Below are 60,670 nucleotides of genomic sequence, written 5' to 3' on the forward strand. Positions count from 1 at the left end.
AAGTCAGTGTGTACCAGAAGCTGAAGAGCTCGGTTGCAAGGCTGATATTTTAAGTCAGAAACTTTGTTTCAAAGATAAAAACTTTGGGATGCTTTGAATGAAATAGTTGAGGAGATGAAGATATAAGGTGTGTTAAGGGAATGTGAGGTTCCCAGGGTTTTGTCAAGGTTTTGAAATGATATGAGCCGTCTGCAAACTATTTCCAAGGGGACTGTTATTTGTTAGCCGCACTAGCTAAAAAGGGCGACAAAACAATATGATTCAAATTGAACGCTCGTAAGTTTGGGCTTAATTTTAATCAATGTCTATCCAATATACTATTTAAACTTAGGGTTTAATATTTGGCCAAAAAAACTTAGGGTTTAACATGTTATATGATACTTGAGTATTGTTTCAATGTTTAATTTAGTCCCTGAGTTTTTTTCTCAATTTCAAACTTAAAGTTGGTTTCAATATTCATTTTGGTACTCAATATATGCTCTAGTACTTAATTACCTTATGTGTCAGTCTAATGGTTAGGGTGTTCACCACCACATGTGTGACCTAAGTTTGAGTCACGCTAGTTGTGTTGCTATTAGAGAACTTGTAATGCATGTAAATGTTAAAAAAAAGTTTCTTTTATCATTTTTTTAAAATTTTAATAAGGACTTGTAAAATTCTCAGCTTTAAATTGTCTGAACCAGTAACTTTTATAGCCTTTCACAAAGTGCTCACAGACATCGGCGGATTTGCCATTAAACCAATGATTTTCTTTTTATGTGCATATTAAAACTAATCCATGAAATTAAAAGAGAACCGAAATATTGTGATTATGAATTGAGGAGGGTGTTGCAAAATGATAATTTTAAATGCTTGATAGAGGTGTTAATGAGTCTAGTCGGGTCGGATTTAGGTCGGATTTAAGTATGATATTAATATATTTTATGTTTGTTCAAGTTCGGTCAAGCCCGAAATATGGATTTAAAATTTTACTCAAACCCACCCATATTTGCAAAAGATTAACTCAAACTCATTTTAAGCCCGTCCATATTATTTTTTTTAAAAATATTTATATTATAGTATTTTAATATTTAATAATTTTATACATTTTTTATTTATTGAATATTTTTATATAGTCATCTTAACATATTTTAATGTTTACATTATAGTAATATTATATATTTAGTATGGATTTATTTTTTAATGCGTCCTAAATTACATAATATATAAAAATAACGTAATATAAATTATTATAAACTTAAAAACCGAACCATATTTTAAACGGGCTTATTTTTTTTTGTCTAAGCCTATTTTTTGGGCCTAATATTTTTGCCCAAACCCTCCCAAATTTCGGACAAACCTTCGAGCCTGGACAAATAGCCTGACACTTGAATTGGTGTAGTGCTTAGTAAATGTCTAACAGTTTCTTAGTTCTCAACCCATTTTAATTTCCAGAAATTAATCACTTTCAACAATCTTTGATGTTTAGATGGGTGTCTGAACATGTTTTACTTCCAATCCCGACAAAGAAAAGGGATCATTCGTATTCAAAGTTTTCATGTTTACGCTTTTCATATACTGGCATTTTTTTTTGTCTAAGCCTATTTTTTGAGCCTAATATTTTTGCCCAAACCCTCCCAAATTTCGGACAAACCTTCGAGCCTGGACAAATAGCCTGACACTTGAATTGGTGTAGTGCTTAGTAAATGTCAACAGTTTCTTAGTTCTCTAACCCATTTTAATTTCCAGAAATTAATCACTTTCAACAATCTTTGATGTTTAGATAAGTGTCTGAACATGTTTTACTTCCAATCCCGACAAAGAAAAGGGATCATTCGTATTTAAAGTTTTCATGTTTACGCTTTTCATATACTGGCATTTCTGATAATTTCATGTGATGCCCATAGATAATCAAACCGAATAAGATCAACTATATTTACCGGCTGTTAATTACAAGTGAATCCAACGATAATGATGAGAGGAACAGTCCAAAATTCATACTAATGAGGTTACATTGCCTGGAACATTGGAGAAAAATTTCAAACTAAAGTTCACCATATGATCTAGGAAGACATTTACACCAGGTTTAGTTGGGTTAATGACTATTACGTGGGCACCACTTAATCTTGCATTTGGTTCGATGTATTACCCTAATACGGGCTATTACGTTACGGATGTAATCCCAAAAATCACCGATTTCTAATCCCTTCCTTTTTGTCAGTTTAGATCCTGCTTTACTGTTAACGATTTAGTTGCCCTGTTTTACCCTCCACCGCTCCTGTTTCACTTTCATTTGATTGTTTTGTCGACCAAAAACAGACTTGTGTTCATCAAGCTTCGTTCCATTCGTTCCATCGATTCTCCCACGTTTCCCTCCCAGAGGGAATTTCCCTTTCCCTTCCATCTATTTCTGCTTCTTTTTTTTATCTGCGATTCATTTATTCTCGTTCGTTTGTTAGAATCGATTTTTGTTCGCTTCTTCTTCTTCTCGTTCGTTTCCTTTTGCTGAAATATGCGATATTGATTCTTTTCTTATGATTTCCTTTGGGCTTTGATTTTACTGTTTGTATTGCATGTTTGATTTTCTTGTTTGATTTCCTTGTTAACCCCTTGGCTGATAAAAAAAATCAGATTTCTTTGTAAAATGGGCCATGCGTATCATTTCAATTCTCTTCATTTTCCAAGTACACTTCTACTACTGATGGCAGTCGTATTGGTTTATATGCAACCTAGGCTACAAGTTTTCACTTCTTTATGCAAAACTTCCTTGAAAGCCGTTGTTGGTTTTTGAAATGACCATGGGAGGTCTGCTATTAACTATGTTCTATACAGTAGGTTTTTGTTTAAATACCTGGAAATTGCTTTGACTCTTGTTTTTCTTGAAATATTCGTGTCTGACACATTCACATATGAGTATGAGGATACTGGTGGCTATTCTGAGGGAAGTCGAACTGTTAAACTTTTCTGGGAGGTATTAGCATAATGGAAGTTTAATTGATTTTTCTCATGTTTGACTTAGTTCCTCAAATGTTTTAATCATGTAAACTGCTGCATGAATACAGTTCTGTTTTAAATTTCATTTAATGATTTTGAGCCCAAATAACGTTGTATGCTGCTAAAATTTGTGACTAGCTGTTCGTGAGCTCCTTTACTGGGGTTCAAATACTTGCAGCCGACTTTCACAATTCATAAGGTACGCTGTTATATCTGTTAAAAGTTTTCCCAATTTCTACTTACAAAAAACAAAATGAAGAAAATTCCCAAGATTTAAAAGAAAAATCTATTGTAAAGGGCAGGGGTGAACGATAATTGCAAATGGAGAAAGGGTACACGACTATCCTAAAATCTCATCTACAACTGAAACTAAGTCAGGAATCTTCTTGACCTTGTATAGGTTGCAAGTGATGCTCCTCTTTGGGCAGCAATTGGAGGTTCAGATGTGGAGCGACTTCCATCAGCTTCTACATGCTATAACACTCTCAAGGTACAATAATGGGGGATGGATGCTCGCCAGTTTAATAATTACTATTTTTAAAGGCTCCATAACAACATCAAACTTCAACACAAGTGATTTTTTATTGTCTTGTATCTGTGTTTTCTTGCTTTATTGGATGGTTACAGCTTCCAACATACAAGCGGTCAAGTACTCTGAAAGCAAAGCTTCGTTATGCAATTAATTCTAATGCTGGATTTGAACTTTTTGAAGGACCTGAGATTTTTAACTGGCGCAGGTGAACTTCCTTATTATCTAAATTCATTTCTATCTACCATAAGATTTTAAGATATTAAAAATTTTATGTATGTCCGTGCTAAAGATCAAGTGTCTTTCAAGGTTTAATTGACATATAGTTTATTTATGGTTTACCATTATCTAGGCTTTGTAACCATGTCCAAGAGAGGATGGTATATGTCGAAGACCACAAGTTTAAGACCAGGCAATCTGTCCTGTAGGCTTAGTGACATGTTGTTCAGTTTATTGTTGAAGGCAATGGCATCTTGGTTTAATCTTGCAACACACTGATTACTTCGAGCACCAAAAAGGGTGATGGCTGCAGGTAAACAACCTGTTGGTGGTAAGGTTGTTACTCCAATCCTCCTTGCTCCCAGTCCATACAGGTTCTGTTTCAATCATAAAACAGTTGTGTGCTTTAAAAAAACCAGTATGTAAAATCATGTTAAAAGTTCTTCGTCTAACTTATTTACTTTGTATCATAATTGTTGTCAAACGCTGTAGTTCAAAATTCAGATCTAACTATATTTTGGTTCAAATGGAAAATTAAGATCCCCTTCTGTGTAATAAACCTTTTTGGAAAATATTTAAGCAGGGAAAAGGTTTAATATAGGTAAAGTCAAGATGGTTCAATCTTCAAATTATCTTTTGAACTTCTGGTTTAAACTAAGAGACTGATTTTGTAATCATAGACTGTAGTACACGGCCATGAATGTCATTGTAAGAATGGTTTCAAGCTGACTGTGAAATCCCCATATTGACATTGAGAACATAGTCTTTCTCAACTCTAAAGCTGTATGTTTAGGTTATGCTTTTCTAGTTCAAGCATGCAGAAGGTGATTCACACATATGATATTGGCAAACTAAGGTGCCTCACCACTTTGGTAGATGTTAAGTGACTATCAGTATTTGTATTGATGTTCTCTTGCACACATTTACAAAAAAACCTAGCAGCTGGTTACCTTGTTGAAGGTTGCTTAACTTGAAAGCGAGTCTTGACATATGGTTCAATATTTAAATCAAATTATCTTAGAGGATTTCACAGAAGTGTATGAATTGAGGTAGTAACGTTGCTTATTACCTATTTCATTCTTTACAGGTTTCAGTGTCGGCATGCAATAAAAGGCATAGCATTCAAGACACCAGAAGAAGAATGAGAGGTTCATTGACCCATGATGAAATGCTGTCTTCCTGTCTCATTAAGAGGCTTGTTATACTTTCTAGATGCATAGATGTAAGAGTTCGTACTAATTGATTGACAAAGCTGCAAGTTTGATGGCTGTGGTTGTAAATGGCCGATTACTGCACTCAACTTTAGCTTTATAACCTGCAATCTGAACTTCAACTTTGTTTGTTATACTGTCTTATTGACTCCTCCGTTTTGTAGCTCCCTAGAATCTGGAAAGTTAAGCATTACTTGAATATAATTATGCAAAGGCAATTTATTTGACGAATACATAACCAAAATATTTCTTTTGGTTATACAGGTTACAGCATAGAAAACCTAGATTTGAAACATTTTATAAATAAGGTTTATAAGATCACCATGTTTAACTCACTTTTTTGTGTTTTCAGATTGTTGAGCCTTTTATAGCTCATTATGTGTTTGCATTGGGTGTTGCAAGGTAACAATATTATCCCGTCTAAATAAAACAGTTACTTAAAGATTTGCATTTCAACTTGAGGTATTATTCAAGTAAGGTAAATGAAAAGGGCCATACTTTGTTAACATTTCGTTTTTGACTCATTACTCATATACCATGGTAGTCTCAAGTTCAACTCTGTTATAATTAATAATAACAAGAAGCATGTACAAATATGAATTCTCTCCTTTAAATGGATTCTGAATTCTTCAAACTCATGTACAAATATGAGTTCTCTCCTTTAAATGGATTCTAAATAACCACTCGATGAATTCTCTACACTGTTGATTTTGCAAATATGCATGTTATGATTTTCAGGGACAAAGTTCTTTGTAGTTTGTGAACCTGGGACACAGCACATGGAGGCTCTCTTGAAAGTTGTTTATGAGCTCTACACAGATTATGTTTTGAAGAACCCCTTCTATGAGATGGAGATGCCTCTTTGACATCAACCTGACACAGGCAGTACAGAAGGATCGTGTTGCGTTTTTGGGGCGATAAGCTATCCTGGAACCTTTATCTTAGCAAAATGTCACCATCTCTTATCTTTATCCGTACACTTTTGATGGAAGATTGCTATCAAGTTTGTATAAACCTGTGTATTGGGATATCATCAAGCTCCTTTGTCTAGCTCATAAGTGCTGAATTATTTATAACATATGATGATTTCTGGAGTTGCTTCTCCCAATTAACATTTATAAAATTAATGAAAAAATCCTTTGAATTATTTGTTTGCTATTGTTTTTCAATCTTTATCTAGGAAGAAGTTACAGTAGGGAAGATCTTATGAATGAAACATTCATAGTGAATCATTTGCATTCATTCCAAAATTAAATTATATATATTATGATTTTAGTATTATATATTATGATTTTAGTAAATTCATATAAGAATATTTAATATTAAGAATTTTATTAAATTATATATTTTTATTAAATTATATTTAATAATAATTATGTTAAAATATGATTAAATTATTTATTATTTATATTAATAATCTTATTAAAATTTAATAACAATAACAATAATATCTATTTAAAAAAAATTTTGCTAAGGATATTATAGTTATTTTATTTTTTTTCCTTATGCTATTACACCTCTATTCCATTTAATCAAATAGATGAATACTATTACAATTCTATTTCATTCCATTCAATCAAACAAAAGAATTATCTATTACGCTTCTATTCCATTATTCCATTACGCATCTATTCCATTCCACATCTATTCCATTACAGCGAACCAAACGTAAGTATAAAACATGATGAGAAACAGTTCCATCAACACTTCCATTCTCTTTTTTGAAATCCTCTTCAATCTTCACAAACACTACAAAAAGGTCTCCATTTTGATTCATAAAATCATTAACCCAAAGCCACTACAGCAGAGAACTAATATTAGTCGATAACAAAGATCCTGACATATATACTGTTCACTTGCATGTTACCTTTGTGAGAGTCTGAGATGTGCATGCGTCGGCAGTCGGGCGAAAGAGAGCTAAGCTTGAAGCCGAAGGTGCGTTGGTTTAGGGCGTGAAAGACGATAATAGTGAAGCTGTGGAGGACGAAGAGATTATTGATCTGATGAAGTACGATGGTGGCGGAGGAACGGTGGTGGATGTGTCGGGCTGTCGACAGTAGAAAGTTACCGGGTTTGGGAAATTACGGATTATATTTGGATGTTTTGTTTTTACATTTTAGGCCTTTTTATTAAATTATTTATGTAATATAAATTATTTTATAATTAAATTAATTGTTAATTTACTACATTTGAGTTGAGTTGAGTTTATATTTAAAATTTTGAGATTGAAAATTTAGATTGGGTTTATATTATGAATTGGAGTTCAATGTAAAATTATTTATTAATTTAAAAAATCCAAAAGCCAAATCAGATCAGTTTAATTGGTTAAAATAATTTTTTGCACACGAACTCAATCCTGACTCATCCACGATAAGTCTTTAATTTCCTAAAAATGGTAATCATTTGTTTCCCCATAACTACCTTCCAAGCTACGTCCATAAAACAAATAGCACCCATTTGTAGGTGCAATTTCACCTTCGGTCACCATCCAGGGACCAACAAGCATATCAGAGCTGAGCATTGTCATTTTGACACATTGATTAACAAGAACCCATAATTAATAAGAAATCTTCAGCATGAAAGATCATCCCACTGACACTAATTTAAAATTCCTTCATACAATAGCTATTGACAATAATGTTTTCGGTGGAGAAAAAAACCTTGAATGTGAAATTAAAGAAAATATAAGAAATAAGCATCACAATCACTCTCCGGCTACAAACATCCTATTAAACAACATAGTTGAACGATACATGGAAAGGAAGGAATAGAGCATCAATAGTCTGCCCACTACCACATCCAGAGGGCCATCATCTCAATGGTTGTGGAACAAATAAAAGCCATAATGGTACATCAAGATCAAAGTACATCCTCCGTCAGTGTTCCCACCTTCAACACTTTCCGCATATAAACCGGACCTTGATTTCAATTTTGACACAGGACACGAAAAAGCCAAGTAAATGCAAAATGTAACTCACCATCAAAGAACTTACAAAACTTAGAAGCACTTCCTGTGGACAATGGATGGACCGGACTCATCATACTCGCCCTTGGAAATCCACATCTGATGCATCAAGCAAAGCCATAATGTCAGTTTGGACAAACAGCTTACAAAAAGTGTAAAACATGGGCCAAATAAAAGCAAAAATATTTCACCTGCTGGATGGCGCTGAGTGATGCCAAGATAGATCCTCCAATCCAGACACTGTACTTTCTCTCTGGTGGTGCAACGACCTTAATCTTCATGCCGCTAGGAGCAAGGGCAGTGATCCCGTTGCTCATTCGGTCAGCAATACCAGGGAACATAGTTGAACCACCACTGAGCACAATGTTACCATAGAGATCCTTCCTGATATCAACATCACACTTCATGATAGAGTTGTATGTAGTTTCATGGATTCCAGCAGCTTCCATCCCAATAAGAGATGGCTGGAAGAGGACTTCTGGACAATGGAATCTCTCAGCTCCAATAGTAATGACTTGCCCATCAGGCAACTCATAGTTCTTCTCAACAGAAGAGCTGCTCTTGGCAGTCTCCAGTTCCTGCTCATAGTCCAAGGCAACGTAAGCAAGCTTCTCCTTCATGTCACGGACAATTTCCTGTTCAGCAGTGGTGGTGAACATGTAACCTCTCTCAGTAAGAATCTTCATCAAAGAATCAGTGAGATCACGACCAGCAAGGTCTAGACGGAGGATGGCATGTGGAAGGGCATACCCTTCATAGATTGGCACAGTGTGAGATACACCATCACCAGAATCCAGCACAATACCTGTCGATTTCAGAAAAACCAGTGTTTAGCTTGATTAGTTAAGAATGATCAATAAAATTGTGAAAAATTCAGAGATTTCCGTCTTAACAAACCTGTCGTCCAACCACTGGCATACAAAGAGAGAACAGCTTGGATGGCAACATACATAGCAGGTACATTGAAGGTCTCAAACATGATCCGAGTCATCTTTTCTCTGTTGGCCTTGGGGTTGAGAGGTGCCTCTGTGAGAAGCACTGGGTGCTCCTCAGGAGCAACACGGAGCTTATTGTAGAATGTATGATGCCAGATCTTTTCCATATCATCCCAGTTGCTGACAATACCGTGCTCAATGGGATATTTCAAAGTAAGGATACCTCTTTTAGATTGTGCCTCATCTCCTACATATGCATCCTTCTGACCCATCCCAACCATAACACCAGTGTGTCGGGGTCGGCCAACAATACTGGGAAAAACTGCCCTGGGAGCATCATCACCAGCAAAACCAGCCTGTACGATAAGGAAAAATCAGGTCAACAATGATAAAATAGTACATTTTTCATAAATAAATAAACAATAATGGAGGGAATATTAACTCAAGGTCTAGAAATCAACTAACCTTCACCATTCCAATTCCATTATCACAGACAAGGGGTTGAATCTCCTCAGTATCGGCCATCTTTTACAGTGTACTGTATTACAAACCTAAGAGATGCTTTTGCAAGTGTCATGAGATTAGAACTTTAACAAACCGCACAACCTTAGACGATTCTTTTGCTTCAAATCTACCTAAGTCAGTTTATCTCTCAAAAATGAAAATTTTTAAGGAAAATTCTTGAAGACATCAAAAATAAAGCAAAAGCAACTCAAAGACAAAAGAACTTGAACTGAACAGAACGGAAAAGCCACAAGAAAGAAATAGTACTCTCAAAAGTATTCTCTTACTCTGAATAGAATACAAGAAATGATTATAAACGAAAGGGAAAGTCTCTATTTATAATTGAACTCCACCAGATCCAACCGTACAGATTGAATTACATCAACAGCTGAGATTAGTGCATATTTACAATATTAGAGTCCCAATGAATTTAAACTCTATACAATCTTATCCCTTAGGATTTACAATTACCCTAGTAGATCTAGTTTTACTAGAGTATTTCACTGGATCACCAAAACTTCAAGTCAATAGGTTTTCTCCATGAGTTCCACGAATTGAACCAGTTCAAGTGAGTCAAATAAGCAGTGCTCACATGAATTCCACGAGTTCCACGAATCCATTAACATGAATGACCATTTTGGTCGAAAAACAGAATAGTTTTTCCTTATTGTCTATTAACCTTAGAGCAGTGTTGACACCTTATCCTTCTAAAACGGAGGTATGACATTTCTTAGATACCTGATGGTTTTATTTTCAAATAGCGGTATGCCATTACCTGGAGAGAATTTTAAACAGAGCACAAACCTATTTTCCGATAGCTTTGCACTACAACATCAATTGTGGAAGTATGTTTTGAAGGCATTGCATCTGTGGCAGCATGTTCTCTTGCACAACACTTAGATTCCAGTAATTCTCTTTCTTCTGGTAGCACTGATAAAGTGATTTCTTGCGTTTCCATCATCCTTATTTTAGATAAGGAGTCTGCTAATTTAGCTTTCACATCCTCTTCAGCTGATGGGATTTCCAATGGCAATATCCTCAAACCTTTCCGTGTTCTTCCCATTAGGGTCTGTAATAGTTTGCTTGGTAGTTTGTCAAACCTGAAATATCAACAGGGACTCTTAGTTTAGGCTGCAAGTAGTAAGCAAAGGGTAATTTATTCCTAGGAGAATAAATAGAAGCAAAAATCAGTCCTCCACTTATGGCCGTTATCAGGATGAAGTGATGAACTTAATCTTCTCAGTTGTTTAATATGTACATTGATCAAGTATAAATGTTGTTAGCATATATTATTTGGTGCACAGAAAATTTTCTGACTGAACTTCATAACAATAAAAAAGAAAGAATTTTGATGTTCTCACCTGATTTTTAGTTGCATTTTTGCAGTCCATGCATGAAGTGTCATCACAGACATTAGTTACATCTTTAAGCACTGCCCTTCTTTTAGGCTAAAGACAAACAGTAGCTCCAGATAATGCAAGTCGGGAAGATTTTGACATCCTCCGGCTACTCTACATAGTAAATGCAAGAGAATTCATCATATTGAATCATAAGTGCACATAAAGCTTCTACTATAGAGAGAAAGCTTTCCTCAGCTGCTACACATTAGCAGGATACTTCAATGCATGATAAGATAAACCGTCTTGTGTGGAGTATGGCTACTCTGCAAGACAAAATGCAATGAAATGCATTTAGTGGCACTGTACAATTCAATGTACCTCCAAACAGTTCACTGCAACATGCTTTAGATAAATCACCACTTGAATCTCAAAAGTACTTACTTCTCACAACTCTCTAGGCTTTCAAGATACAATGGTCAACAGTTGAAATGGTACGCATATCTGGCTGTATGCCCCTCCTATACATTTCTTCAAAAAGATTTAAAGCCCTTGCTAAATATCCTCTTTTACAATAGCCAGATATAAGAGTCGTATATGTCGCATTATCTGGTTCTAATCCTGTATCAATCATTTGATCGAATATCCTAATTGCATCCCAAAGATTGTTTGTCCTACAGTAGTGATCAATCAAAACCGTATAGCAAACAACATCAGGTTCTATTTCCTTGACCTTCATTTCCTTCCAAAAAGTTGAAGCATCCATTATCTTTTTGTCTTTGTTTTGTGGTGCATCAGGACTGGAAAGAGATTTCAAATTTAGTTTCAAATGGCTGTTAATCAAGACCGTATAAGTGATAACATCAGGTTTAATTCCTCTTTCATTCATATTATTGAAAAGAAGCAAGGCTTCCTGCAAAAGATTCATCTTGCAGTAACCACTTATCATTATTGTGTAGATAACTAGATCAGGTGTTTGCCGTCTCGCAAATATTTGATCGAACAACAATTGGGCCTTTCTCCAATTTCCTGCCTTAAAAAATGCACCGATGAGTTGACTGTACATTAATTTGGTAGGTTCAACATTCAAATCAGACATGACCTTCAGTAACATAAGAGCTTTGTAATTATCACCATCCTTGCAGAGACTACTCAGCAGTTTTGAGCAAGAAGCCTTCCTCACCAGAAATCCCTGATTAGCCAGCTTAAGAAACAAATTAAATGCTTTTTTTGTGAGTCTTGATTCAATATAACCATCGACTAAGGCAGCATCATTTTTGAAACACTTTTCTGGCAAACTATCTAAGAAATCTTCAGCTTCCTTAACCTTACCACCTATGCATAAACCTTTGATGATCATGCTGCGCATGACAATCTCACACTTCAAACCTTGTTTCTTTACACGATTAAAAAGATCAATAGCCTTTCGTGCATGGCCATTTCGAGCTAAGCCCCCTACCAGGACATTCCAAGAAACAATATCAGGCTTGTGACCATTCTCCGACATCTCCTCGAACAAGTTCACTGCGTCTTCAACTTTACCTTGAAGACAATATCCATTGATTAAAGTGGTATAGTTAATAATATCAGGAGAAATCTGTTTACCCTTCATCTCATCAAGTAATTCTACAGCTGCTTCCACTTTACCTGCCTTGCAGAGAGCATCAGCCACTACATTATAACAAACCTCATCAAGAAATATCCCGAAGTTCCTAAACTTCTTAAATTGATTTACAGCTTCAAAATCCCGGCCCATTTGACACAGGCTTTGAAGAATGGAGGTCAAAATCACACAGTTCGTTTTGATACCGTTTGACATCATTTCATCATGAACCTCCAAAGCTCTGTCTATATTACCGTATTTGCAGTATCCTCTTATCAAAGCACCGTAAGGAAACGTATCAAGAACAATACCATGCAATTCAGCCTCAAATAAAACATCTGCAGCTTCTTCCAATTTCATCTCATCGCAGAAGCCCTTAATCACAACATAATAAGCAAAGGCATCATCAAGAGGAATCTTTGACTCCCTCCACGCTTTAAGAACTTCATAACCAAGCTCTGTTCTTCCATGCATACAAAGCCCTTCAATATAAGTTGTGTAAGCAACAGCATTCGGCCTAACTCTCAATTCATCCATCTCGTGAAAAATGCCAACAGCTTTCTCGAAATTGCCCTTCCTGCAAAATGCCTTAATCATAATGCCATAAGTGTAATCATTTGCCTTCAATCCAAGTCTCTTCAACTGATGATAAACAGCTATAGCCATATCCACTTTCCCACAACAAATCAAACGATTCATAAGAAAATTACAAGAGAATATATGTGGAATAAATCCCCGCCTTCGAGTTTGAAACAAGATATCAATAACTTCATCAAACATTTCAACACTAACATATGCCTTCACCAATGCATTGGACAATCGAACCAAAAGGTTTGAATCTTCTCCCTCAAGCCCCTCTTCAATAATTTCAAACAAATCCATGACTCTAAAACCTAAATGCTTCTCTCTCCAAATGATTTCCAACAACACCGAATCCAATTTCCTTTCCCAACAGCACTGACACAATATTCTTATAATAGATGCATATGTACAAACATCATGAGAAAACCCATCTTCTTTCAATCGATTAAAAAATGAAAAAGCCTTATCAGGTTGTTCTCTCAAAGTATTCAAAGTTTCAACAACTTCAACTCTATGTAATTCAAAGACCCGGTTAACGAAATGATTCATATTTGGGGTACCAATGATTTCTTGCTCATCTGATGAACTGGATGCTAATTGGTCAAGAGCATAGTGCATCTGCGATGAAACAAAAATAATTACAACATTCTCAATTTCAATACATTACAAACTGGCATTTCTTACTTTTTGCTTCTCAATTTAAAAAAAGAAAAGAAAAGAAAAGAAATTGCAATTATATGCAATATATAAGAAATCAAATGAAAATTGTAAATCAACTTCTATAAAAAAAAAACGTAACCTTCTTATAGATAAAGTACATAATACTACTTTTAATTATTAGAATGAAGTCATACTGTTTAGTTGTTTATCCATTTGTATTCAATTATGATTTGGCTTTCACTGTTTAACTTTTAATTTGAGTCTAGCCAACAGCCATGGGAGAATCGTAGCAGGAAAAAGAAAGAATCCTAAGACAAGCCCAAATTTCTTTCGACGGTACTTAGCTCATAAACGTGGAGAAAATCACATTTTAAACAAAAACAAAGGGAGAAATGAACAACTGAAATACCTCTTTTTTGGCAATAGGAGAGAACTTTGAAAAGCTCCAAAGTGCAGGTCGTGTCTTCCACAAGGATTGCCCCAACATCTAATCAATCAAAGAAGCAAAAAATCAAAATCAAAATCAAAACCCAACAATTAAAACGTTGAAATATTGCCCAAGAAGTAAAAGAAGTCAGTGTGTACCAGAAGCTGAAGAGCTCGGTTGCAAGGCTGGTATTTTAAGTCAGAAACTTTGATTCAAAGATAAAAACTTTGGGATGCTTTGACTGAAATAGTTGAGGAGATGGAGATATAAGGTGTGTTAAGGGAATGTGAGGTTCCCAGGGTTTTGTCAAGGTTTTGAAATGATATGAGCCGTCTGCAAACTACTCCCAAGGGAACTGTTACTTGTTAGCCGCACTAGCTAAAAAGGGTGACAAAACAATATGATTCAAATTGAACCCTCATAAGTTTGGGCTTAATTTTAATCAATGTCTATCCAATATACTATTTAAACTTAGGGTTTAATATTTGGCCCAAAAAACTTAGGGTTTAACATGTTATATGATACTTGACTATTGTTTCAATGTTTAATTTAGTCCCTAGGTTTTTTCTCAATTTCAAACTTAAATTTGGTTTCAATATTCATTTTGGTACTCAATATGTGCTCTAGTACTTAATTAGAAAAGAAAGGGCTTGAACCTTATGTGTCAGTCTAATGGTTACGGTGTTCACCACCACATATGTTACCTAAATTTGAGTCAAGCTAGTTGTGTTGCTATTAGAGAACTTGTAATGCATGTAAATCTTAAAAAGAAAGTTTTTTTTTATCACTTTTTTTTATTTTTTAATAGGGACTCGTAAAATTCTCGACTTTAAATTGTTTAAACCAGTAACTTTTATAGTCTTTCACAAAGTGTTCACAGACATTAGCGGATTTGCCATTAAACTAATGACTTTTCTTTTATGTGCATATTAAAAATAATTCATGAAATTAAAAGAGAATTGAAATGTTGTGATTATGAACTGAGGGTGTTGCAAAATGATAATTTTAAACGCTTGATAGAGGTGTTAATGAGTTTAGTCGGGTTGGGTTTAGGTCGGGTTTAAGTATAATATTAATATATTTTATGTTTGTTCAAATTCGGTCAAGCTCGAAATATGAACTTAAAATTTTACTCAAATCCGCCCATATTTGCAAAAGATTAACTCAAGCCCATTTTAAGCCCGTCTATATTATTTAAAAAAAATATTTATGTTATAGTATTTTAATATTTAATAATTTTATATATTTTTTTATTTATTGAATATTTTTATATAGTCATCTTAACATATTTTAATGTTTACATTAGAGTAATATTATATATTTAGTATGGATTTATTTTTTAATGTGTCCTAAATTACATAATATATAAAAATAACGTAATATAAATTATTATAAACTTAAAAACCGACCCATATTTTAAACGGGCCTATTTTCTTTGTCCAAGCCTATTTTTCGGGCATAATATTTTTACTCAAACCTTTCCAAATTTCGGACAAATCTTCGAGCCTGGATAAATAGCCCTGCACTTGAACTGGTGTAATGCTTAGTAAATGTCAACAATTTTATAGTTCTCAACCCATTTTAATTTCCAGGAATTAATCACTTTCAACAATCTTTGATGTTTAGATGGGTGTCTGAACATGTTTGTACTTCCAATCCCGATAAAGAAAAGGGATCATTCGTATTCAAAGTTTTCATGTTTACTAGCATTTCTGATAATTTCAAGTGATGCCCATAGATAAGTACATTCGATTGATTCAATTTTCATTTGGTAATAGCTAAATAAATTGACTAATTTATACAAATTTAAATAACTGAAGTGATTCGAAGGTTGCAATCGAAATAATCGAACCAAATAAGATCAACTATATTTACCGGTTATTAATTACAAGTGAGTCCAACTATAATGATGAGAGGAACAGTCAAAAACTCATACTAATGAGGTTACATTGCCTGGAACATTGGTGAAAAAGTTCAAACTAAAATTCACCATATGATCTAGGAAGACATTTAATTTAACAATAAAACATGCTGAGAAACAGTTCCATCAAAGATTCTCTATTACTTCATCTATTTCTTATTCTTATCAACACTTCCATTCTCTTATTTGAAATCCTCTTCAATCTTCACAAACACTACAAAAAGGTCCCCATTTTGATTCATAAAACCATTAACCCAAAGCCACTACAGCAAAGAACTAATACTAGTCGATAACAAAGATCCTGACATATATACTGTTCACTTGCATGTTACCTTTGTGAGAATCTGAGATGTGCATGCGTCGACAGTCGGGCGAAAGAGAGCTAAAGCTTGAAGCCGAAGGTGCGTTGGTTTAGGGCGTGAAAGACGATAAGAGTGAAGCTGTGGAGGACGAAAAGATTATTGATCTGATGAAGTACGATGGTGGGTGTGCCGGGCTGTCGACAGTAGAAAGTTACGGGGTTTGGGAAATTACGGATTATATTGGGATGTTTTGTTTTTACTTTTTAGGCCTTTTTATTAAATTATATATGTAATATAAATTATTTTAAAATCAAATCAATTGTTAATTTACTATATTTGGGTTGAGACGTTGAGTTGAGTTTATATTTAAAATTTTGAGTTGAGTTCAATGTAAAATTATTTATTAATTTAAAAAATCCAAAAGCCGAATCAGATCAGTTTAATTGGTTAAAACAATTTTTTTTGCACACCCTATGCCGCGAACTCAATCCTGACTCATCCACGATAAGTCTTTAATTTCCTAAAAATGGTAATCATTTGTTTCCCCATAACTACCTTCCAAGCTACGTCCATAAAACAAATAGCACCCATTTGTAGGTGCAATTTCATCTTCGGTCACCATCCAGGGAACAACAAGCATATCAGAGCTGAGCATTTGTCATTTTGACACATTGATTAACAAGAACCCATAATTAATAAGAAATCTTCAACATGAAAGATCATCCCACTGACACTAATTTAAAATTCCTTCATACAATAGCTATTGACAATAATGTTTTCGGTGGAGAAAAAAACCTTGAATGTGAAATTAAAGAAAATATAAGAAATAAGCATCACAATCACTCTCCAGCTACAAACATCCTATTAAACAACATAGTTGAACGATACATGGAAAGGAAGGAATAGAGCATCAATAGTCTGCCCACTACCACATCCAGAGGGCCATCATCTCAATGGTTGTGGAAACAAATGAAAGCCATAATAGTACATCAAGATCAAAGTACATCCTCCTTCAGTGATCCCACCTTCAACACTTTCCCCATGTAAACCGGACCTTGATTTCAATTTTGACACAGGACACGAAAAAGCCAAGTAAATGCAAATGTAACTCACCATCAAAGAACTTATAAAACTTAGAAGCACTTCCTGTGGACAATGGATGGACCGGACTCATCATACTCGCCCTTGGAAATCCACATCTGATGCATCAAGCAAAGCCATAATGTCAGTTTGGACAAACAGCTTACAAAAAGTGTAAAACATGGGCCAAATAAAAGCAAAAATATTCCACCTGCTGGAAGGTGCTGAGTGATGCCAAGATAGATCCTCCAATCCAGACACTGTACTTTCTCTCTGGTGGTGCAACTACCTTAATCTTCATGCTGCTAGGAGCAAGGGCAGTGATCTCCTTGCTCATTCGGTCAGCAATACCAGGGAACATAGTTGAACCACCACTGAGCACAATGTTACCATAGAGATCCTTCCTGATATCAACATCACACTTCATGATAGAGTTGTATGTAGTTTCATGGATTCCAGCAGCTTCCATCCCAATAAGAGATGGCTGGAAGAGGACTTCTGGACAACGGAATCTCTCAGCTCCAATAGTAATGACTTGCCCATCAGGCAACTCATAGTTCTTCTCAACAGAAGAGCTGCTCTTGGCAGTCTCCAGCTCCTGCTCATAGTCCAAGGCAACATAAGCAAGCTTCTCCTTCATGTCACGGACAATTTCCCGTTCAGCAGTGGTGGTGAACATGTAACCTCTCTCAGTAAGAATCTTCATCAAAGAATCAGTGAGATCACGACCAGCAAGGTCTAGACGGAGGATGGCATGTGGAAGGGCATACCCTTCATAGATTGGCACAGTGTGAGATACACCATCACCAGAATCCAGCACAATACCTGTCTATTTCAGAAAAACCAGTGTTTAGCTTGATTAGTTAAGAATGATCTATAAAATTGTGAAAAATTCAGAGATTTCCGTCTTAACAAACCTGTCGTCCGACCACTGGCATACAAAGAGAGAACAGCTTGGATGGCAACATACATGGCAGGTACATTGAAGGTCTCAAACATGATCTGAGTCATCTTTTCTCTGTTGGCCTTGGGGTTGAGAGGTGCCTCTGTGAGAAGCACTGGGTGCTCCTCAGGAGCAACACGGAGCTCATTGTAGAATGTATGATGCCAGATCTTTTCCATATCATCCCAGTTGCTGACAATACCGTGCTCAATGGGATATTTCAAAGTAAGGATACCTCTTTTAGATTGTGCCTCATCTCCTACATATGCATCCTTCTGACCCATCCCAACCATAACACCAGTGTGTCGGGGTCGGCCAACAATACTGGGAAAAACTGCCCTGGGAGCATCATCACCAGCAAAACCAGCCTGTACGATAAGGAAAAATCAGATCAACAATGATAAAATAGTACATTTTTCATAAATAAATAAACAATAATGGAGGAAATATTAACTCAAGGTCTAGAAATCAACTAACCTTCACCATTCCAGTTCCATTATCACAGACAAGGGGTTGAATCTCCTCAGTATCGGCCATCTTTTACAGTGTACTGTATTACAAACAAGGACTGAGATCGTCGGTGAAGCAAAAAGTACTTGCAACCGGTAATGATAAATAAAGTCCTACACAAATCAAGTCATATTTTCTCTAAATTGAAAAAATTGAACATTTAAAGTCAACATTAGGGATAGCAAAACTTAATCCCTCTACAGAGTTAGCACCGATCTGTTCCATACAAATTCTTTTTTCTTTATTTTTAAGTGGATGCTGGCAATGGAGTGATGAGCTTTCGTAAATGCATGGTTCGCTCTATCCCACCTCATCTTTTAAAATTATTATTTTGCACTTAAAATTTTTCAATGTAATTTTCTTTAAAGCAATTATAGATATAACTTATATCAAAGTAGCAGTATGGACAGTTTTGACGAAAGTAGATATAACAATCCCAACTTCGCTCCATTGTCATTCCCGATCAAGTAGAGGCGCAACCAAATTCAGTCAGTTCAAAAGTTAGACAACATTCAGTCGACGGCATCTAAGTAAGCTACTGAATCAATTATCAAAGAAATAAAGATCAAATATTAGAACATAAGAAACCTCAAAAAAAGAATATTCGAAAATCAAGCATTGAACGGTAGAAGTTGGAAGCGCAACTAAGTTCAAAACTCATGAGATCTAAATATTGAAATAGGAAATGTAATGAAGCAGAACAACGAGCTAAGTGCAGATCCAGACAACAAAGAGAAGCAGATCAAGCTAAATCTAGCTCTAGAAAACCGGTTGAAACTTCTAGAAGCCTGGATCTCAGTTCTATCATCAACAAAACATCAAAATCCACAGATCGGTCGCTTTGAAGTCAAAATCAAAAGCCAAGTAAAAAGATTTACCTTAACAAGAAAAGAACCACGACGCTTTGGTTTTCTTTCTATCTCTCGTACAAGGTCGATGCTGGTGGTAGAGACGGAAATGGATATATATAGAGAGAGAAGAGTAAGGAAAAGGGGAATGTTATAAATTGGAAAATTATACTAAAAAAAAGAAAAAGAAAAAAAGGAGAGGTATGGAAATTTTTGAAATTTGAAATTAAATAGTAGGAGTAAGAATATAGAAATCTGAAAATGAAATCATTTCCCGCACCATGAGAAAAGATAGGGTGACCTGTCTGTCTGACAGTTTCATTTTTTTTCTCTCACTCCAGCCCCATGTTTCTCTCGATATTTTTTATTTTAAATATTCTGAAAGAAATTAAAATTTTGGTTAAACTACGTCTAAGGTCATTAACTATTTATAAGTTTATATTTTTGTTATTTAACTTTAAAAAATTATAAAATAGTCATTAAACTTTTTAAAAGTTGTCATTTAAGTCATTAAACTATTGAAATTTTTTTATTTAAGTCATTACGCTATTAAGTTTTTTTTAAGTTCAGTTAGTGAGCTGCAAGTGACGATTTGACGATCCGTATAGTGGATCAGTACCCATCAATGAGTAAAAGAAGATACATTAAATTCAAATTAATCTGACTGTCTGTGTCAAAGATAAAAGAAGAAAGGTGTTTGAATTTTGGTATACAAATTCAAGACATTCAAAGTTGTTTCATGAAAAAAAATTTAAACTATAAAACGGAATGGGAATAAGAGCTTTTGATTGGTGTATGTAATACAAAAAAAAATCGAACTCTAAAATGGAATGAGAATAATTGGGCAATTTGAGTAATTCAGATTAGTTTTTAATTCCGTGAGCATTTTTGGGTAATAATTGTTACCAAATTTTATTGTATCTCTTCATCTCCCTTAAAGTAGAAGTAAAATGCTAAATGCGTCATTAGTGGTTGAGCACTTGATTCATTCAACAAACTTCACACATCCTCAATGTCGATAAATTATTCAACAAGCTTGATCTACCCCTTTGCCTGCACGTTGATGCGGAAAATTAAAATCTCTGAATTTGGAACAAAATCGTATTCGGCAATCTCACTATCCAACGGAGACAACTGGAAACAAAACTACGTCTATTGCAAGACAACCCAGATTCTGAAAACAATAGGCAACAGGAAAAGCATCTTACAACGGAGCTACTGCAATTACAAGATCAGGAGCACATTCACTGGGCGTAGAAGGTACGTTCGACTTGGCTGATACACAGAGAGAGAAATATTAAATCTTTCCATGTAATAGCCAATCGACGACGAGCAAAAGATCGCATGGTGGGACTATATGACGAACAGGGCACTTGGATAACGAATCAATTCACCCTAAAAGATATGGCGGTCAGGAATTTCTCGCATACATATATGATAAACTTGTCTCAGTAACTCGCGACGGAATTCAAAATTTTCTAGGCACCATACCTCTTCCGGTTATCCTAAGCAATACTCTTCTTTAACTGAATTCTTCATTTAATGAGGCAGAGTGGCAGACGTCAAAGAAGTGGTATTCCAAATCCATTCGACCAAAGCACCTGGAATCGATGGGAAGGCAGGATTTTTCTATTAGAAGTATTGGGAGATTGTGGGTCCATCAATGATCCAAGCTTGCCTCAGTTTCCTAATTTGGGGCATATTCTAAAAGAATTCAATACAACACTCATTCCTCTCATTCCCAAGGGCCAACAAGAACATCGTTTCTCTAATTATTGACCAATAAGCCTGTGCAATGTAATATACAAGATTGGCTCAAAAGTGTTGGTTAACTGTCTCAACTGATCATGAATATACTCATCACCTAGAATCAAAATGCTTTCATTCAAGATCGTAGCATTATGGATAACATTATTCTCAGCAACAAATTGCTTCACACAATCCGAAATAAAAAAACAAGGTACAGGCATTTTGACAACACTGGAAGTAGATATGTGCAAAGCTTATGATCGGATTAATTAAGACTTCCTACTTTGCATAATGGAACAAATGGGTTTCAGTAATCACCGGAGACAACTCATCCTTCAATGCCTCAGCACAGCCTCATACCAAGTTCTCATTAATGTTCAAACCATAGTTGTATTCAAACCACATCGAGGACTCTGAAAAGGTGATCCACTATCTCTATACATATTCCTCCTATGCCAAAATGTGTTATCTTTAATGCTTCTCCAAGCAGAACAGTCAGCACAAATCCCGGGTTTTCAAATTAGCAAAAACAATCCCTCTATAAACTACTTACTATTCGCAAATGATTCTTATTTTTTCTTTTCTTTCAATACCCACATTGCCAAGGCACTCAAAACGATATTGAAGACATATTGCATTCTCGAGCTTATCAATCAATTACAACAAGTTTGATGTTTTCTTTAGGAAGTCCGGAAAGCCTAACTAGACGCAATGGATAACTGGTATTCTTAGAGTCACGTGCAAGTATATGTGGGATTTGTTACTCTGAGTGTAGTATATTTGTTTGTAAACTTGTAATATTTTCGAACAGATTGATTAATAAAACAAATTCATCATTACGTTAATACACTTTGTATGATTGTCCTTAAATGGTTTTTACACGCAAAGCAAAATGAAAACAAATGTCGCTCATTGGTTATCCAATATTTAAACTAATACTGAGCAGCATCACATGGTCGGACCGTGATATGGAAAAAAAAACTTGTATTGGTAGACAAACTTAAACATGTCGTTAGTTTAATTAGAAATGAGCAAATTGATTAAAAAAATTAATATGTTGTCTATCAAGTCTAATTGGGGAGATGTTTTATTTTAGGCATCAGAGTGAATAACTCCCAGAAGATAGAGACATAGATGTGGCTAACTGGATTGACAATATATCAGACTGAACTCAAGAAGAATAGATCTTGAATCCGTTTATAGATTTATTCACTTGTGACGGTCATTGTGTGGCATACCTAAATTCTGAGTGGATGACGAATTATAATGCGTGACTCATACACTTTTATGTAAGTAAAAGCCTAAGTTCAAATAGATAAGAAACTGAAAGTTGGTGCGTTGAATGTATGATTTTTGCAATATATAGTGTAATTGGCATTGCATGGTTGATGAAAAGTAAACGTGGTCACAGGTTGTTCATATTTGTGATGAATGACTTTATTACTATTTGATAGTAATTGACTTTTCATGAAGGAAGATGTAAATGTTACCATGAAACAAAATAGAATCATATTTGGAGAACGAATATTATCCTAAAGAGATTAATGATATCTTATAAGGGTAACACACTTATTACTAGGCCATTAATGAACGAGCACTAATTGAATTGCTTTCGTAATAACATGTCAATAGGGAGAGCTCAGTCACGATACTATAGTGAAATAATTTCATGACTAAATGAATTTATAATTAATAGGCGAAAAGCTAAAACTTAATTAAAAATCAAGTCCCTCCGCTGGCTCGTTGAAACCATAAATGAATTGAATGTTAAATCAAAATGAGCAGAAGGAATAGAAATGGAGAAATGGAAGCCGTTTAGAAATGGTTATGGTTTTCTTCAAAATGGAGAAAGGAAATCATTTGAAAATAAATGTGGTTTTCTGAAAATAGAAACAGAAATAAAAATGAAAATGAGAAATGATTCATTTGCAAATGAACATGAAATTCTAAAAAATTATAAGAAGAATGAGTTATCTTTTTGAGCTATTTTAAAGTTCGAAAATAAAAATAAAGCATTCGGTCATATTGAATAAATTGAACGGCTAAATATTAAATATATTTTCTCGAAATTTTATCGAGGTAAAATCGTCATAACTTTACCAGAGGTAAAATTGAGATGGGAAAATTATTTGATATATATTTTTGAAGTTTATTTTGAAAAATAGACAAATAAATATTAGGTTGAATCAAATTATAAAGTATTTAAGTTAAAAGTTTTGAAAAATAGAAAAATAAATATTAGGTTGAATCAAATTATAAAGCATTACAGTTAAAAGTTCGGGAAGTACTTATAATTGACTTGATATGAAAGAGGCCTAAAAGTCCCTTATGGTAATAGGGTGGACAACTAACCCTAGTTAATATTAATTAAGGTTGTCGCAACCTATACTCCTAATTATAAAAGAAATTTATTTTTTCTATTTGAAATAAACTTCTACAATTCAATAAGGGTTCTACCTTCTTTCTTATAAATAGATGACACCAGTAGAGTTACAAATACAAACTTTAAAATATTGTCACTCTGTCGAAAAATAGAGAGAATATATTATTAACTATTAAATATATTTTTTCAGAATAACAATTATGCCGGTTTCTATTTGAGAAGAGAATTTTTGTTTTCACAAAAAAAAAACTATTTCTAGTTTCTGTATTTGATTCGATTTGTTTGAACCCACACTTGAAGCAATTCGTGTAACGAGAATAATGAAAAAGATTGTTTGGTTGAAAGCCAAGAATGACAATAATCCATCTATCTGAACACATGTACAATTTTAATTTAAAGTTTATTGTTATAAATATTACAAATTGGATCGATTTTTAAAATTTTAATTTTTCACTGTATAAAAAATTTGTTTTCAAGCCGGATTTTTTCCAACAGATTCAACTTGGAAAATTCCTGGGATGCCAATTACGCTTCATCACAAACAGAAAAGAGTTATTCCATTCCTCAATCGACCAATACAAAATAAACTTACTGGATGGAAATAGTAAAATTATATTGTATATTGAAGTACAAATATTTTAATTTTGATTTAAATTTTTAAATATTATTAAAAATTTATTAATGACAAAATATCAATCTTTTAATATGTTATTTAAAAAAATATTTTTATTATATTTGAATAAAAAAATTTAATTATATTTAACAAATTGAATAATAAATTAATTACAATAATTAGAAATACATTGTTTAAAAACTAATTAAAAAATTAAATGCTTAAAAATCACATGGATAGCATGTAACATTAGAAACTAGTGTATTGTTTGAATTTTATTTAAGTTTTATTGTTAATTATGAGAAACTTTTATTTGATTATATATTTTTACAAAAGAATTTTTAGCTCGATTTTTTTTTTACAGATTTGGATATCCAACAAATAATGCAAGTACGAACTCAGACTTTTATTGTGGATTCAAATATTCGATAAATGGGAGAAAATTTTAATTTACATTTTTGCTGAGTCTGATATTTGACAAATTAACTCATATTTGAATTTGGATAATCATGATCAAATTATTTGTAGATAATAAATAGATTCAAAATTTTAAACATTTTTGCGAATTCAATTTGAATAATTCAAAAGACGTGGATATCCAACCCGCTATTATCTCTAGATATAAGATAAGATAACAAATCTTTCAAGGCTTTTTTTTTTTGTTTTGCTTAGGCATAATGTCAAATTTAGTCTTCAAAATTATCATTTGTCAATTTAGCCTTTATATTTTTAGCTAAATTTAATCCTCAACCTTTTAAAAAGAGTCAAATTTAGCTACCAACAAATTATTATTATTTAACAGAAATATGGACTAAAACGTTAAATTTTTAAACATTGCTAATTTTTTTATGAATTATATATATTCTTTTTAAATTTTTTTCATAATTGTTAAATTATTTGTTGATATGACATATAAGACATATAGTGTAATGTCAGTATGAAGTATACACAGATTGCCATCATCACAAAAATATCAATATTTTAATTAACATTTCTATTTAAATAAAATAATTTAATTCTTTTTTAAAAGCGAATAATCAAATTTAATTAAAAAAATTAAAAATTCACATTATTGTTATTATAAATATACAAAAGAACATATTATATATATAGAAAAAAGTATTTTTTATTGTGTTAAGTGCTTACAATCACTCTAGATTTGTATTATTTGAGTTGTGACAAAGTCAATTATCGTGTCAAAATGTTCTATTGATGCTGAGATTAAAGTTTTTACTGTGTTGATAGAGTTTATCCTTCTCCATCTATAACGAATATTTATTATTCTTTTTCCCTAAATTATATGGTTCTATTCATTAAATTAATTAATAAATTTTCCTTTAAAAAAATGCAAATGGTTTTGTTTTCCTTCTTTTATAATGTTCACTTAAGAATGTAATTTGGTGGTGGTCATAATTAACTTTGCCGGAAGTTGGATGTTGTTGTGGTTCCTTAAAGCTGACGAGTTTTGAATGACGGTTGGTTGTTTGGTCGGTGATTGTTGCCAGCTTGGACTATATATATACCTTTAGCTTTTTCTAGACATAATATAATAATATTATTATCCAAATATCGGTTAATTTTTGTTAAAAAAACACAAATGAAAATGACTAGGCACATAAACATGTCAATGTATTTAATTAATTATTTAGGTTATCTTCACTAATTAGGATCAAATCGATATAAGATATAAAATTGAGAATTAAATTTATTATTATATCGATTTTTCAACTACTACATCATTTCTTAGTGCAATTAATAGAAATAAACGGAAAAAATAATATCGATTAGTTAGACGACTAATTTAAAAAAAAATTATAGTTAAATTATCAAAAAATAAAATAACCCATAATTAGGTGACTTATGATGTAGTTTATCCAAAATTAAATTGGGTTAGAGATGACATTGGATGTAGAAGAATTTAGAATAATATGTTTATTTCTTTTAAGAATTGATTAAATTATATTAATTTATTGGTCCCTAAAAATATTAGTTTTTAAGATTTTTTATATAAATTATCCCCTATATTTTTAAATATTCTTTTATAATTATTAAAAACTAATTTTAATTTTGTAAAATAAATTTTTTTAAAAATCTAAGGCTCAATTTAATTTATTTTCTTAAATATTTTAAGAGGTCTTGATTTTTTAAATTATTTTACAAGAGTTTTTTCAGCATTTAAGCTTTATAATTAAAAAAACTAATTAACCTTCGGTTTGATTTTTTCATATTTAATTCGGTTTAGATTAAGATTTTAAAATAAATTAAATTACTATATTTTTTCACTAAAATTGATCTAAAATAAATAAATAATTACATTTAAATCCAATTATAAATTAAAATTTCAATCAACATGCACACAGACAAACACTATTGACTCTAATCCAATAGGTCAATCACTTTTAAATCTGGTTTGTCATTTATGGGCTGGAAAGACTCTTAGGGAATTAGAGGGGAAAAAGGCCCCAGCCCCCATGTATCTGCAAGAGAAAGCCGAAAAACCCTTCCAAAATCCCCCGTCGCTACTGCCTATATAAAAATATTAGAGACCCCTCCCTCGGTATCCTTAAGGGGGGGTGATAGGCGAGGGATTTGGCTTCGGTTGCGGCGGTGATGCGGAGAGTGAGAAAGACAAGTGAAGACAACACTGGAAGCGGCCAGAAACATGTAGATGAAACCAAAAAAATCTGAGGGGAGCGTGATGTTCTATTTTCCAATATAGTTTTCAATCTGAATTTCGATGGCTGCTCGTGTTTCTTCTTCTTCTCCCTCTTCGCTTTCCCTTAATCAACTTGGCCTTCCCTCAATGCCTCCTTCCTGGACCTTGTGATGTTTGGCTTTTCATAGCTCTGAAGGTTCAATTTTCTTCTTCTGTCATCCTTCCCTCCTTTTTCTGATTTTCTAATTCCAATTTGGTTTCCTTTTTTATTTCATTTTGTGGGTGTGTTAAAGCTTCTTTAGTCGCTAGCTATGTTTGCTTCATTTTTTTAGCTAATCGCAAAATCCAATAATCTTAGTTTAAATCAAGGTTTGAACTGTTTTAATATGGGCGGTGCCCTGCTCCATACATGCTCAAGGACTAAAGTGAATAGCTTTTAAGAGTGATTAGATCACCAGCGTTTATCAGTTTGACTTATTCATAAACATTTGGAAGCTTACTTCGGTAGTCTAGTGCTGCATTATAAATTTATTTATTGGTATAAAATGTGGAATTGCAGCCTGCCTTTTAGGGTTTTGGCCTTTTGTATTTATACCAAAACGGCTTAGATAAATCAGTGTAGTGAAGGGTAAATATTACATGTGAAACCAAACTATTATATATATTTAACTTTATGGTTGGATGTTTAAGTGTTATAGCATTACTTGTTTGAAGATTTTTCACAATTTATATAAGAATAAGATAGTACAAAGGGTGGGTAATGACATATTTGGTTTCTTTAGATAATGCACTTATCCATGGTTTTTGTCAATTTGTTATTATATGTTTGTATTTTGCTTTTATCCGTGTTTGTTTATACATCTTATGAAAATGATTAAGAATGTTTTTATGTACATAGTTTTAGTTGTCCCTGTGAAGCTCAATGCTTATATTTTTGTTATTTGGGGTTTTAAGTATGAGTGTTTGATGTTGATGTGTCTAACATGAGTATGATCATTTTTTTGTAAGTTTTTCTATGTCTTTGATGTGTCATATTTACTCACCATTTTTTTTATACCCGTTGGACATGGGTGCTTCAAGAAAAATGAAGTCTTGAAGCAATGCAAGGTTAGATCATGCTATCTATGATGGACTGCCATAGCAATGCAGGTCTAGAGCGTGTTTCCTATTATTGACTATAATTGCATTTGTGGGAGGGATTTGGCTCCCCTCTATTTCTTTTTTGTTCATTACTATCTGATACATGTTTAACCATCATTCACAAGATTTTTATATTTAATAAATGGATTCTACACATTTGAATGGTGATGATTAATGTATTGAATATTAATGGATGAAAAAGTAATGGATTGAATCTTAACCCAATTGACGGGAATTTGTTGTCAGACCTCTTGACACCCAAGATGGCAATGTCAGGCTTACATATTCTGTAATTTCAATTAAAATACCATTAAAACCATTCCATCTACTTGTTAAAACCCCACATTCAACTTAGTGTAGGGTTTTAACAGGTAGCTGGGAACAGTTTTAATTGTAGTTTTAATGTGAGGTTTTGATGGTTAAGATGGGAACGGTTTTAATTGGAATTATTGAATGTGTAAGCTTGACCTTGATGAAGGTCAGGCCTGACAAATTCATGACAAGTTCAATGTGATGTACATTCAATAATAAAAATTAAAAAAGAAACATATTTTGGGGATTTTCCCAAGATCAATATTTTGATAAATTAAAAAATAGCAATTTTGTAATAAAAAAAAATCGAGCGAGTGATTCTAGGAGTTATTTTTATCACAAATTTTTTTTTTATTGTCGAAAGTACTGACTTTTTAGCAAAAGATATTTAATTAAGGATCCTTTTATTGGTGCTTTTGCTTTTTCTAATAAAAAAGTGAAGCTAAATTTAATGGCAAAAGCACCAACCAGATGGAATCTAAGGATGGACACGTCTAAATGACAACCAAGCAGCCTTTAACAAACTCAGCTTCAGCACCTTTTATATGTAAAGCAATGTCAGCTTATATGACCCCAACATCTTTGACATACTGTGATGTTAGCTGATGTTTCAATCTTTATGAATTATGACCCCTAATTTTAATAGCACATGGCTACTAGCACTTTTGTGACAATGAAAGGTTATGCTGGGCCCTATGTCAGCTGCACAATCAAGCCTCCCAACTCATTGGATTGGGTGTCTGGATGATATCAATAGCAGTGGGCAAAATCATCCACAAGAGAACTGCTTTGGACAACAATTGCTTATCAGGCTTGAAGTCTCAGTAATCATTTTTCTGCTGTTAATTTTTTGATGTATTAAATCATAAGTCATAGGTGTTTTGTGCTCCAATGTTTAATATTAATGACTTTGCCTTTGTTTTACTGTTTGGTTCCATGCCTTTTTATTAGCCTTTTGATCACATGGGAAAGGACATCACCAGATATGCAAATTGTCAAGGAGCACATGTTCATATATACAATGATGTTGGTAGCCTTCAAACTTGCAAATTAAACTACCTACAGCCACCTATGAATCTCAACAATTGCATTCTTGTTTGTACAATCTAATTTTGGTTGCTACATTCCTTTCAGTATGGTGTGAGCTTGTGCTTCACCGCTTGAAGCTGTAGTGCTTTATGCATTTGGTCTTCATTCTGCGATGAAACTATTAGCATCTCATATGACTGTTTGAAAACTTGATGTTATACTTCCTATGACTCCATCAAAATTTACAACTAGAAATCTCTCTATTATAGTCACCAAAGAACCTTACCTTTCTTTCCTATTGCCGCAACCTCCCTATTGCTTTCATTCACTCCTATTGCTACTGTAGTTTGTAGTACTTTTTCATAATGAACCATATTGGTCTATTTCACCATTTTGAGTAACTTAGCCTCTAATGACAAACCTGACACCAAAATCTTGCCTTAGCCTCTACTCCTGTCTAAAGTGCTCCAAGTTCTTACTAGAAAACAGCATGATGACATCCATGGTAGGCCGAGGAAAGCTGCATGGATTGACAAAATTATTCAATCTGGGCTGGACTTTGTGTATCTGGATTGACAAAATTTCTATATGCTTAAATTCTAGTATTGAGTGTCTTATGGGACCCCTTCTCTAGCTTGAGCTTTTCAGTTTTTGTAAGGTTGCATGCAGCCCAATGTAGTTTAGGTTCTCTATTGGTTTTTTTATCCAGGGAAAAGGAATCAGAAATACATTATGAAGAGTGCAATTATGTTGATGTCAATTGTATGTTCTTTCTGACTATGGATTGTTTATATGCATTGCATCACGCCTAAGGTTCTTTTTGGATAATGTTAAATATGAAATACTTTATTCTTGTTCTCTTTTTACCTCATTGTTATAGCTATAAACTGGTGTTAGCTGCAAGCAATGGAGGCAATGTATAGGAAATAAAATTTTAACATGAAATTGCATTGTCATTGATATCCCTACCTCACTCTTTATGGACAACATTGGGTCTCTTTACAACTAGGTTCATTTTGGTATCTGTATATATATTTTTACATCTAACTTCATTATTGAAATTGACAACTAGGTCAATTTTGGTTTAACTTTGAATTTCGTTAAGATTAGATTTGAGATTGTACCACGTCATTAAATTTTTACAATTTTCAAATTCATGAAGCAAAATGATCTAGTTACTGAGTTCAAGTATTAAAATGAACAAAAACTAGATGTATCAAATAAACTTAGTTATTAAGTTAAATCGTAAAAAAATTACATTTTTTATTATTATATAAAAGAGTTTTAAAGGGTGTAATTTTTTATTTTGTGTTTTTAAAACTAATGGCATAATTCTATTTGAGCTTGTTTGGAAATGAGTTGATTTTAGGTTTCAGCATTCAAGGCTGTCTTGTTTTCTATTGGTAATATATACTTTTTTTTAAGGTAATATATAACATAAAATGTAACCATTTTAAAAATGCGACTATTTTTTAAATTTTAAAACTAATAAATATGAAATTAGACATTTAAAAAAAATTAAGAAAACAACAATACTATAATTTACATAAAAATAGTTTTTAAATTCTTTAAAAAAATAATTGGGCTTAAATTATACAAATTGAGATTTTTATTTTGGGTTGATTTGGATAAATATAAAATATGCTAATATTATAAATGGGTTTAACTCATAAACTTTTTATTTTTTAAAAAATAGATAATAAGTTTAAATATTGTATTTTTTAATGGTTGCAAAATTCAAATAGTTATATTTATGTAACTAAACTTAGACAAATCCAAATATTTAAAAAATTATAGATTTTTTGTTGATTATATTTTGGGTAAATTATACTAGTAGTCACTCAATTTTGATACAAGTGGTAAAACAATCACTTTGATTTCAATTTAATCACTTAATTTTTGAAAATAACAAATCAATCATTTTAACCATTTTCTGTTACAAATGTAACAAAAAGATGACTTGTCATCTCATTGTATAAACGACCCCAATTTATAACCCTAGTTGGGCTAGGCAGTAAAAGAAAAAGAAAAAAAGAAAAGGAGGAGAAGAAGAAGAGAAAAATTCTAGAGTGGTTCAACAACAGCATGAGGTTGTGGATTGCGGCGACGACGGTGGGGCAAGCTTCACAAAGAACCATTCTGGTGAGGGGAACAGTCGAGAGCTTTTCTTTGTCGTATTTGGCCAAATGCACCATCTTAGGTCATCTCATCTCAGGTCTTCTTCTTCTAGCCACATCGATAGCTTGGACCATAGAGTATTCGTACCAAATGCTTTGGACGTAGAATCTGCGATGGTTTAAGGATAAAATGATGCGGTTGTTGCTGTCACAGTTGAGTTTGAATCAATGATTGCCACATTTGGGAGGTTGGGTTGGTAATCGAAAATGGTAGCTCATTATGACATTTCATAAACAGTTGGGTTGCAATAGTTGTTTTTGGTTTTGGCGACATAAGATTGGAAACTGTGGTTTGGCAACACAACAATGGCAACCATGATGGCATAGATTGAAAGTTGTGGTTTGGATTTTGGAATGGCAGAATCTGGATGGGGAGAGATTGGAAGGTAGACAAAAAGACAAAAGAGATTGATGGTAGAGTGAAGCAAGTCATCATATTTGAAAACAGTGATTGTTGGGATGGAGAAGAAGTATAAACATATTGGGTCATTTACGTAAAAAGTAAAAATATTGGGCCATTTATTAAAAAATGAAAAAGAAAGGATGAAAAAAAACAGTCATTCAACTTTGCCTCATCCAATGTGGCAAGTTAACTGGCCACATCAACTGTCTTTGTCAAAAAATGTTAATAGGTGACTGATTTGTCACTTTTCGATAACGTTAGCGATTGATTTGTTATTTTTCAAAAGTTGAATGATTGAATTGAAATCAAAGCAACTGTTTTATCAGTTGCACTAAAATTGAGTAACTGTTGGTGTAATTTATCTTTATATTTTTAAAAATAAGTAAAATTTTATTCGGTTTTTTTATAAATCTCAATTCATTTTGCTAATCTAATATGGAAAATTTCTATAGTGGAGTTTTGGTTCAAATATGGAAAATTAAGCTACATAAGTGTCACCACTTTTTGATTGACAACTCAACAGTTTCTTGGTTGGTCCATCTAATTTGTAAAGCCATCAGAATTGTTCCTAAATTTTCTCATTTATACTTAATAATTCCATCATTTTTTTTACTAATTTATTATTAACGATGAAAATAATCTTTGAATTAGTTTACAAATTTTAAATAAAATTTGTTTTTATTAAAGAATATAAATGTCATAATAAAACCCTAAAAAAGGTCATATTAAATTTAAAAAAAGTGTAATTTTCAAAATAAGTAATAAGCCAGATTTAAGGATTATTTTCTAACCTATTCAATACAGTGTTAGTAATTTGGTACTCATTAGGAGAGTAGAATTAATTGTGAAATTTTTATCTAGTATTTATTGGGAGAGTCGAATTAAAAGTATTAAAGTCATTAGATTTCAAACTCCCAAAATAAGATTGACTTTGTCGGAATTATATGAATCTTGTGATGATGCAAAGTCAAAGAGTGAAGTTGAGAGTTTGGTCAATGCACTTGAGAGTTTTGAGTTTTTGCTTGGTATGATAATTTGGTATGAAACTTTATTTGCTATAAAATATGTTGAGTAAGAAATTGCAATCTAAGTCTATGTACATTGACACCACCATAAAGGAATTAGAAGGTGTATTGTCATATTTTGAAAAATATAGAGTTGAAGACTTTACTTCTAGTATGAATATTGCACTTGATATGAATGTAGAGCCTACCCTTCCAACAAAGCGTCATGTTATTAAAAAAATAATTTGGTGAGAATAATCAAGAGGACGAAGAAATTTAATCGACTGATGAATTATTTAGAGTTGATTATTTTTTAGTTATTGTAGACATGACAATTACTTCTTTGAAGAGCAGATTTGAGCAACTAAAAACATTTGAAAGTATTTTTGGGTTTTTGCTTGATTTAAACAATTTAAAGTCATTGGATGAAAAGAAATTGAGAGAATACTGTGCTACTTTTCACTCTACTTTTTCTCATGTGATTCATCAGATGCTGATTTAAATGATCTTTTCTTTGAATTGAAAGTGTTGCAATTTACTTTACCAAATGAATTCATGTTAACCATTGAAATTCTTGAGTTTGTCAAATCTGCAGATTGCTATCCGAATGTTTCAATTGCTAATAGAATTTTTTAACGGTCCTTTTGACTGTGACATCAACTAAAAGAAGTTTTTCAAAGTTAAAGTTAATCAAAACATACTTGAGGTCGTCAATGTCATAAGAACGGTTGAATGGTTTGGCAATTTTATCAATCGAGAAGGATTGTTTGGAAGATATTGATATTGATGTTATCATTAATGATTTTGCATATCAAAATGCTCGTAGAACCCATTTTTTAATGATTTTTTGTGTTTTTGTAGTTGATGACATAGGAGTAGATTGAATGAAAAATATATATTTTTTAAATTGTTAGAAAAATTATTTATTCGCTTAATCTCATAAAACATATTATTTTAATGAAATTACTAGTGTATGATTTTATTTTATTGTATTACATTTTATAATTTTTTTAGAAGGGTCCAATTTATTGTTTCGCCTAAGGCCCTAAAAATGTCAATAACGAACCTGCAATGAGTTGGGGTTGTATTACAACAAAAGGGGAGGCCAATAGCATTTTTTAGCAAAGGCTTGGGAGTTAGGCATCTAGCTCTGTCAATTTATGAAAAAGAGATGTTGGATATTTTACTAGCAGTGAAGAAATGACATTCATATTTGGTTGGGAGGTTCATTTTGATAAGAACAGACCATCAAAGCCTTAAACTCTTATCTAATAGGCTAGCCATCACACCATACCGACAGAAATAGGTGACAAAAATGTTGGGGTATGACTATTCCATTGCATATAGGAAGGGTTCCTTGAACACTGTGGCTGATGCTTTGTGTAGAAGATCACATGAATAGGAGGGCCAACTACTTCAATGTGTGGTTAGCACTATTTGGTCTGGAATGTGGGATAGAATTGTGAATTATGTGTCCATTGATACTAAGTTACAACACCTGATCCAAGAATTACAACAACAACTCCATGCTCACTCCAAATTTACTTGGGATAGCGCAATTTTGAGAAGAAAGGGTAAGGTTGTTGTTAGTAGCAATGCCGACCTTAGGAGGGACCTTTTTCAGTACTTCCATGTTGGAACAATAGGTGGCCACTCAGGAGTACATACCATAAGACACAGAATCTCAAAGACTTGTCTAGGGATGTAAAAAATTGGATGAGGAATGTCCAACATGCCAAAAATGCAAAGTAGATTTATCAGCTTCTCCTGACCTCCTTCAACCCTTTCCTATTCCTGATAGGGCTTGGGCTGTTATTAGTATGAATTTTATCGAATGATCAGGGGTGAAGCCAGAACAATTTTTTAGGGGGCCGGATGAAATTTTAATCTTTTATAATCTATACACTACACCAAAACAGGCTTTTAGCGGCGTTTTTAGCGGCATTTGGATAAAAAACGCAGCTAAAGATCGATCATTAGCGGCGCTTTACGGAAATCGCAACTGAAAAAACCTAAGCCTAACGACGCTGTTTTGTGAGCTTTTGTTGATTTAGCGGCGTTTTTAAGAAAGCGCCGCTAATGCTCAGGGCTTTAGCAGCGTTTTAGAGGAAGCGCCGCAAAAAAACCTAAGCCCAACGATGCCGTTTTGTGAACTTTCGGGGATTTAGCGGCGTTTTTAGGAAAGCGCCGCTAATGCTCAGGGCTTTAGCGGCGTTTTTGGGGAAGCGCCGCAAAAAAACCTAAGCCCAACGACGCTGTTTTCTGAGCTTTCGGGGATTTTGCGGCGTTTTTATGAAAGCGCAGCTAATGCTCAGGGCTTTAGCGGCGTTTTTGGGAAAGCGCCGCTAAATCACCTTAGTCAAACGACGCCATTTTCTGAGCTTTCGGGGATTTAGCGGCGTTTTTATGAAAGCGCCGCTAATGCGCGCTAAAAATATTTTATCTTAATTGGTTTATTCATAATAAATAAAATTCAATTTATTTCTAATTGAATATTTAAAATCTTCAGAAAAAAGTAATGACACGTAGAAATAATTTGAAATAAAACACACGGAAAAATTAAAATGCTATTATTTAAAATAATTGTAAGAGAGATAATAATAAATTTGTTTAGGGTTTTTGGTTTAGGGTATATAATTTATTTAAGATTTAAGGCCGGTTTAGGAGTTCATATTTTAAGGTTTAGGGAGTATGGGTTTAGGGATTATGGATTAGGTGTTAGGATTTAAGGTTTAGGGGTTAGAGGGTTAGGGGTTTAGGGATTAAAAGTTAGGGATTTAGGGGTCGAGTTAGGGTTTTGGGTTTAGATTAATTATTTTTTAATTTATATTTTAAATATGTTCTTATATAATTGTAAAAGAGATAATAATAATTTTGTTTAGGGTTTTTAGTTTAGGGTATATGATTAATTTAAGATTTAAAGCCGGTTTAGGAGTTCATATTTAAGGTTTAGGGAGTATGGATTTAGGGATTATGAATTAGGGATTATGGTTTAAGGGTTGGGATGTAAGGTTTTGGGGTTAGAGGTTTAGGGGTTAGATGTTAGGGTTAAGAGTTAGGGATTTAAGGTTTAGGGATTCAGGGGTCGAGTTAAGGTTTTGAGTTTAGATTAATTATTTTTTTAATTTATATTTTAAATATGTTCTTATATAATTGTAAAATAAATAATAATAAATCAAATATATTGAAATTATGAGTATTGTTTAAATTATTTAAGAGATATATAATAGATAGACTTTATATGTATTGAATGGTTAATTTAGAGGGTTTAAGGTTAAGGTTTACTTGAGATTTGTTAAATGATAAAATTTTATACAATTAATTAATGCTTTTATATTTAAAAAATTTGATATATTTAAATATTAGTTTAAATAGAATTAATAAATAAGTTAAAAAAAGTAATAGATTGATATGAATATTTATACATAATTATTTATTTTGGAGAAGACCAAATTATAAGAAAAAAATACAAAAATAAAAATGATATGGATATATAGGTAATTATTTAATTTAGATAATTCTAACTTAATAATTAATTACAACCATTTTATCATTTGTTTTCTTATTAAAATATAAAATATTTATTTTGAGAGTACTTGTTTTTTTTTATAAAAATTATTTTGTTCAAAATAAATCAATTAATAAAAACCAAAATAGCAAAACGGCGTCATTTTGTTCAAAATGAAAAACGCCGCAAAAAATAAATCAATATATAAAAAAAAAAATAAAAAATTTTAGCATAGCAAAACGGCGCCATTTTGTTCAAAATAAAATAGCGGCGTTTTTTATAAAAAGGCTGCAAAAAATAAACCAATATATAAAAAACAGATAAAAAAATTTTAGAATAGCAAAACGGCGTCATTTTGTTCAAAATGGAAAAAATTTTGCGGCTTTTTTCAAAAAAACGCCGCTAAAGGTAAGCAATAGCGGCGCTTTTATAAAAGCACCGCAAAAAATAAATCAATTTATAAAAAAATTAAAATAAAAAATTTTTAGCATAGCAAAACGGCGCCATTTTGTTCAAAATGAAATAGCGGCGTTTTTTTACAAAAACGCCGCAAAAATAAATCAATTTATAAAAAACAAAAAAAAATTTAGAATAGCAAAACGGCGTCATTTTGTTCCAAATGAAAAAATTTTTGCGGCGTTTTTCAAAAAAAACGCCGCTAAAGGAAGCAATAGCGGCACTTTTATAAAAGCGCCGCAAAAAATAAATCAATTTATAAAAAAATTAAAATAAAAAATTTTTAGCACAGCAAAACGGCGTCATTTTGTTCAAAATGAAATAGCCGCAAAAATAAATCAATTTATAAAAAATAAAATAAAAAAATTTTAGAATAGCAAAATGGCGTCATTTTGTTCCAAATGAAAAAATTTTTGCGGCATTTTTTTGAAAAAAGCCGCTAAAGGTGAGAAATAGAAAAACGCCGCAAAAAATAAATCAATTTATTAAAAAAATAAAATAAAAAATTTCATGCATAACAAAACGGCATCATTTTGTTCAAAGTGAAATGGCGGCGGTTTTATAAAAAACGCCGCAAAAAATAAATCAATTTATAAAAAAACAAAATAAAAAAAATTTTAGAATAGCAAAACGGCGTCATTTTGTTCAAAATGAAAAATTATTTGCGGCGTCATAAAAACGCTGCTAAAAGTAAGCAATAGCAGCGTTTTTATAAAAAACGCCACAAAAAACATTTCACTTTAAAAAATTTAGCGCCATTTTATAAAAATTCCCCCCTCCGAAATCCCCAACTTTCCACCCTAAAATCCCAACTTTCCCCCCTCCTAAACGTCTTTTTCTTGTTCCTTACTAATGCAACATATTCTGCTTTTTATATGATTAATTTTTTCGAAAACACTGTCATGACTATGCAAACCGGAGTAGGTTTGTCGAAGATCTTGATCTTAGCCGGCGCCAATACCGTTCCAACTGAATTTCTTACTTCAATTCTTCTTTTTTATTTTTCTTACTGTTTTAATTTTGACTTCAACTTGTTAATTTCGTTTCCAGGTTATACGGGTACTGTCCTCCTGAAAAACGGTAAATTATCGAACATATTAGGCGAATTGCAGGTTAGTTTTGATCGTTTTGTTTGTTTTGATTTGCTAGTTTCTCCTTGCCGTATGATTCAAATATTTTTCCTTTGGATTTTGTGTTGATTGACTAGGTTTCTACTTTTCATTCTTTTTCGTCTATTAATTTTAGCTTTTAACTCCTTTTTTCCTGATTTGGCAGTCACTAGTGAAGGGACTCGAAAAGTCGGGGGAGCAAGCTGATGATTCAGATGCACTTCTAGCTCAGGTATATGAGGAAATAGAGCTTAAAGTTTAAATCTTTTGGTTGTAATATTGATCTTTTTCTATCAATTTGTAGGTGTGTCGTTTGTCAACGGAGAGCAGGCAACTGGCATCAGCACGGCAGATAACTGTTCTGAATGGGGATTCTAGCGGTATTTTCTTAATTATATTTGCTTAAATAGTAGTTCTTTTAGGCACATATATGTGAAACTAGTTTATAATTGCATTAACGTGATTAGATGAACCATTTTCTAAGTGGATTTGCTTTGGTTGTATTAGTAATACAGAGACCTCGCAGGTAATTTAACCAAATAATTTCATAATTTCATAGTCTAGGGCCACCATCGGCGTAGCTCTTTAGATTTCATAGTTCATTTAGCTAAGCAAACCTTTCTATTATAAAAAGCAAATTGAAATTGTTGAAATCTAACTTTTCACTGGTGGTGACATACCCAATCACCCATAATGTAGCACTATGTGTAACACCCCTTACCCGTAGTCAACATCGAAATAGGGTACGAGGCATTACCAGAACCCATACGCTTGTAAACGTATTTAACCGAGTTATAAATTTCATCTAAATTAAAAATTTCAAAATTATTAACATGCTTTTTATAATTTTTCATAATATACCTTCAAAATATTATGATCATAATAATTAGGGCTTACGAAACCCGATACATACTCATGCAATTTAATGCTTCATTTCCATTTCATTATTTCGATATTTCATGTACCATCATTTTCATGAATTTTGTACATACCAGTAATAGTTCATTTCAAATTCATGTTATCTCACTTCAAAACTTTACCCGTTATATCATTTAAATATCAATGGTTACATTTATTTCAGATCAATACCAATAATAATTCAATTCCATATTTTCTAATACCCTTATTATTTTCCATATTTATCCCGTTGAATTTCTCAGAAATTCGATGGATTTTCAGAGGTACACTTTTAGTGTACAATTCCGGGTCCGTCAATTCATATTCATGTGCACACATTTCCATTTCAGAGAGCACACTCCCGCGAACCTCATCCTTACAGCGGGATTACCAGTCCAGGCTAAATCCCCTGCAAGATAGCACACTCCCGCGAACCTCATCCTTACAGCGGGACTACCAGTCCAGGCTAAATCCCCTGTAATATAAACTCATAGAGTATTGTCGGGATTACCAGTCCAGGCTAAATCCCCTGCAATGACAATTACTCTAATGAGCTTGGATCTGAATTACCAGTCCAGGCTAAATTCAGACCCTAATTCGGATTACCCGTCCGGGCTAAATCCATTTTCCACATATTCTTCGGGAGGGCTATATCAAGATCACCCGTCCGGGCTAGATCTTTTTCACACATATTCTTCGGGAGGGCTATATCAGGATAGGATCACCCGTCCGGGCTAGATCCTTTTTACCGTCAATTCCTTTTCAGAGATCCATCGAATTTTCCTTTCATTCAACCGGGATTTATTTTCTCTTTTCATCAAGAATATCAATACTTCATCAATTATCATACAATAAACATCCAACTCATTTTCACATCAATAACAAACATTTCAAGCATTTAAGAACATAACTCAAGTTACACGAACTTACCGGGCTAAATTGTAAAAATACTAAAATACAAGAGCATTTTGGTAATTTTCCATTTTCTCGATTTTCTACCCGATGTTGATCTAAATTAATTTTTCATTTTAATAAAACAACTCATTTCATGAAATTTGGTCATTTTTTACATTTTTCCAAAATTGCCCCTAAAGTTTTACTTTTATTCAATTTAGTCCTCGAACCCAAATCATGTAAATTAACCATTTGTAATGCAAATCCATAATATTCATACATTTATTTTCCTCCTCCTCCTCTCCATTCCACATCCTTAATTTATATAACATGCTTATAAGTAATATTGTCTATAATTTTCACTATTTTCTTGTAAATTTAATCAAAGCTATCCATTTGAGTCATAGTCACTAAACTATTTGTATCTTGAGCTAAAGAAATCAAAATTAAGATCCGTTAATTTTAAATGAAACTAGACTCACATATATTCTTGCCATAAAATTTTCAGAATTTTTGGTTCACCTAAATGGTAAATTTTATTCTTTAAAGTTTCCCCTATTTCACTGTCTGACAGTTCCGACCACTCTTCACTAAAAATGAATTATCTAATTGTAAAGAATTTGGATGATGTTTCCGTTTGTTTTATTTGAAAATAGACTCATAAAATATTCTAATAATATAAATTTTATCCCATAATTATTTTTTTAAATTTTTTAATGATTTTCCAAAGTCAGAACAGGGAACTCGAAATCATTCTGACCTTATCTCACATAACCTATTATATCTCATAATTTATAATTTCATTGCTTACAATGTTTCTTCTATGTGAAACTAGACTCAATAATATTTAATTTCATATTTTATTCATCCTATAATTCGATTTCCACAATTTATGGTGATTTTTCAAAGTTAACCTACTGCTGCTGTCCAAAACTGCTTTAGTGCAGAATATTGATTACTAAGTCTATAACACTCTTATTTTCTTTTTTTACACTATTTCTCAACACTTTCTCTTATTTTCTCTTCACTAACATATCAAGAACTTATAAATTTATATAATAAAACCCTACATTAACATCAATCTCACACTTTTTCAATAATATCAAACTCAAAAATATATTGAAATCATGATGTTCTTACCTTGCTCAATTGACTTCAATCTTTAACTTGATTTTCTCTCTCCTCCAGCCTCTATTTCTTGAATCTAACTTGATATTCTAGCTCCCCATAGTCTCTTTGTCAATTTTCTCTCTTGGTGGCAATGGAAATTTGTTTGATTTCTAAGTAAAAATGGTGGATTTTTGGTGAAAGGACCAAATTGTAAAGAAAGCAAAGCTTTCTTTCTTCCCCTCTTCTTCTCACGTTAATGCATGCAAAAATGGTGGGGATTGCTACTTTTCATCCTTCTTTCCACATATATATATACTAAATAAATTAATAATAAAATAATATCATTTTAAAAAAAATCAAATTAAAATATTAATAAAATAATATTTATTTATTTATTAATCTAAAATATCTCCAACATCATCATTATCTTCTAGATTTCTCTCTCTTCTAATTGACCATTTTGCCCTTCATGATCTTTTAAAATTCTATCCTTGAGTCATCACTTAATTTGGTAAAATTGTGATTTAGTCCCTCAAACTTCTTTACCTTTTTTAATTTGGTCCTAATCCATCCATTTTTCTTAGTTTCTAGATTATTCCACCCTTAAAATATTTACACCATTGGTCCTTTAACTTTTTCATATTTACACTTTAACCCCTCAACTTTTAAGTATTTACTCTTGGGTAACAAAACTTTTCTCAGTTTTGCGATTTAATCCTGTCTTGAATTAATATGTTATAATTTACTTCCCAATATTGCCATAACTCAAAATTACCCATTTTTAGCACTTTATTTCCTTATTTTACTATATCAGAGATATTATCTTACTTTCCTTATTGTAGAAATTTTCGGGGTATTACACTATGCACTTACATGTGTGTGAAGTGTGAACCACTTTTGACTTTGTGTCTAGTTTAATCAGGCTGGTAGAACAGATGAGCTTTGGTTAAAAAAGAAACCTAAATATTAGCTAAACTTTTATTCTGCCAACCTTCTTTATCCAACTTCATACTTACTGGTTTAATTCCCATTGTACTGAAGTAATTGTTAACAATTATTTCTGCAACTGCCTGCAACAAGACATCCATGCCAATGATTCAAGAAAAAGTAAAGATGTAAAGAAAAATAAAAGAACACTTCTGGAAATACTTATTTACATGCATGTGTTAATGAATAATTATAAGCTACTTCAAAGGAATAACATAGTTGCCTGTCGAGTCCTTTTGCTTTATTTTTTTATTCATTTCCATTCAAATTATGTCTATATCATCATGTGCATTTGGTTTATCACCATGGCAGTTAGAAGTTTTCCAGAATCAGGAGTGTAAGTTCTTTGAGTGTGTCTAGGTGTGACAGCTTGCTTAAACAACCTTGAGCGTTATCCTTAACCAGGGAAAAAAATTTCTCCATGCTTAGTGACCAAAATTGTTCGGCTGATAAGGTCTCTATTTCTAGTAACCAAATATCCTCTAAACCAAGCCTTCAAACAACTTTTATTGGCCATAAACCCAAGGTCCTAGTTTCAAGGTTTGATGTTATCTTGACATGTCTAATTCTGGAACTAAAACAAAGTATATGTGCTGTAAACGTTCATCCACCACGTCAAGGTTTTAGCAATAAATTTGGTCCCCTTAGTTCTGCTCTAAAAGGCTTAAGTTGATTTGTAGATCAATGTTTTTCATTAATCCAACATTATATAAAAAGAATACTGTCATAAATTTTTTTAGTTATTATATTATTACAAATAGGTTAATCCATTTTAATAACTAGGTATGTGTTTTCTTGGTTTTTTTTATATATATTCTTTTCTTTTGACAAAGAACTTGAGGTTTAATTAAATTTGACTAAGGACTTGAGTTGAACTAATTTGATTCTTATTTTTTATTTGATTTGATTTTATTTTATTGGCAAGAAAGATAAAATATTTTATTTATCAAATAATCTAAAAGATTTTGAATTCATGATTATTGGTTTTGTGAGCATATTAGACAAGACAAAATTTATGTTTAATGCATGATTATTGAACTTGTTTCATTTGTTATCCTTTTTGCAATAGGAGGAACTGAGGTATCAACTATTTGCAGTTGTGAAACATTCTGGATTTAGACCTACTTCTGGACACTATGTTTGCTACATTCGATCCTCTCTTAATGTGGCATAAGATGAATGATTCAAGGGTAAGCGTTGATAAATTTGTTCACATTTTAATGTGCATTTTGGTTTTTACTAAGGATAGTTACTAACATATCCAGTTTCTGAACTGGATACAATGTGTTTCTTGTTGAAAGTTTCTTGCTTATGAAGGATACCTTACAGAGGGTTCTGTTTCCCCACTGCTTTAAATATTTTGCTTGTTCTTCAAGCATTTGGATCTGATAATTTCACTGATATTGCAAATTTCCATCCTAAGTTTGAAATTTAAGTGTCAACTTGTAATATACTCGATAACATTTTGATGGTACTTAGAATAATAGTGCATAATGGTCATGTTCTGTCTTTTGTAGGTTACTTGTGCTGAATAAGAAGCTGTGCTGTCCCAGGAAGCCTACATTTTGCTCTATGCTAAATGGGGTATACCTTGGTTTTCAACTGCAATAGAAGTGCAAAAGCCTTGTGCAGACCCTGGAATTTTTGATTCTTCACCAAAGTCCTAGATGACATAGACTTTGCCTCCAATCTTGAGGTGGAAAAGAGTGCCAATTGCAGTGCCAATGAAACTAGATGTTGCTGATAGAGCTTCAACTCAATTCTCTTGCGATGTGTATAGTCATAGGCAGGTTCAACTAGTCGTTTCTCATATGTATTATTTATTTTAGTTTTGATTCTAAATTTTTATTTTTACTTTAATATTTACAACAACTTGAGTTCTAACTTTTGGATTTTAATTGTGTTATTAATTTATTATTTTAAATTCTAAAACTAAATTCATTAATTTTTATATTTAGTTTTAAAGTTAAAATTTTCATAGAAAATTTAATTTAAATAATTTTTTATTTATCCTTAAAATTATATTTAAAGTTCAAATTTTAAAAATAAAACATAATATAATATTTATTATAAAAATAAATATTATTTGATTAAAATAATTTTTTTAAAGGTTATGTTTTTAGCGGCGTTTTTGCGAGAAGCGCCGCTAAATATCATGGTCTTTAGCGGCATTTGTGATAAAAGCGCCGATAAAGGTCATGGTCTATAGCGGCGTTTGTGATAAAAGCGCCGCTAAAGGTCATGGTCTATAGCGGCGTTTGTGAAAAAAGCGCCGCTAAGGGTCATGGTTTATAGCGGCGTTTGTGGGAAAATCGCCGCTAAAGGTCATGGTCTATAGCGGCGCTTGTGGGAAAGCGCCGCTAAAGGTATTTGTTTCTAAAAACGCCGCAAAAGTTAACGACGCTGTCAATGGTGGCATTTTTTGTGGCGCTTGTCGAAGCGCCGCAAATACTTTTAGCGGCGCTTTTTTGCGCCGCTAAAGGCCTAAAAAAGCGCCGCTAAAAGCCTGTTTTGGTGTAGTGATATCTTTATAATTTTTAAAGGATTAATCAAATTTTTATAATTTTAGGGGGGCCAAAGTGTAACATCCCGTTTTTAGTGAAATTAGAACAGTGGTTTTGGGACCAGAAATCCAAAGTTGAAAATTTTATTTTATTATTATTTTATGTTCTATTGTATGATATAAATACTGTATAAAAATTTCATTAAGAAATTTTACCGCTTACATACTTAGGGTCTGTTTGATAATGGGAAATATTTTCCGGAATTGGTTTTCTACATTTTCCAGTGTTTGATTGGGGGAAAATGATTTCCTATTGTAAAATATTTTACAAAACACAGGAAAAGGAGTTCCTGTTTTAGGAAAATATCTTACCGTTTTGAATTCGGTAAGACATTTTCCGGAAAATGACCCATTCTTCTCCCCTTTCCCCTTCTCCTTCCCTTTCCCCTACCCCTTTCCCTTACCCTTTCCCTTTCCCGTTTCGAAGCCTACAATCGCCTCCAAGCCATGGCAGTAGCCTTTGGAGAGAAGTTGCCGATTTCTGAAAATTGTAGCCCTCGGCAGTCAATCTGATGGAAAAAGCTCTCTCCTTGAAGCTTTGCTTGGATTCCGTTTCAATGTGCGTAAAATTGAAATGGGTACTCGTCGACCTCTCATTTTGCAGATGGTTCATTACCGTTCTGCACTTGAGCCTCGTTGTCGTTTTCAGGTGGTTTTTGTTTTTAGAGTTGGGTGTTATTTATCCTTTTATTTTTTCTCAAATTAATTTATTTATGATGAAATTTTTAATTAAGTAATTTTTGTAAAAGTGCAAGTTTCTAGTGGTATATGGTTTTCAATTTGGCTGGTATTATTGACTTCCTCTTGCAACCCATTTTAAAAGCATAAGCTAATGAGGAAGTTAGAACTTGCTATTTCTGAAGATGTTTAAGTACCAAAGTCACTTCTTTGTTTGTACATTTGCATCCTTTCTCGGTTATACTGTTGTGTTGTTCTTTGTTAATAATGAAATTGCTGGATTTTATGGAAAGTAAAAATGTTTTGGTTAATTGTAGGACCTCCAATATATCACACTGACATTTTTCTTCTCATGCAGGTCTTGACAGAAACAGATCATTGCTATTGTGTTCTTGTTAATGCGCTTGATGGGGCAGCTTTTCCTAGTGAAAAGGATACAAATGATAGCAGTTCCAGTAACAAAGTACCATTGAGAGTAGATACTAATTCTATGAAGACGAAAAATAGTAAGGTTTGGGTCCTTTCTCAACTTTGTGATAATTTTTGTGTATTGATTCCATGATCAACCAGAGTTTTCACTTCTGAAGAAGGTACTTACAAACAACTGCTTGGTTTTTGATGTTAACATAAATGATGGAAGTGGTGTATAATTGTTTTTCCTGACATTTGTTACATTTTAATGATGCCAACATTGAATATTTTATCATTATGAACTAGTTTTGTATATGTAAGTTTTAAATAACATAATGTTAGCATCAAATGGGCTGATGCCATTGATTCTGTGAAAAGCTGCTTAGGAGTAGTATGCATGCAACCGTACTTTGAAGATCAGTTTGCTGATGACATGCTACTAATTGTTATTGCAGCTCACACTTTTTTCTGGATTTGTCAGCTATCAAATGGTCCGGGATGCATATGATGGTACACTACCTGGAATCAATCTTTCCAAGAATTGCCTTCTGTTTTTGTTCTTTCAAAATTTTGCAAAAACCTAGCTCATGATCTGATAAATATGTTCTGCTTGTGTTAATGTGAATGTGAGAAATTGATTGATATGTTAAACATATTCTGTTTTACTATAGTTTTACAATGGGTTGACACCCTTGTTGGTGCCTTTTAATCAACATATTTTTCATTTATCAAAAATAATCATGGTCTGTGGAAAAACATGCACATTTAGTCTTTAAACTTGCAGTTGATTTCATGTCGAGTAAGCCTGGTCTAGTTTAAAGGGAGCAATACATGTAGACTGCTTAACTTATGTTCTAAACAGCTTAGCTTTTAGTTTATTCTTAATGTCTTCTTCATGCTTATTTAGTTCTCATCTCATATCATTTCGTCTTTTTTTCTCAGTTGGGAGTTCTGGATTCGGAAGTCTTCTATCAATGGGTCATTCCTCTGGCAAAAAAGACAGACTTTACATGAAAGGTCCTGGAGGACGCGGGGAAGTTGAAGTAGCTGTTTCTGGTGTCGTAGGTCAATAATAAATTCATCTTAGAAATTATCCTCTAAAATTCAGTTCCTTTTTTGTTTCTTATTTCTCAATGCATATCATCACCATGGTGTTATCCCTTATCATAATTTGATGTAAAAACATGTGTTTTATCTGATTGCAGGCCTTGTCATTTCTCTCACTAGCCGCGGCTTGCTCAACTGCTAGTGTGACAAGTCTTTTGGTCAATGTCAGCTCTACATATTGCCCGTCAAAGATATGCAGTAGATATCAGTTGTCTGCAGCTATGGCTTTCATGTTGTGGTTTCTATCATTTGCTTTAACTCTCTTCAATCTTTGGCTCCTTCTGTCTTTGTAGCGACTTGCAACTTCCAAGTTCCAACCCTTTCTTCATACACAAAAAGTTCAACAGGCAGATTCTGACAGTTCCATAGATGTTCAAATTAAGAAGTGTACATTGACAGTATTATATACAAACATCAAAATCTTGAACGATAATTTTGAATTTCAATGTTTTTTGAATAAAGTTTGCTGCCAATTTACGAGTCATTGATTCATTTATCTAGTTCATACGGTTAATATTCTAGCTTAATAATTGAGTATTATTATATATTTAATTTGATTTATTTAATTATAAATAAATCATTGCAATATATGTAAAAATAATTTAAAATATAAAAATTTATTAATATATATTAATATATCTAAAAACAACATTTCCGGAAAATATTTTCAAGAAATCTACCAAACAGCAAAAAAATATTTTACACAGATTCAATCAAACACCAGAAAATATTTTCTAGTAAATCATTTTACAGAAAAGTAAAACATTTTCCAGAAATCATTTTACGGAAAACATTTTACTGGCAATCAAACAGACCCTTAATTTGAAAAAGGGACTAAATTGTGTAAAGTGCAAAAGTTGAGTTCTAATAGCTAAAGGTATTAAATAGCTATAGAATTTTAAATTGGAGGTCATTATATAGTAATTAGCCATTAAGGTTGGTAGTGGATAAGCATGAATAGTCATCATTGGAATTTGAATGAATTGTTAAGGTTAATTTTGAAAATTAGTGATTAAAGTTATAATTAATAAAATAAAATAAACTATTATAATTCATTATCATCATCTTCCATAAAAAAAAAAAGAAGAAAGAAAACCTAGCCATGGAAGTTTGAAATTTAGGCAAGCTTATTTTACTCAATTAGGTATGTATTTGCAAAACTATTAAAGTATTAAAGTTTTGCCATTGATGAACATACTTGAGTTTTGAAGTTGGATGATAGAAAATGAATGGTTATTGTTAGATAAACAACTTTTGTAAAGAGTTTTTTGATGAAATCATCAATTAGTGGCTAAATTAAAAAAGGTGATAAATTTATGGTAAAATTTGTGAAATTGTGAATTAAATGGGTTGCTATTAATATGTATAAAAACTGGTTAGGCTTGAATAAGGATTAAATTGCATGAAATTTATTTTTGAGCCTAGGGACCAAATTACAAAGAAATTAAAAGTATAGGGAAAAATGGTAATTTTTCCAAAATTTCCATGTTGAATTAGATTGAATGAGATTTATATTGAAATGAGTTAAATTCATTCGTATAGATCCTGTCAGACCTCACACAGAGTTGGATTGAGGTAAAGAGAAAATATCAGATTAGTTGCTTCCGTATCTACGTAAACTTATCAAGGTAAGTTCGTGTAATTAAATTGTATATTTATATGCTTTAAATTGAATTATATGTGTGTGATCTATATAATTGCCATGTATAAATACCGATCGCATATCTGACGATTATCAAGTCCCATTTGAACCTTAGAAACTTGTAGGATACAAATGACATGTCATTAAGGTTACCTATTTGGTTGGAATCCTGCATGTGTTGCGGACACACCACAGCTTTATGAGCTTCTCGATTTGCAGCTCGTGAGAGCTTACCGATTCTCAGCTTGTATGAGCTTACCGATTCACAGCTTGTGAGAGCATACCAATTCATAGCTCATATAAGCAAACATGTAAATGAATTGACGGATTACAGTTCAGTACATCTCGTGTGTACTACCCTTGTATCCAACGATATTTTAAATGGTTTAATGGGCAATGTTATGTAAGAGACAATATGAGTTCGATACGAACTATTACAGGTATATACATGAAATATATAAAAATGATATTACATGATATATTGAAACATGAAATGGATAATACATGTATATGAAACTTGCTTAATGATTATGTTCATCCATGTTTATTAGCTATTATATGTGTTTTATATGGCTAAAATGTTGAGGATATGTGTTTAGGCTTTTGGCCAAATTAGTTTGGATATGTTTTGTATGCTTACCTTAAATGTGATTAAATAGTAAGTTAATTTCTTTGTTATAGGAACTTACTAAGCTTAAATGCTTACTCTGTGTTATTTTCTGTGTCTTATAGTAATTCAAAAACTCGTTCTAGTTGGAAGCTTGTCGGAGCTATTTCACACTATCCATCGGCTCTTTTGGTACTTTTAGAAAATTTATTTCCGGTTATAATGGCATGTATAGGTTAATTTGGCCAATGTTGGCATATAAGTGTTTTGTTGAGATTAGCCACTTAAATAGCTTGTGTTTGGTATATTTTGATGTATATATATGTGTGGTCTTATCATATTGATGTTTGTTAGAATGGTATATTGGTACCATTTAGGATTATACATATATGTATTCGGTTATTTTGGTAAGTTTGGATACATGGTTGACATGTTTTTAAGTTGTCATTTGAAGTATCTAAAGGCATATTGGTTGTCTGTGGTGATAATACATGTTTAAGACTTGACTTTAGCTTGTTTTGAATGCCTTGTTATGGCTTGTTGATGTGCAAAAATGTTGAGTTAGGTTGGTGTCAGATTAGGTGAGAAATGTGGCTTGGAAAATGACCTATTTTCGTCCATACGGGCGTGTGTCTCAACCATGTATGATACATGGCCAGGTGCTACGGCCGTGTGTCCCCTGTATCTTCTTAAGGGTGCAAGTCAGTATGCTCACACGGCCTAGCACACAGGCGTGTGGCTTGGTCGTGTAACCTAAGTTAGGGAGTTACATGGGCAGGGACACGACCTTGTGTCTCTATTTCGAATGCCCACACGGCCGTGTGACCCATACAACATTGAAAAATTTTAATGTTTTCTGAAAAATTCTTTGAGTACATGATCTAGTCCCGATTTGTTTCTAACGCTTATTTTCGGCCCCAAGGGCTCGTGTATGTTTGATTTCGTTTGATTTCTGACATGAATGTTATATGATATGAAATGTCTGCTTATTTGTTCTGTAAACTTCGATAATGCTCTATAACCCTGTTCTGGCGATGGATACGGGTTAGTGGTGTTACACAAAATGTAATTTTTCCTTTACTAATTTAAAATTTTAAAAAAATTTAAGGGGTTAAATAGCAATTTTACATTTTAGGGGGGGCCAGGGCCCGTGCCAGCCCCCTAGATTCGCCTCTGAGAACGATTACCTATTTCCAAAGGAAGAAATACCATACTGGTGGTGGTTGATCGGTTAGCTAAGTATGAACACTTCTTAAGACTATCTCATCCTTTCATTGTAGTGATTGTTGCCCAATAGTTTTTGAGTCAAATTTACAAATTACATAGGGCTCCTAAATCTATTGTTTCTAACCGAGGCAAGATATTCATCAACACCTTTTGGTAGGAGCTGTTTAAACAAATGGTGACCAAATTATAGTTATCTATTGCATACCATCCTCAAACAGATGGTCAAACAGAGGTGCTAAACAGATGTTTGGAGGGTTATTTGAGGTGCATGATAGGAGAAAGACCAAGTGATTGAGTGAGCTGGTTACCCTTGGCTGAGTGGTGGTACAACACCACATACCACACTACAATACAACCTTCCCGTTATGAAACACTTTATGGTCAAGACCCTCCCTTACACCAACCATATTTAGCTGGTTCCTCTCAAGTTGCCACTGTGGATCGTAGCTTGCAAACAAGGGAAGCAGCTAGACAACTACTCAAATTCCATTTGAAGAGATCCCAAGAGAGGTTGAAATAGTTGGCTAACAAAAAAAGGTCTGAAAGGGAATTTCAAGTGGGGACTTCGTTTATTTGAGGTTACAACTTTATCGACAGCATTCTATTAGGAGGGTGGTAAGTAAAAAAACTATCACGAAAGTATTTTGGCCTCTATCCTGTCGAGGCTAAAGTTGGTCAAGTTGCTTATAGATTGACCTTACCTGCTGGATCACGAATTCATCCTACATTTCACGTGTCACAGTTGAAAAAGCACATTGGTCAATCCCCCCACTCTTCGCTGCTACCTTTGGTGGTAACAGATGGTGATCCTCTGAAAATACCAAGATTGTGGATAGACGTATGGTAAAAAGAGGAAACCAAGCAATAACCGAAGTTCTAGTGGAGTGGACGAATACCTTTCCTGAAGACTCTACATGGGAGAATTTCAATGAGCTTCACTAGAAATATCCAGAGTTTGATCCTTGAGGACAAGGATCAAGTTCGAAGAGGGAGTAACAAAATATATAAAAAAAAATACAACTCATTAACAAAAATAACAAAATTTTAAAAGATTGGACCCTTGCCATGTTGCAGCATTTTGTTCCATATCAGTGTTTATTTTTCATTTCAACGAAATCAAAATATTTCACATCCTTTAACTTCCTCTAATTTCATTGACATAAAAAAATTGTGTTTAAATTAATTTATTACTTTAACAAAAATTAATAATGAATTTATTTCCTGATGAACAGGTTAGGTTTTTTTAGGGTTTTTAAGTGAAAATCGTTTGAATTTTTCAAAAAATTAGAAGGAATTTTTTAAAATTAATATTTATGATTATAATAAATTATAGGTAAGTTTTTTTTTCTTTGTGCACAAAATATTCAATATAAATGCAATGAAACATATGAATAAGTTTAAAAAATCACTTTAAATTTTAGTTTCTATAAATTCTTATTAATAATAATATAATATATATAATTAGTAAGTAAATTAAAAATGTCAAAAAATATACTTTATTATATGAACTATTTTTATTTTAAATTAAATAAAGTTACAATAATTAATTGTATTGCACATGTTCATTTTACAGTTAATGTTCGAGATTTGTGAGATTCAAATCTAAATCCTCCTTTTGGGAGTACATCTTACTATTGTAACCAACCACTTGTTAGTTATTCAAATAACATCATTTTTTTAGCTCATCTAAATAACATTTTGTTCTTTATTTGTTATTCAAAATATGTTCTTATTTTCATTATTGAAAGAAATTTCATACAACTAAAGTATTATTAGTGGGTTTTTAGCTTTTACACTAAATCATGCAATAAAAGAATTGTTGAGTAATTTTTTTGGTATCTTATTAATGGGAACATTCGGGTATTTATAGGAGCGAAGTCAGAATAATTTTTTAGGGGGGTCAGATGAAATTTTAATTTTTTATAGTCTATATATTTATAATTTTTAAAAGATTAAATTGAATTTTTATAATTTTAGGGGACCAAAGTGCAATTTTACCTTTACTAATTAATTTTTTTTTAAAAATCTAAGGGCTTAAATAGCAATTTTATATTTTACGGGGGGCTGGGGCCCCTGCCAGCCCCCTTAGATTCGCCACTGGGTATTTATACATACTATTACTATTCATTATATGACCCTACTGTTCGTGACTAGACCCCACTTTTTCTAGGACTGACGTTTTAAGCGAAACTCAGGCATAATGGATACGTGTTTCACTCTGGATTGCCTGGAAAACCATGCGGTCTCGCTTCTGCAAGCTCCTTGAGTATATGCGAACTGAGACCGCAAGCTTCCCTTGGTTCGTGCGAGCTCTCCTTGCGAGCTAAGTCAGCGAGCTCCCCTTGCTTTCCTCTCAAAGTTTGCTTCACACTTAATCGTTTGGTGGGACCTATTCAGGTTGCGAGTAGACGACTCGAATCCTATTTAAGATTTGGCCTGGTGATCATTGATGTATAGGGATTTTTGTTAATATAATAAATACTCATCCAATTTTACATGATTTGAGCATATGCATTCTTTCTTAAGTCAATGTTTATGCATAAATAATAGATTCGTGGTTGGGTACTTATGTTTTATTATATAATATATTGCTTTATTCTAAAGTATACATTTTAATTTGCTACTTTGTCATTATTTCATATATTTCAACATTACTTAAAAGTTGATTATCAAATTTATGATATGAGTCCCTATATTATATTAACCAAACTTTAAAAAGGTTTTCACAAGTCCTATACATTTAATAATTTTAAAAAAATAAAAACACGAAATTGTTGAGTGTTTTTGTGTATATGTCACTTAAGGCTAATTTTTCTATTTATATAATACAGTTTCTGGATGTGATGTTCTAAATAAGTCGTCATGCATGCCAACACGTACTCTATTTTAAGATTAACATATATTCTCTAAATGTGGGTTTGTTTGCATGATGACGTGGATCTTGAAAATGTTGGTTTCATAGAAAGAGAGGTTAAAGTATCTTGACAACTTTCTTATTATATTATTACTGCGTATTTTTACCTTGGTCAATCAAGTATAGTGGTATTTTGTTTAAGTAATTTATTTATATGAACACTTGCAACTTGTCGTTGTAGTATAGTGGTGAGTATTCCCGCCTGTCACGCGGGTGACCCGGGTTCGATCCCCGGCAACGGCGTGATATTTTGTTTTTGTCATTTGTATCCCTTTTTGACTTTTGTACGTAGGCCTAGGCAAATCGAAAGCTTTCTACCCCTAGCAGAAGAATGTTCCATGCAGAATGGAAGCTTGAAGTGTCAACAATGGAATGAAGATAGGTTTGAAATGGGGACAATGCTTAGAGTTCCAAGTGAAAGAAAGAGCTGGAAAATGGCTTTGGGATAGGCGTTTCTTTTGTCATTGAATATCCTTGATGCAAGTGAATCTACTGGATTGGCTGATGACGGGTGTTGTTGTCATGCCATTTGGTGTTGGACACCATACAGGGGGATCTGCTTCTGCTCTATACCCAGAGGTATTTTAAATGTCTTCCTAATTACAGTAGCATATAGGAGTGATGGAGCTTTTCTACATTTTGGTTGGACCCAATGCTCAGCTTACACACTCTTGTTGTTCAAGTAAGTTTCTATTTCAATACTGATGAACCCTCCATCCAAGTACAACATTTGCAGAAAGCGATTAATTATTCATAGGTGCTGCTCAAATCATATTTAATCTGCTTGATTCTACGGACTAACAATTGTGGCATTATTAACCATATGAATATGTTGTCATGAGATGTACCATGTATTGCATCTCTAATTTTGCTGTAATTTTGTTTCATTCTTCACTTTATTCACTCTTTTTTTCCCCATAATTCGATCAATAATTCGACATCTTTTTGGTGGTACGAGAAGAAAATATGTATTTCATTCCTGTATTCTAATCAGTGATTTCAAATTATACTAAGTTGAGATGATAATGGTTGACAACTAGGATATATACTACTATGATACAATAATATGTATATAATAACTTGTTGTGGCTTAAGGGTAAAAAATGTTCCTAGTAAAAAATGAAAAAAAAATTAATTGAACCCTTAAAAAAAAACACCTTATTGAGTTTTTAATGATAAAAAATAAAAATCAATTGATTGTTTAATAGTTAAAAGTGCTAATGTGACCGACGACAACCACCAGGAGATGTCACGTGACATGCCACATCAGGAAAAAAATTTCAATTTTTTTAAATTATAAAGAAATTTAAAAAATAATTAATAAAAATTACATTTGAAATGAACCTAGACAAATGATTGTTCTAGTTCATTTGATCAGGATAACTATATGTCTAGATTCTTTCTAAATGGATTTGATTATTAGATTCAGGGACTAAAAGTTATATTAACCCATTTCTTTTTCGGGATAAAAAGAAATTCTTCGTCTTATTGGAGCCCAAAGAGAAGCGAAGAGGAAATCAGCCCACAACCCACAATAGATTTAGAAATAGGGTTCGATTATAAAATCTCTTTAACTTCACTAAATTCCTCTTCATCCCTCCGCCACCCAGCTAAAGAACAACACCTCTCACCGCTCTTCATTCTTCTTCTCTCTAAGGTCACCGTCTTCTCTCAACTCTTAATCATATTTGTTATGGTGTTTGTCATTATCAACCCGTTACCGGTTATTCGATTGAAACCGACCCGATCCTCTTTACTCCGATGATGATAGCCTACATAGTTTACTTACATGAGTTCACACGTGGAGGGTTTACATATTTGTATGGACTCCCATATGGTGGGTTTGTATCATCATGCAAGCTAACCCACACCTAAAGAATACTTGTTAATTTAAGAATAGAGTACGTGTTGGCATGCATGAAGTCCTACCTAGGACGTCACATCTAAGCCTATTATATAAATAGGAAATTAGTCTCTTCGAGAGACATAACACAAAAACACTCAATAAAAATATTAATAATATTATAAATTAGATATTATTATTAGAAAAATAAAAAAAATTTGTATAAAAATGAATAAATATTATATTCTCTTCATCCCATTTAAAAATGGTATAAAAATGTTTATTTGTTAAAAAATATAAAATTTAAATTACATTATGAACCCATTCACACACTTTTTACAAAACATTTTGATATATTTTGTTTTTTTTAGGTCATTATTATTTAATTTTATTTTTACGCTCATTTTTAATAATTTTTTTGTACTTCTATTTTAAAATATTTATTTATATTGTAACTCCCTATTTAATTAAATTTCACATATTTTTCATTTCTTTCAACTTAGTCACTAATTTAAAGTCTTATTTTTATTTAAAATTTAAGGGTTTTCTTAAATGTTACAAAATTCTAAATAAATAAATAAATAAATAAATTTAATAAATTAATAAAAAAACTCATGCATCGTATGAAAATATAATTTAATATTATTTTTATTTGAATAAATAGTAAGAAATCTCATCACAAATAATGTGAAGAAAATAAATAACAAATTCAGGAGCATTAATTTCTTGTGAATATAGTTGAGACAGCATTCGCAGGCTAATATTTAATACTGCCCACACTACATAAATGGTCTTTAGTTGCTTATCTATCATCTTCATGTAATATAATAATACATTAAGCATCAATGCATTTTGTCAAATATTTTTTATATAATATATTTAATATTTAATTTTTTACACACATGTGAACATCCATCATCATTGTTCATGTGAAGTTGAGGTTATTTTAATGAAGATGTACAAAAAAAATCTATTAAAAATAATATTATGTTCACATGTGAACAAAATATCTGTGTTTTATTTTCTTATTTAAAATTCGAAAAAGTGTTATGAATAGTTTTAGATATTGTATCAAAAAAATATTAATATCTTATTGATACAAAGTAAATAAGGGTGGAAGACAAGGTGGAATAAAGAGATCATCACTTGTAGAGCTAGAGCGAAAAGATAAATGCTTAAAGTAACTCTATGGTATAGTTTTCCAGCGTATTTATAGGAAAAAGTCCTATTGGCTAGATAAGCGTTTGATCCCATTAAATGCGTAATGGATAATTATTGACACGTATTATGGAGTTCTATCAGTATGAGGTAATTAAGCCTTAATAGACTCTTCATTGCTTTGGAAATGTGTTCACATTAGGATAACGTTCTCCTATAAATATGGGTAGTAAATTCTGTTTAAATCTAATTAGATGGTTGTGCTCAAAAGGTCAATGCAGAGTCAATTATGCCTTTTCTAATTGATCGGGAGGCTATAAGGTGATATTTCGTGAGATATGCTCTGAGAGTCCCTTAAAACTTATCTAGCCATCGAACAATTGTGATAAATATGGGAGTATTGGTCATGATGATAAGCATCCGGCATTATTTAGGTGGCCAATTGTTATTGGTCATGGCCTCAAGTCTCAAAAATGATGCGGTTATGATGGATAACTGAGAAATCAATAAATTACTCCACTGCTGTGTCTTAGTCTATTTTTGTCATTTCCAAAAAAAAAATTTGAACAGTAAACAGGCTCTCTTTTTATCAATAAAAAAAAATTTAAGATGCAGTAGAGTTCATTGCTTATATAAAAATGTAATTTACATAATATATATTATGAACAGAAGTAGGGTAGAAAAAAATAGCTTGCAATCGCGTTACTAATGAGGAGCCTAGCTAGTTCATATCATGTTAAAATGAACGGACAATTACTAAGAAATTTAAGCTGATAGCAAGGGTTCAACTAGTATGTGTAAGCTTGAACACATATGATACAATTAAACTAACAACAGAAAAAGGGCTAATCTAAGCTAAGCTAATTGACCTATTGCTATGTATGAAAGATTCAGGAGCTATGGGTCGTATGGTCAGAATGGTTTGTTGCAGTGAAGAAGGTGGTTCTGGCGAGCTTGCCTCTCTACACCCCACAATCTTTTGGCATGTCTCGATGAGGCAGTGTCGACATATAGGGCATGATGAATGGGAGCTTAGCCACTTATCTATGCAACGGACGTGGAACCCATGGTTGCACTTGGGTAGAAGCCGCACCCGGTCACCCGGTGCGAAATCCGAGAGACATATCACACACTCAGAGTCCAACCCTGACAGTTTCAACTCATCGGAGTAGTTTACTGTTGGAAAGGTATTCAATGCTTTTGGCTTGACCCCTGTGTTAGCTAAGGCAGTGGTGCTGCTGCCTCCGGATTCTGAGGTCAATAAACACAAGCACCTAGATGTACACTTAATGATGGACTTCACTCCAAGTGAGCAAATTAAGGCACACAAGAGGAACCACAGAACCATAACAACAAGGTTTCCATCGAAGGTGATGTTAGCAGTAGTGTAAGGATGTGAAGAATTGTGCTGGTTTTCGGGGTTTGGCAGCAGCAACCTTCTAGAGTGGAGTTCTCCTACAAAATCTTGGATAAATTGAGTGGTAAAGGCAATGGACATAGTTTGGCAGAGTGAGTTTTTAGGTTCAGCTTAGATGGTTAGTTTCGTATTCAAAAGCTGTATCTGCACAAGGGAATTATATAGTGAAAGGGTGAATCAGGGTTTGTAGATGTTTGTCCACTGAGTTGATGAAGTTCATCACACTGGGCTTTCTCATCGAACTGGATCCATCCAACCTATGTGTTGGACCCATTTTCAGCATTTCTGCTAGAACCAGGAAGGAGGCTTACTAGTCTTGAGAGATAATACGAATACATATATTATTTTTAATTCATCATCAAGTGGCCATTAATTTTAACCTTAAAATCCTTTTTAAATAGAATTTTGTTGTAATTTACTTAAAAGCGATATAAATGCCAAAATCGTTTTGAGTCAGACTCAACTCAAATCCTTGTATGAATTCTATTTAGCTGTTTACTAGTCATTTGTCATAAAGGGAAAAGAATCAAGCGCTTAAAATGTAGTTTTTGACTGGGTGTTTTGCATTTGAGATCAACCAAGGGCGTGTTTCAACTTTACTGTATCGCTTCTATTAGACTTTGATTACAATAATATTTTCAAACCTATAAATAGACATAATCGTCTCTCCTCTTGTATCATTTGAATTCAACAGTTAGTGAATTTTTCTTCTTCTCTGCCTGTAGTTTTTCCTGAAAGGGTTTTCATGTAAAATCCGTGTATTCTATTTTTCTCTCTTTCTTTGCTTTTCATTGTCATTATCGATGTTCAATTTTTACAAACTCAAATTTTTTTAAATTAAAAATATTTAATTATTTAATGAAATTGATGAGTTCTATTTTTTGGGTTGGGATGGAGGAGATGAAAAGATAAAAGATTAAAAGGATGAATCTTGATTTTTGATTTTTTTGGTTAAAAATATTTAATTATGTTTTTATTTTTTTGTATTTTAAATATTTTTACATATATTTATTTTATTTTTATAACTTTTTTAAAGTTAATATATTTTTTTATAAAAGAAAGAGAAGCGGTACAATTTGATTGGTTATCAATTTTTGTTAACATCAGTCAGAAAAATAGACTAAAAACTCTTACAAAATGATACTTTAGGTACTAAATTGAGACAAAAAAAAAGTTAAACACTAAAGTAAAAAAAAAACGGGTATACTTTAAGAATTAAATCGTGAATTAAACTTAAAAAAAATTATATATATATATTTCATCTCTTAAAAAAATAGTTTCTATTCCTATTCTTTTTTCGATAAATAAAAATTGAGTAATTCAAGTAGAGGTGTAATGAGACATTAGTATCCGTAAATTATTCGAATTCAACTTAAAAATTCGAATTTAATTCAGTAATTATCAAATTGATCTTAAGCTTAAACTATTAATTTAACTGACATAATATTTAAGAATATACAAATTGGGATAACAAATTAAGTAGAATCTATGAGAATTAATCAACATTGATAGTAACTTTTTTTGGTGAGCATTAACATTTATTAATGTTGTTCATTTATGGACTATAAATGTAATATCTCTAAAAAGAGAATTGAGACGCCTGTGTACGTTAGTATTATCGATCCCTTTAATCTTTTAGATTTTGATATGTGTGAACTGTATTAAGGGAAAACAAACAAATATCAAGAGATTTGATGTCAACAAAAAACTCGATGCCTTAGAATTAATACACACAAATGTTTGTCTTTGACTTTTTGGAATGATAAACAATTTTTCATAACATTCATAAACGATGTTTCGTGGTGTGGCTACCTTATCAGAAATTGCAATAACTTAGTCTATTAAAAGATTATACTATTGAAGTTAAAAACCAACTCGTTAGAAGAATTAGATGCATTAGATATGACATGATGATAAGTGTTGACACCATTTTTTTGAAAACGGGGTCGACTTGGATTTTGAAAATGAAAACGAAAACGGGAGTCGCCACCAATCCTTTTTAATGAGGTGTGATTGGATCACCTCGAAAAGTGGTTGTTTTTTTTAATAAACGATTTAATTTTATTAAAACAACGATTTTGGTCCACGAAATTCAGAAAAACAGGTTCGGGAGTCGGTTACGCACGAGGAAGGATTAGCACACTCGATACGCCCAAAATTGGTACCTAGTTGATTACTTAATGTCTTAGTGTCGAAAATTGAGAACTTGATCTATTATTTTTTTACATTGGTTGTTATGGCTTTATAGCCATGTTTACAATATTTTGATCTATTATTTTTTTTACTTGTCATTTCTTTCTCTGATTTTGCAGGCAAGTGGGTGGGCGGTGGAGCAGAGAGTAGGTGAACGGCGATGGGACAGTGGAGGCGGCGCCGAAGTCAGAAGACAGAGAGCCCTAGGTGCGGCACTAGGGAGTGGCAGAGACTAGGGTTCTGAAACCCTAGTTTCCATTGAGTTTGGGTCGTGTTATGTGGGTTATTGGGCCGGTTGTAATTGGGTAGAGGGTTTGGGTTAAGTTTGTTTTAATTTTGGGTCTGCTGTTTTGTTTTGTTGGCATAGGCCGGGCGAAATTGGGCTTGTACAATAAGTTCTGCGACAAATATAATGGCTCGGTTTAGGTGAACAATGTCTTGGACTATTTGTCAAATTCCTGGAGGAAAGTGGTATTGTTCTATAGTACATTGTGTTGGGTTTACTCACTATGAATGTTGCTGCTGAAAGACAAAACAGAACACTTGAGGACATGGTAAGTTATACGATTAGTCATTCTACCTTGCCTAAATCACTTTAAGGAGAAGCATTAAAGATCAAACATATATACTGAAAAAACCTCTTATGAGTTTTGGATGAGTAAAAAGCCTAGCTTAAAGCATTTGCACATTTGATGATATCTATTTGAAGGTAGGATTTTTATGGTGTAACAATCCGTTTTTCAGTGGTGTCAGAAACAGTAGTTTCGAGATCACAAATCCTACGAGTGAGTTCATAAATATTATTAATTAATATTTATGAGTCAAAATAATATTATTGAAATTTTGATTTAATAAATTTTGTTAATTGCAAGAATAATTAGGTTCAAGTGGTACGTCCCAAAAGTCAAGTGGTTTTAGAAAGTGAGGTATCGGG

The 60,670-nt window shown here is 32.6% G+C and overlaps 5 protein-coding genes, 1 long non-coding RNA gene and 1 other non-coding gene across 14 annotated transcripts in view; 3 read left to right on the forward strand and 4 right to left on the reverse strand.

Moving 5' to 3' along the window:
* Positions 1 to 256, reverse strand: part of LOC107959433 (pentatricopeptide repeat-containing protein At2g26790, mitochondrial-like) — a 4,684-nt gene extending 4,428 nt beyond the window's left edge. Inside the window, 1 exon segment of the mRNA XM_016895496.2 lies at positions 15 to 256. The gene's annotated coding sequence lies outside the window, so the exon portion shown is untranslated.
* A 7,233-nt stretch (positions 257 to 7,489) lies between these two features.
* On the reverse strand, positions 7,490 to 14,348 carry LOC107959437 (actin-7-like). 5 transcript variants are annotated; one of them, XM_041090678.1, is made up of 6 exons: positions 11,118 to 12,143; positions 10,698 to 10,999; positions 9,298 to 10,436; positions 8,795 to 9,188; positions 8,089 to 8,702; positions 7,526 to 7,996 (listed from the first exon to the last, which is right to left on the reverse strand). In XM_041090678.1, exons 3-6 carry the CDS (start codon positions 9,355 to 9,357, stop codon positions 7,931 to 7,933), a joined length of 1,134 nt encoding a protein of 377 aa, XP_040946612.1. In that variant the 5' UTR covers positions 9,358 to 10,436; positions 10,698 to 10,999; positions 11,118 to 12,143; the 3' UTR covers positions 7,526 to 7,930.
* A 2,512-nt stretch (positions 14,349 to 16,860) lies between these two features.
* Positions 16,861 to 19,894, reverse strand: LOC107959435 (actin-7-like). Of its 4 annotated transcripts, none has more exon segments than NM_001327693.1 (5): positions 16,861 to 17,367; positions 17,460 to 18,073; positions 18,166 to 18,559; positions 18,669 to 18,741; positions 19,580 to 19,652. In NM_001327693.1, coding segments are annotated over 4 exon segments (1,134 nt in total). In that variant the 5' UTR covers positions 18,729 to 18,741; positions 19,580 to 19,652; the 3' UTR covers positions 16,861 to 17,301.
* Positions 19,895 to 26,726: 6,832 nt separating this feature from the next.
* On the forward strand, positions 26,727 to 30,179 carry LOC107959438 (uncharacterized). Its single transcript, XR_001700820.2, has 2 exons — positions 26,727 to 29,226; positions 29,354 to 30,179. It is a non-coding gene; the product is annotated as an uncharacterized lncRNA (long non-coding RNA).
* Positions 30,180 to 45,554: 15,375 nt separating this feature from the next.
* Positions 45,555 to 46,974, forward strand: LOC107960882 (uncharacterized). The gene is made up of 4 exons (XM_041091727.1): positions 45,555 to 45,728; positions 46,084 to 46,138; positions 46,571 to 46,693; positions 46,834 to 46,974. The coding sequence occupies exons 1-4, from the start codon at positions 45,570 to 45,572 to the stop codon at positions 46,875 to 46,877; spliced, it is 381 nt and encodes a 126-aa protein (XP_040947661.1). The 5' UTR covers positions 45,555 to 45,569; the 3' UTR covers positions 46,878 to 46,974.
* A 6,322-nt stretch (positions 46,975 to 53,296) lies between these two features.
* On the forward strand, positions 53,297 to 53,368 carry TRNAD-GUC (transfer RNA aspartic acid (anticodon GUC)). Its single transcript has one exon. It is a non-coding gene; the product is annotated as a tRNA-Asp (tRNA).
* A 3,358-nt stretch (positions 53,369 to 56,726) lies between these two features.
* LOC107961398 (RING-H2 finger protein ATL78) lies at positions 56,727 to 57,727 on the reverse strand. The gene has a single exon (XM_016897541.2). The coding sequence runs from the start codon at positions 57,622 to 57,624 to the stop codon at positions 56,977 to 56,979; it is 648 nt and encodes a 215-aa protein (XP_016753030.1). The 5' UTR covers positions 57,625 to 57,727; the 3' UTR covers positions 56,727 to 56,976.
* Positions 57,728 to 60,670: the final 2,943 nt, after the last annotated feature.

This window comes from Gossypium hirsutum, chromosome D04 (genome assembly GCF_007990345.1).
Source record: "Gossypium hirsutum isolate 1008001.06 chromosome D04, Gossypium_hirsutum_v2.1, whole genome shotgun sequence".
Lineage (NCBI taxonomy): Eukaryota > Viridiplantae > Streptophyta > Magnoliopsida > Malvales > Malvaceae > Gossypium > Gossypium hirsutum.

Excerpts from the sequence above, each read along its gene's own strand:
- LOC107961398 (XM_016897541.2), bottom strand. The coding sequence starts at position 57,624 with ATGTCCATTGCCTTTACCACTCAATTTATCCAAGATTTTGTAGGAGAA.
- LOC107959437 (XM_041090677.1), bottom strand. The coding sequence starts at position 9,357 with ATGGCCGATACTGAGGAGATTCAACCCCTTGTCTGTGATAATGGAATT. Across the intron at positions 8,703-8,794 it reads TGCCAGTGGTTGGACGACAG|GTATTGTGCTGGATTCTGGT; the intron begins GTTTGTTAAGAC and ends TGAAATCGACAG. Across the intron at positions 7,997-8,088 it reads CACTCAGCGCCATCCAGCAG|ATGTGGATTTCCAAGGGCGA; the intron begins GTGAAATATTTT and ends TTGATGCATCAG.
- LOC107959435 (XM_041090675.1), bottom strand. The coding sequence starts at position 18,728 with ATGGCCGATACTGAGGAGATTCAACCCCTTGTCTGTGATAATGGAACT. Across the intron at positions 18,074-18,165 it reads TGCCAGTGGTCGGACGACAG|GTATTGTGCTGGATTCTGGT; the intron begins GTTTGTTAAGAC and ends TGAAATAGACAG. Across the intron at positions 17,368-17,459 it reads CACTCAGCACCTTCCAGCAG|ATGTGGATTTCCAAGGGCGA; the intron begins GTGGAATATTTT and ends TTGATGCATCAG.
- LOC107960882 (XM_041091727.1), top strand. The coding sequence starts at position 45,570 with ATGCAGGTCTTGACAGAAACAGATCATTGCTATTGTGTTCTTGTTAAT. Across the intron at positions 45,729-46,083 it reads TGAAGACGAAAAATAGTAAG|CTCACACTTTTTTCTGGATT; the intron begins GTTTGGGTCCTT and ends TTGTTATTGCAG. Across the intron at positions 46,694-46,833 it reads AGCTGTTTCTGGTGTCGTAG|GCCTTGTCATTTCTCTCACT; the intron begins GTCAATAATAAA and ends ATCTGATTGCAG.